At 41.9% G+C, this 72,089-nt stretch overlaps 3 protein-coding genes across 4 annotated transcripts in view; all 3 read right to left on the reverse strand.

Annotated features, from left to right (window-relative positions):
- hyou1 (hypoxia up-regulated 1) overlaps positions 1-14,382 on the reverse strand; it is a 21,956-nt gene extending 7,574 nt beyond the window's left edge. Inside the window, exons 1-17 of the mRNA XM_079171255.1 lie at positions 14,247-14,382; positions 13,150-13,225; positions 12,842-12,935; positions 12,616-12,694; positions 12,303-12,457; positions 11,919-11,995; positions 11,652-11,833; positions 10,826-10,941; positions 9,315-9,501; positions 8,967-9,101; positions 8,412-8,494; positions 7,983-8,115; positions 7,567-7,754; positions 7,223-7,361; positions 4,550-4,607; positions 2,785-2,861; positions 2,388-2,630 (exon numbers count right to left, since the gene is read on the reverse strand). Coding sequence (XP_079027381.1) covers positions 2,388-2,630; positions 2,785-2,861; positions 4,550-4,607; positions 7,223-7,361; positions 7,567-7,754; positions 7,983-8,115; positions 8,412-8,494; positions 8,967-9,101; positions 9,315-9,501; positions 10,826-10,941; positions 11,652-11,833; positions 11,919-11,995; positions 12,303-12,457; positions 12,616-12,694; positions 12,842-12,935; positions 13,150-13,219 — 2,016 coding nt within the window. The 5' untranslated portion in view covers positions 13,220-13,225; positions 14,247-14,382. The remainder of the gene's footprint in view (positions 1-2,387; positions 2,631-2,784; positions 2,862-4,549; positions 4,608-7,222; positions 7,362-7,566; positions 7,755-7,982; positions 8,116-8,411; positions 8,495-8,966; positions 9,102-9,314; positions 9,502-10,825; positions 10,942-11,651; positions 11,834-11,918; positions 11,996-12,302; positions 12,458-12,615; positions 12,695-12,841; positions 12,936-13,149; positions 13,226-14,246) is intronic.
- Positions 14,383-15,619: 1,237 nt separating this feature from the next.
- Positions 15,620-40,886, reverse strand: vps11 (VPS11 core subunit of CORVET and HOPS complexes). Its single transcript, XM_079171433.1, has 16 exons — positions 40,732-40,886; positions 39,923-40,067; positions 39,689-39,824; positions 39,442-39,605; positions 39,108-39,355; positions 37,142-37,337; positions 36,877-37,028; positions 36,170-36,356; positions 35,859-36,002; positions 34,456-34,653; positions 34,197-34,358; positions 17,223-17,356; positions 16,948-17,150; positions 16,651-16,822; positions 16,319-16,541; positions 15,620-16,202 (listed from the first exon to the last, which is right to left on the reverse strand). Exons 1-16 carry the CDS (start codon positions 40,875-40,877, stop codon positions 16,038-16,040), a joined length of 2,775 nt encoding a protein of 924 aa, XP_079027559.1. The 5' UTR covers positions 40,878-40,886; the 3' UTR covers positions 15,620-16,037.
- Positions 40,887-47,073: 6,187 nt separating this feature from the next.
- bbx (BBX high mobility group box domain containing) lies at positions 47,074-57,383 on the reverse strand (the record flags this gene model as incomplete). 2 transcript variants are annotated; one of them, XM_079172364.1, is made up of 14 exons in its annotated part: positions 47,074-48,049; positions 49,429-49,633; positions 50,258-50,455; positions 50,905-50,994; positions 51,162-51,313; positions 52,383-52,515; positions 52,603-53,464; positions 54,101-54,166; positions 55,402-55,482; positions 56,034-56,108; positions 56,280-56,347; positions 56,428-56,632; positions 56,832-57,089; positions 57,216-57,383. In XM_079172364.1, 14 exons carry the CDS (start codon positions 57,372-57,374, stop codon positions 47,971-47,973), a joined length of 2,631 nt encoding a protein of 876 aa, XP_079028490.1. In that variant the 3' UTR covers positions 47,074-47,970. The 2 variants fall into 2 exon arrangements, with proteins under 2 accessions (XP_079028490.1, XP_079028489.1); XM_079172363.1 differs by having other exon boundaries at positions 56,832-57,086; positions 57,216-57,374.
- Between the last annotated feature and the right edge of the window lie 14,706 nt (positions 57,384-72,089).

Raw genomic sequence — 72,089 nt, forward strand, 5'->3', positions numbered from 1 at the left:
CATTTTTGAGCACCGAAAACGGAGCGGTGTGAAAACTCTCCCGAAGACGGAGGAAGCAGCTGTTAATGGAGCGACTAGTGACCGGCGGTATTATCAGACCTACGGAGCAGACGTCTGAAGTCACGGTTAGCGGCTTTAGGGAGGGTGATGGACTTTCCTTTTCTTATTAATGCAACTATTGTGAAGTCCGCAGATAAAATGTAAAGGCGCGCACGGGGATCGGGGCGGAACTCTGCCGTGCGATACAGAGAGCAGAGGAGAATTGTAAACACGCGACCATGTAGAGACAGAAATGACATGCCGTCTGTAGATAAGATAAATAACATAAGACTGTTTAATAAAAGAACACGGTATAGACCTGTTCTATAGGAAAGGAACCGTAATGCTGTTGTGATCTGGCGCGATATAGAAAATAAAATTAACTCGACCTTCAAGGGGGGGCGGGCCGCCCCTCTAATACACTGTGTGCAGAATTATTAGGCAAATGAGTATTTTGACCACATCCTCCTTTTTATACACTTTGTCCTACTCCATGCTGTATAGGCTTGAAAGCCAACTACCAATGAAGTAAATCAGGTGATGTGCATCTCTGTAATGAGAAGGGGTGTGGCCAAACGACATCAACACCCTACAAAAGGTGTGCTTAATTATTAGGCAACTCCCTTTCCTTTGGCAAAATGGGTCAGAAAAGAGATTTGACAGACTCTGAAAAGTCAAAAATTGTCAGAAGTGTTTCAGAGGGGTGCAGCAGTTTGGAAATTGCTAAGCTTTTGAAGCGGGATCATCGCACAATCAAGCGGTTCCTGGCAAATAGTCAACAGGGGCGCAAGAAGCGTGTAGAAAAAAGAAGACGCAAAATAACTGCCCATGAATTGAGAAGGATCAAGCGTGAAGTTGCCAGGAAGCCATTGGCCACCAGTTGTGCCATATTTCAGAGCTGCAACGTTTCTGGAGTGGCAAGAAGCACAAGGTGCTCAATACTTAGGGACCTGGCCAAGGTAAGGAAAGCCAAAAAGAGGCCACCTTTGAACAAGACGCACAAGATAAAACGTCAAGATTGGGCCAAGAAATATATGAAGACTGATTTCTCCAAGGTGTTTTGGTCTGATGAAATGAGAGTGAGTCTTGATGGGCCAGATGGATGGGCACGAGGCTGGATCAGTAAAGGGCAGGAAGTTCCTCACCGACTCAGACGCCAGCAAGGTGGAGGTGGGGTACTGGTATAATCAAAGATGGGCTCGTGGGACCTTTTCGGGTTGATGATGGAGTGAAGATCAACTCCCAGACCTACTGCCAGTTTCTGGAAGACACCTTCTTCAAGCAGTGGTACAAGAAGAAGTCACCATCATTCAAGAAAAACATGATATTCATGCAGGACAATGCTCCGTCACACGCATCAAAATACACCACAGCATGTCTGGCCAGAAAAGGTCTAAAAGGAGAAAAAATAATGACATGGCCCCCTTGTTCACCTGATCTGAACCCCATTGAGAACCTGTGGTCCTTCATAAAATGTCAGCTCTACAAGGAGGGAAAACAGTACACCTCTCTGAACAGTGTCTGGGAGGCTGTGGTGGCTGCTGCACGCAATGTGGATCGCAAACAAATCAAGGCACTGACAGAATCTATGGATGGAAGGCTTTTGAGCGTCATGGTGAAGAAAGGTGGCTATATTGGTGACTGATTTGTTTTTGGTTGTTTTAGAATGTCACAAATGTTTATTTCAGAATTATGAGTTGTTATATTGGTTTACCTGGTGAAAATAAACAAGTGAGATGGGTATATATTTGTTTTTTATTAAGTTGCCTAATAATTCTGCACAGTAATATTTACCTGCACACAGATATCCTCATGAAATGGCCAAATCTAAAAAGAAAGCACACCAACTTCCAAAAATATGAAACTTTGATAATAAGGAGCCTTTTGGGTTGATTGAGAACACAATTGTGGCCCAATAATAAAAATAATTATCAAAAATACAACTTGCCTAATAATTCTGCACACAGTGTATAATGGTAGGGGAAACACTGAAGTGTTAATATTAAAGTAAATTTAATGTGTGAGAGAGATAGTTACAATGCTGCGGGTCTTGCACTAAGTCTGAAAAATAAAACTTCTAAAACTTTACAGGAAATGTGTCTGTTTGAGTTAATAGAGGACGATTTTAGAGAAGATCTTTCTATCAAACACGACCTTTCATTTTTTTTTTTTAACTAAGCAACCAATCTACTTCTTGTTTACACCGGCACCCACCCACATGCCCAGTGTACGCGAATAGTAACGTGAAATTTGTTTTCAGGCGTTTTAGTGTGGACAGAGATCATTTTTGTTTTAAAACTCGTAGTAGTGTGGCTGTAGCCTCAGAGAGTATGTGTAACAGACCTTACCTTGGCATCAGTCTTGCTTCCTGCCTCCTCGGTCTTCTCCTGACTTTTCTCTTCACCTGCACTTCTCTCTTCATCTTCCTGCTTCTCTTTGGCAGCCTCATCCTTCTCAGCCTCGTCCTTCTCAGCCTCGTCCTTCTCAGCCTCGTCCTTCTCAGCCTCGTCCTTCTCAGCCTCGTCCTTCTCAGCCTCGTCCTTACCGTCCTTTCCATCCTTTCCAGACTCTGGAAGCACTTCCTCCTCGTCCTGGACACAGGAAACAATGTTAGCTACAATCTCAGGCCGGGCACGTCTGAGCATCATCAATATGTTGTCAAACCTAGGTGCAGCAGTGTGAAATCTGTGTATGGTTAATAAACATACCCCTGAGCCTGCCTAACTGATACAGAGCTACAATTACCTGGACAGGTTCAGTTACATTTGAGGCGGGTTCTGACGATCCTCCTCCAAACAAGGTGGAAATGGTGTTACCCAGTTCTGAAGGAGAACAAAGTGCAGGCTCAGTTAGTCAGTAATAATGAGTCCTATAAACTAAAAGACAGGCTGTAGAACTACATGAGTCAGTAATCATGTTACATGTGGCCCTTTCAAAGTGCTCTAAAAGCTGCTACAAAGCAGTCATCTCAGATGAGCAGTACACCCTTGGACAAACATTTTGAGAATGACACAAATATTAGTCTGCTGCCTCAGTTTTTGTGATGGCAATTTGCATATACTCCAGAATGTTATGAAGAGTGATCAGATGAATTGCTAGTAAGATTGCACCTAAATCAACCAGTTATCGGATCATCAAGAACTTCAAGGAGAGAGGTTCAATTGTGAAGAAGATTTCAGGGCGCCCAGCAAGTCCAGCAGGCGCCAGGACGTCTCCTAAAGTTGATTGAGCTGCGGGATCGGGGCACCACCAGTGCAGAGCTTGCTCAGGAATGGCAGCAGGCAGGTGTGAGTGCATCTGCACACACACAGTGCGGCGAAGACTTTTGGAGGATGGCCTGGTGTCAAGAAGGGCAGCAAAGAAGCCACTTCTCTCCAGGAAAAACATCAGGGACAGACTGATATTCTGAAAAAGTTACAGGGATTGGACTGCTGAGGGGTCAAGTCATTTTCTCAGATGAATCCCCTTTCCGATTGTTTAGGGCATCCGAAAAAAAAAAAACTTGTCTGGAGAAGAAAAGGTGAGCGCTACCATCAGTCCTGTGTCATGCCAACAGTAAAGCATCCTGAGACCATTCCTGTGTGGGGCTGCTTCTCAGCCAAGGGAGTGGGCTCACTCACAATTTTGCCTCAGAACACAACCATGAATAAAGAATGGTACCAAAACATCCTCCGAGAGCAACTTCTCCCAACCATCCAAGAACAGTTTGGTGACGAACAATGCCTTTTCCAGCATGATGGAGCACCTTGCCATAAGGCAAAAGTGATAACTAAATGGCTCGGGGAACAAAACATTGACATTTTGGGTCCATGGCCAGGAAACTCCCCAGACCTTAATCCCATTGAGAACTTGTGGTCAATCCTCAAGAGGCGGGTGGACAAACAAAAACCCACAAACTCTGACAAACTCCAAGCATTGATTATGCAAGAATGGGCTGCTATCAGTCAGGATGTGGCCCAGAAGGTAATTGACAGTATGCCAGGGTGAATTGCAGAGGTCTTGAAAAAGAAGGGTCAAAACTTAAAAATATTGACTCTTTGCATAAACGTAATGCAATTGTAATAAAAGCCTTTGACACTTATGAAATGCTTGTAATTATACTTCAATATACCATAGTAACATTGGACAAAAATATCTAAAAACACTGAAGCAGCAAACTTTGTGAAAACCAATACTTTTGGCCAAGGCTGTACTGTCCTGATGTGTGCAGAGGTGTATGTGCTTATTTATATTCAAAGTAAATACAGAGGACGGCCGTGTGTAGCGGCACTACGCTGACACTTCACATCAGTGTAATGCTGATTTACACACATCTACTGTTAATTTACAGTTGAAGTACTATTCATTAACTGCTTAGCATTTGCTCCAAGTATGTAGTTCTTAACTCCCTTTGCGCTGATCATACTGGTGACCCCGAACGGTCTCCAAGGGAAAAAAAGCTGAAGTGCTGCTCTTCTAACACTGAACATAGATTTTGGATGTTACACAGATCTGTGTTTGCAAAACCTACTAGTTAATGTTGATTCCTCTTCTTTCTCCTCCACAATGGTTTCAAACACAGACTCCACCTGTGGATGACAACAATAACATGAAAATCTTCATTGATACAAATGAAAATGTTTTGATTGTGCGATTATTAAAGTTTATAACCTTTTAACCACTAAGCCTATTTTGAGCCCTCCGCTCGAACATTTCATACCCACACTCTAAGGGGCTTATCTCGCTAACTACAAGGTCTATTTGAATAATTTCAATGGTATTATAACACTAACACTTGTGATAGTTTAATATATGTACATATCAGTGTATATGTTAGTGGTTAATGCTGAATGAATATAACACACAGCTCAAATAAAAAATGTTCAGGTTCGCCTGAAAAGAAAAGCACTTTTATTGATTTGAAATGATGCAGTCCAAGGCTTAAACTCTCAAATCATACCACAACATGTCTTTTGTCCTTTAAAAAAAAAAAAAAATTGGCTTTGATAGAGTGAAGTATGCCTGAGAAATCAATCCCGGTGTACAGGTCAGCTTTGGTGAGCCAACGTCAATTCTGATTTTAGAAGCAGCCAATATAGCTCTTTTATTGGACTTTTAAATACTATACAACTATTTATTTCACTTCTTTTATCACGAATAGTGTTCAATCTATCTAATACAGCAGTTTGGCATCATTTTGAGAGCCTGTGCTATATAAAAACCTGTAAAATATGGCTAATTTTCGTCAGAATTTCAGTTTTACGGGATGTATTTGAACCTAACACAGCCTGTGATTGGCCGATTTGCGCAATTCTTACAGTTCTGAATCCGGGAGACTCTGGGCATTGTAGTGATTCGTTATTTGAGTTGTTTGACAGAATTTTAAGCCAATAAAATAATCGAAAACTGTGATCCGCCCCCATGGGTCAAACCCATTGGCCAAAACTGAAATTATTATTCATTCGTCATTGAAGCTCGTCAGAGAGATTCTTCTTTTTTTTTTGGATTTTCATCCAGGAAACATCTAAAATGTACGGAGCGTTTCAATGTTTATGATGATGGGCTGAGTTGATATCTGTGGCAGATCAATAGTAACTTTCTAACGGTTTAAAGTACAATAATTTGGAGGCGATAGTTCGATGCAGTGTGTCCTCCTCGTGCTCCGGGATATGAAGTGTGTGAGAAAGTGTCGTAGATCGCGGCTGGGATCGATAATGCAGTCAGTCAGTCAGTCAGTCAGTCAGTCAGTCAGTCAGTCAGTCAGTCAGTCAGTCAGTCAGTCAGTCAGTCAGTCAGTCAGTCAGTCAGTCAGTCAGTCAGTCAGTCAGTCAGTCAGTCAGTCAGTCAGTCAGTCAGTCAGTCAGTCAGTCAGTCAGTCAGTCAGTCAGTCAGTCAGTCAGTCAGTCAGTCAGTCAGTCAGTCAGTCAGTCAGTCAGTCAGTCAGTCAGTCAGTCAGTCAGTCAGTCAGTAAGTCAGTCAGTCAGTCAGTCAGTCAGTCAGTCAGTCAGTCAGTCAGTCAGTCAGTCAGTCAGTCAGTCAGTCAGTCAGTCAGTCAGTCAGTCAGTCAGTCAGTCAGTCAGTCAGTCAGTCAGTCAGTCAGTCAGTCAGTCAGTCAGTCAGTCTGTCTGTCTGTCTGTCTGTCTGTCTGTCTGTCTGTCTGTCTGTCTGTCTGTCTGTCTGTCTGTCTGTCTGTCTGTCTGTCTGTCTGTCTGTCTGTCTGTCTGTCTGTCTGTCTGTCTGTCTGTCTGTCTGTCTGTCTGTCTGTCTGTCTGTCTGTCTGTCTGTCTGTCTGTCTGTCTGTCTGTCTGTCTGTCTGTCTGTCTGTCTGTCTGTCTGTCTGTCTGTCTGTCTGTCTGTCTGTCTGTCTGTCTGTCTGTCTGTCTGTCTGTCTGTCTGTCTGTCTGTCTGTCTGTCTGTCTGTCTGTCTGTCTGTCTGTCTGTCTGTCTGTCTGTCTGTCTGTCTGTCTGTCTGTCTGTCTGTCTGTCTGTCTGTCTGTCTGTCTGTCTGTCTGTCTGTCTGTCTGTCTGTCTGTCTGTCTGTCTGTCTGTCTGTCTGTCTGTCTGTCTGTCTGTCTGTCTGTCTGTCTGTCTGTCTGTCTGTCTGTCTGTCTGTCTGTCTGTCTGTCTGTCTGTCTGTCTGTCTGTCTGTCTGTCTGTCTGTCTGTCTGTCTGTCTGTCTGTCTGTCTGTCTGTCTGTCTGTCTGTCTGTCTGTCTGTCTGTCTGTCTGTCTGTCTGTCTATATATACCATGTAACCTATTTTAATCACTCAAAAACATACATACATATATGTTTTTGAGTGATTAAAATAGGTTACATGGTCCATTTGAATCTCTTCGTCATGTACGTTTTTGAAATATTTTAAAATATCATTTAATTCGTTCTCAAAAGTGATTTGTACTACATGTGTACACTCTTCGCCTCCCCTCTAGAGCCCAATTGGGCTCCGCTCGGGATCTAAACAAAAAAAAAAGAAATTGTAGATTTGACATGTGTCCCTCCTTTATACCTGAGCTAGAGCCCAGTGCTTCTTGTACAGCCATTATTTCATGCTGTGTGTAAGTGTGACATGTCTATAATCACATACATGTATTGTTTGGAAGTCTGACATACCAGAAGGTAAAAACACTGAAAGGCTGAGCCCTCACAACAAACCGGAGCTACCGGACCAGTTACAGGTTTGGTAGAGTGACCGTGTGACTGACCCGATCCAGCAGCAGCACCCCACTTTCATCCATGTTGAAATGGGCTTTGATGCCTTTGGACTCTGCGTCTGTGTGCTTCTGGAAGCTGTCGCCTACTCCAGACAGTTTGACTGTAGTCAGGTTCAAAGAGCCAAACACACTGTGAAACACAGGCATAGAGGAGAACAGGGCTTCATTCACATCATCACGGAACACAGCAATTGCCAAAAGGAACATGGGAGGATAATACATTTGAAGTAGAATGCTATAACCCATAAAACATTTTCTGTACACTGGTTGCTTTTTTATTACTATCCGTTCAGCAAAGTCATTAACACTGCTAACGTAGCTAGCAGCTAACTAACCTGAGGTCGTCCTGACTGAGGAAGCTGAGGTCGCCATAGTTGATGTAGAAATCAAAGTCAGCGTTGTAACGGTTGAATGTGATGACCTTGCGCTGGGGGTAGGGCGCCATCCTCTGGAAGAGGATGCGCTTGTTGTGTTTAAGGCTCTTGATCCCCTCTTCCTCCTCCGTCTCTCGTGTGAACTCCACCTGATGGCGTTAAATAACGTGGTGTTAACATGGCTTCGATTCAGGATGTATTTTTACATCCAATGTTGTAACTGAACAATGCATCCTATATGGATTTTAGTCCTGTTCAAAAAGACAAGGCAACAATGTACAAATGAGGGACAGTACATAAAAAAAACCCTGCATAGCCATCAAAGGGGATGTTATTCAGACTCCAGCAGCCCGAGGCAGTGAAGGACCTGCACTGACCTGGATGGGGAAGACCGCTGCGTCTCGCACCAGGAAAGGTTTGACCTTGAAGGCCTTGCTGAGGGCTGCGGCCTGGTACACGGCGCCCATGGCTGCTGCCTCGTCTGCGTTGATGTTCTTCCCCAGCTCATCCCTGCACAGACAAATACACCATTACAGCTGCAGCTCCTCTCAATCCAACGGAACCTGCTGAGGTAAAACTCAGCTTTCTCTAATTCATCACAAGCCTGTTAATTGCAAAGTAGGTTTTCACACAACAGGTATTTTCTTTGGTGCATAAACAATACAACTATAAAATAAAAATCAAGAAACATAAATATAGAATAGAAGAATTACAATAAGAATATATAAAAATACCATTAAATATGTACAATATATCTCAAATGAAAGATGCTGAAAGGTAAAGTTATTCTGTGTGCTGACACCTACTTCTCCACAGCTTTGAGCAGCACTTCCTGAACCTTGGGGACACGGGTGGCGCCACCTACTAAAATCACCTGCTCAATTTCCTCCTGTTGGCAGAAATAAGAACTTAGATTCCCAGCAGTGATGCAAACATCCATTCATTTGTACTCACCATTTCAAAAATAATTCACATTTCATCTGTCCAAACAGCTTAAGATGCAAATGACCTAAACATGTTCTGTCAAAATGAGTTTTGCTTTAGTGCCACTAATCACTTCATTTTCCATTCAATCAAACCACATTTTGTTGTAATGCAGTTCCAGTGCACACAAACCTTTCAAATGACAAAGACATCTTGTGTCTGGCAGTTAATCTTCTTTACAAAGTGGTTGGCTGCACGACAATACCATATCATATGTATATAGGAGTCCATACACTTTCTTATCCTATTCCTTTTCTATCTAACTTTCCTGTATCCTGCATCTGCAGTGACATCCAGGGATCCCCAAAGTTTCATCTTATCCTGTCGTGTGGGACAAACAAGCTGCACTGGATGAGACATCTACTGACAATACTAACCAGCTTCATTTCTGCGGTGGCGAGAGCATCCTGCACCGGACCCGGCACTCTTTCAAAGAGATCAGCACACAGCTCTTCAAACTCAATCCGGGTCACCTTAGCTTTGAAGTCAATGTCATCCATCAAACCTTCCACCTGAAAAAAACCACCATGTTTTCTTTCACTGCATCCAGGAGATTCATCTATTAGGAGTCTCTATCACTGATCTGACTTCTCATAGAAATACAGAGAGACTGCAACATTTCAAACACCTTGAAAACAAGGAATTTAAGATTTTGAAAACATTAGTCTTAGACGGACAACAAGCAAGCTGGTGTGAGTGTTGCAGGTTCACGTCCCTGGACTCGCCTGGGCCATAAAATCCACATTTGCACTGAGCACAGTCTTGAGCCTCTGAGCCTCTTTGAGAAGCTTGGCCATGGCCCGGTGGTTCTCCCTCACATCCTTCTTGCTCTTCTTCTGTTCGTTGAACAGTTTGGCCAAGTGGTCCCGGAGACGCAGGTCCATCTCAAAGCCCCCAAGTCCACGGTCAAACCTACATCCAGAACAAGAGAGAACACCTTAGACTGAGGACATGTGGTTTGGGGGGGGTTTCAATCCACTCAGTCAAAAACCACAAGCATTTATTATCTTTTATATTCAAAGACTCAGATGGTCTTATCTGTGGATGTTAAAGAGCTTTAATGGCTCAGATAGGATCAGCCATTGAAGCTCCCACCTATCAAGAAAAAGAAAGACAGAATTTCACCACAAAACCCAGGTTCTGTCATAAAACCTGATAATTATTCCTTTACTCTCAACCATCTTTATCCATACATTTAAGTGGGTGGCCGAGTGTGCGGTGGGGATTTTATCAGCAAACCAGCTCCTGGTCCATGTTGAGTGTACTTAAGATTGATGTAACAGTTTTCAGATACTAGTTTTACCTGAGCAAGTAGTACTAAAAACTTCCTGGGAAATACATCAGCAGAGTTTGGCTCCTGGGGCAGCATGTATATACTCTGATTCTCTTATTCCAACACGGCAGCTCAGGATAACAGAGGACAACGTTGTATTCAATCTTTAGACTCATCAGAAATAAAACATGTACCCATTATTGTCTTTTATTGAAAAAAAAAAAACATGAACTGTTAATCAGGTCAATGAATTATACATGCAACATTTCCATCAGGTAGATCGAATCCTAGGTTTAATTCTTTGAGCCCCTTTTGCCCACAGACTCTCAGTACTTTTGCTCTCTGCTTTGGTAACAGAAAAAAATCAGACTTCAAACAGTATTTAAGTGTATCACATCCTAATTGTGAGATTATATTGTATACATTTTACCTGACTGAATAACCCACAGGTCTCAGTGTTGGACTAAGATGAACATGCCTTGTGATATGTTTCCAGGACCCTGAAGCGAGCAACAAAGATTGTAGCCGACCCCTCTCACCCTGGACACAAACTGTTCGTGCCCCTTCCATCTGGCAGGAGGCTGAGGTCCATCAGGACCAAGACCTCACGCCACATGAACAGTTTCTTCCAATCATCAACAAAGCCCGGGACCCCCACTGACTCTGTCATCCCCAGGACAGCTTCCTACCGATACACTCCCCTGCACATCCCTTCAATGTTTCTATATTTAAATACACTTGACACTTTTACATCACTTACATTATAGTACGGTTATCGGTTTGTGCACTTTATTATATATTTTAATATGCATCTATTTTTTTGCACTGTGTTTAATGACTCACACTCACACTCACACTCACACTCACACTCACACTCACACTCACACTCACACTCACACTCACACTCACACTCACACTCACACTCACACTCACACTCACACTCACACTCACACTCACACTCACCCGACTCCTCGGATCTGTAACTGGGGCTGGGTCCCAGCCTCCTTGGTTTTGACTGTCTGATAAGTGACGATGGTGGCCGTTGTGCTGCCTGAGCCCATGTCATAAAACATCACATTCTGAAAAGGGAACAACATCAGACTTTAAGCAATTTGTAGTCACTCAGATGACCTTGTTTTCCTACACAGTGGCAGATACAGTGGGAATTCGCATCATGCACTGCTCTACCCAATGGTGAGATATATTGAAGGATAAAGCTGTAGATGTTCTATACTTGTTATTGTCAACAAAACCAACAATATGCTAGTCTGTCTCTCAATACTTTCTGACTTCCCTACTCTGTAAAATAGAGGAGAAGTGTGGCATCATATCATTGTGGTCCAACACATGCACAGTAGAATCTGGTCTGCACTTGGAGAGATTAATTTCACGGACGGTGCGCTAGTAGCCTACTTTATGATCTTTAATAAAAGACTATAAACAAATGCTTTCTATCTGAAAATGTTCTATTGCATATCGGCCGCCATCCAGTCGAGCGTACCCAAAGAGCGCCCGAGTGGACAGCATCTCTTTAGCTGTAGCCCAGTCTGCTGTGCCCCTCCAGCATCACAGCTCCAGTTACACCGAGCATATGTCATACCACATGCAGTAGCTCCAGTAGGGTCAGAGAATGAGTCTCAGCCTACATAGTCCACCAACGCTCAGACCAGGTTGCTAGGTACATACATTGTTATTATGGATCTGCACATGGGATTTGTTAATAAGAGAAATATAGAATATCACCAGGATGATTCTTAACATGTCTTTGGGAAGAATGATAGAAGTGCACCTTAACAGTGTTGTCAATGTCTTTCCTCCTGAACACCCCATAGTTCAAGGCCACGGCTGTGTTGTCGTTGATGAGTTGAAGGACCTTTACACCTCCCATCCGTGCAGACAGCAGGACTGCCCTGCGCTCTGCCTGGTTGAAAAAGGCGGGGACGGTGATCACTGCATCTTTGATTGGTTGTTCTGTGATCAGGAGGAGGAAGAACTTAATAGATGCTTCACATATTCAAACATTCAGCGATGCATCTTCTTCAGAGAACAAACTGACCTGCGAAGTCCTGAGCGAGTCCACGAGAATAATTGAGCAGCATCCCGAGGAGCTCCTCAGGTGTGAACTGCATTTTTCTGGCAGAACAAACCACACAGAGGCAGATTAGATGACCCAGTCCCAACCACAATCTATTGATAACGTTTTGCAGGTGCTGCTCTGACAACTGCTATCGTAACTCTAAAGGCTACAGTGCCTCATCATCAGTGAGGTGCATCGATACTGTAGAGTTCTACTGTATACACCATGTAGAAACTAAATGACAGATACACCACCCTTATGACTTCTGAGGTCAGGGGATTACCGTGCAAATTATTTTACAGTAACAGAAATGATTTCAGATAGCATGTATTGCATGATGGGAAACGGAGTAAAGAGACTTACTCTGAGTTCTTAAAGTAGACTGTGCCTCTCACTGGGTCTTCCAGCAGCTGGTGCTCAGGAAAACGTTTCTGGTAGAGCGCCACCTGGAGGTTATTGTGCTTTTTGCCCAGGAGGCCTTGGAGGTGTCTATAAACCGTTTTGGGGTTCTTCACAGACTGAAACATATCCAATATGTGACCATTAATAGCATACAAGGACAAGATAGTTTGATGTCATTTGAACTGTGGAACTATGAGATAGCGTAAAGGATATTCATGAGATTACGCAGATATTCCATCAAACTCAATTCCGGACATTTGAGAAGAAGTCATACCACTCCCAGGGCACTGTCTCCCAAAAGTCTTTCATCTTCCTTCAGACATACGGTCGTGGGTGTTTTCCTCCTTGACTCCCTAAAGAAAAACACAGCAGACATTGTGTTGGGCCCCGAAACGTACTTTCACTCTGTATTCACATGGAAATAGAAAACTTGGGTGTGGGCAAGCCAGGTGTGTACACTCACTGTACCATGATCACGGCAAACACTCAGTAACACTCACTTGTTGAGAACAATCTCCATCGGCACACCAGGTTTCACTATTGCTACTTTCATCCACTCACTGCCCAGGTCAATGGACATGACGGCTACAGTCACTGCAGACACAAAGTTACATAAAGACATGAACACCAACGACCCCACAGGTACAGAAGAACTGCATTATCCATTTCCAAACACTGATCGATAAGGGCTGTATGAAGTGTGGCAGTATTGTAAAACTAGACTGGTGCTAAACGCTCTGCGTGTCTTTACCAGCACCGCTACGACCAGGGCTTCATGTTAGGGAAATATGTTGATGGATCACATTACCTGTGTGAGAGGGAAACATCGCCAGAACAAGGCCAAAGAGAACAAGTGGCACCAGCTTCCTTTCCAGCATGATGAGCTGTATGATGAACAGATCAAACATTATAATCAACTGAATCCCTACAGGTGTGACAACCTCATCACACACACCACCCTCAATACAGAACACCTTTAATCCCCAGCCCTTCTTTGTCCTTCCACCTGCACTGTAGAGACACCTTTTGTCCAGTCTTGTTGTACTTGTCACTCATTATGTGGGGCAGGTGCAACCCCAGAGAGCAACATTGAAACCAAACCTGCCCTTTTTGCTAACTTCACACAGGATATTTACATCAGTCTTTTGATAAATGTCCAACCATTGCGTCGGTTTCCTCGTGGTTCTGTACTGTGATCACTGTAACCTAAAGCAGTGCCACTGACAGGTAGTGCCATGGCCTTTGCCCAAGGATATTCAAAGCAGTTAGTGCACCTGATCCCACCCACACAATAGGTGTAGACAGTTCCAAACACGTGGCCTTACCATCATTCACAAGCTCTGATGTTGTCTAAAGCTTTAATATCTATAATGAACCACTCTGCACTCACAGGGAAGTATGGGTTTCTTTTTCAAAGCTGCAGATGTATCCTGTAGCAAGTGCTTCAGATTCATTACCGTGACATCAAAACCAGAACATTTTGTGTTTCAGGGAGAAACTTCTGTTCGCCCAGGTGAGACTGTGACGCATGAATGCAAAATGGATGAAGTGAAAGCCTCACTGGAATAAAACTAAATAAATAAAACACTCTGGTCTTCAGCTTGTGGACATCACTTGGATGAAGTGGCTGGTTGTAGGAGAAGCTGCTGATGTGTATTAGCTAGAACGTTACAGCCACGTTGGATACAATGATTAGTATTTATCGTTAAACCTTAAACGGTTCAATTCAAACGCAACCGGACAATGTGGACCTTCTCTGGCCCTTTCCTGATAAAAGCTAGAGGTACTAGTTGGAGGAAATAGCACAACATAAGTTGACAGCTTCTGTTAGCTAGCTCACTGTCTGACAACCATCAATATGTAAGCATGAGTGACACACTGAGCTGTGGCAGGAACTCAACTTACCTTACTACCAGACCACAAATACAAGTGTTGAGTGTGCTACTCCGAGCGGTTCTGCGGTTCGTTTCCTGGTCTTGCCTTGATTCAGAGCCTCTTTGTGTCACACTTTGCTGTTTTCCGCTCCTCTTATCACCGGCTCGCTCTCAACTACCGGGCCCGGAACGCGGCGTCACCTCATTGGATCCACTGATGCCGCTGTGCTGGGAGAAAAACTATTGTCAAGCTAACAACAACCAAACATACTGTTTCCGGTTAGCATTTAAGTGCAAAACGCAACGTAGCCTGACAGACAGGTATTGCTACTAACTCTAATAGCTATTTTTGATCGGGCACTAATTCAAAATGAATACCAGTAAATGGGGATCCAAGTAACTATGCAATGCATTTAAAAATAAAATAATAGCTGTGAATGACATTCTAAAAGTAAAGTTATATTACCCTTTTAGGACCCAATACATAAAGCTAGCAAAACAAACACAGGGAAAGGTGTACAGTGCGATAACATATCACTTCACAATTGCAGCAACGTTATTATTATTGAAGGGCTAACGCTTAAGCGTTTTAATATTTGTACTGGCAGAGACGATTGATGTGCTCTTGTCTTGAAAGGGAAAACTCATTTTGTCCGGTAATTAACTCCAGCTGTCTAGACGCCTGGTGCAACAACCGGCAATGACTGTCCAATCCAGAGCCCGCCCATCGCGCTCCACGCACTGCACCGTGATTGGTCCACGTGAGATGAGTGACGTCGAAAAACTTCTGGCTACTGTTAATTGGTCCACGTCCAGATAGTGGGCGTAAATTGAATGACGACACTTCCAGGTAAAGTGAGCGCAAACCACATGCCTCCTTAAATGAATTGATTTAGTTCCTTTTTTTTAATGCTTTATGTTGTTTATCTTAATTTTGTCTTTTCATTATAAAGCATGTACTCTTGACCTGTACACTGGTATTCTGAAATCAACATCTTTTACAGATATTCTATCTGAAGCAGTAAGAAGATCTAAAATGTGTTATAGTTCAACCTATGTGTATAAATATGACTCTTCCATGACATTTAAAAGGAATGAATAATCGTATTCTCTTTGCAAAGATCAAGAAAGGCCTCTCTCATTGTGACTAATAATGGAGAAACCCGTTAAGTTTTTGAAGAAAAAATAAATGTCTACCATCAAAAACACAACGCAGCAGCAAGAGAAGCTTGACGTACATTACGGTGTCACTTGGTATAAGCACAAAAGTGGACCTTCAAGTTCATGGACATCACAGAACAGGGTTTGAACAGGTGTTGTTGAGGTGAGCCAGCGCAAGTAACACTCCGCTGAAATACATAACCCATAACCCATGAGACCCACAGACAATGCTATATCAAGAAATTCACTTAATGATTTTATTCACAATTTGAATCCTCAAGTTAGAGCGGCAGACATCAGATAATTTCATCAATGAGACAGTTAACCTACTTGAGTGTTATGTGCAAGATTTATAATTAGTACAAGCAAATGCATCGAAAGAAAAATTCTCAAAAAGGTGTGATTCAGCAAGGTTTAAGACACAGTATTACATGTTTTTAACTAAAGTACATTTATACAGTCCCCAGTGCTTCATGACTAGAAACACAATGCAAATAGGTTCATCCCAGCTTCTAAAAGCAGGCAGCTGCATTCACTGCTAAATAAAGTGGCACCCCAGCGTGAAGCGGCAAAGCTACGGTGGAGAGGCTGTCCTGATGTGAGGCTGCACACAAAGTGCCTGCTCAGGTAGGATTCAAACAGTCATCACAAGCTGAGCTTTTCAGCAATTTCTCTTGGTGTGGACGAGAAGGTCTCTCTGCAGGTTCACTTCCAGGCTCCCGATGGTTTTGCTGCCAGGTGGGTCGGTGACCAGAGTCAGTTTGTTGAACACTCCTCGACCAAAATAGTCAGCCACGACAGAGAAACCATCATTAGAGCTGCGTAACTGAAAACCATAGAGAAGACACAATAACTTGCATTAACTCAAACATTCCAAGAGTGTTTAGAGGGTGACCACGCAACTTCTATCGTTTCTTCCAGTCAAAGCTCAAGTATTGTCACCTGTCTGTTGAAGTGGTCATGCAGGTCGCGCTTCTGGTCCTGGACACGCAGCATGTCCATGACTTTGCGGTTTTCTGGAGTGCATGTTGGGCACTCGGCCTCGCTCTCGGCGTAGCTTTCGAAGCAGTGTTGGTGGAAGGAGTGGCTGCACAGGAAATGAACAGACGGCAGCTCCAGGGGGCTGTTGCACATGTTACACTTGGTCTTCTGGAATATCTTGGCACTGGGTAGAAATACAAAGATTTACAGTCATATTGTCATATTATCTAGGTGATAATCAATGAAATACTTGGGAATGATACATATGTAACCCCATCCTTCATGTGACCCACCTGGTTTTGAGCTCCTGGATCTCAGAGCGGAGGTGAGCCGTTTCTTCGCGGTACTGGTGGATTTTGCGTTCATCGTCCTCTATCTGCTGGCTCTCCCTCTGCAGCTTATTGATGAGGTAGTCCTTGATGACGGAGAGAGTGGCTGTCGAGTTGTGTGCCAGTGTTTGCACCACTACGGCAGCAGAAAAAGCATGGCTGTAATCATGTGCTTCTTTTCAAACATCTTACTGACGCTAAGAAATCTCAAAACCCAAAGAGGATTGCACGCAGCATTAAGTAAAACGTCCAGCAGCTAACCAAGTAATGGAGGCATCAGGTTGTTTTGGTCTATGTGAAGTAGGACCTCACTGATGTAGGCCTTGCAGTCCTCTTCTTTCCTGGCAAAGTATCCCAACGCCTGCTCCCATAGGCAACCCTCTTGATCCCCATAGCGCTGGCAGGCCTCTACCACTTTCCCATACTCCTCATTCTGCATGTGGTAGTGCATAATCTGCTGGTACCTGCACAAGAATGCAAATCATGTAGATAGATATTTATATATAGGTACATTCATACACTGTTCTCTCACTTACAGTTTACCCTTCTCATAAAGGTAGAGGACGCCTTCTTTGAAGTTGTGCATCTGGCAGAGGACCAGGGCCTTATCGAACACAGTGCTGTCACTCCTCAACAGGGACACGGCTTCCCCCTGCAGGACCTTTTTCCTCTACCGAACATGCATCAGGAAAAAAAGGTTCAATGATTTTTCCCTGGTTAAACTAAATTTGTGCAAAGCCTTCGAATTTTTTGGGATGGGCATAACCACACAGCGATCTGCTACAGCAACCCGTATGTATTATAAAACATCGAACAAAAAGTTCGGAAATTTGTGTTCGGTAGATAATTTCTCTGTTGTAAAAATGCTTCTTGGCAGTAAATCTTATACTGTTGGAAAGCCTGTTTAGTTCCCTTTTCAACGGTGCCCCATTTGTAAGGAACATGCATTTGTGGGATGAGCAGCACAGCTGAGTATGTGGGTTGTGCCCATGACAAATGTAACAAATCTTCTCTGCCAATGCCAAACAGCTTATTCTGCTGTTGGATTGAAGTCTATCAGTAACAAGGAAGAAACAAGACATATTGGCAATTTTACAATGTATTCATTTAACAAACAGTCACACTCTAGCACGAACAGCACGCCCAAGCTGATCCCACAAGTAGGTTGAGGTCAGGACTGTTGGCAGGCCATTCCATTCTCTGCCAGCAGCCCTGACCTCAACCCCATTGAACACTTGTGGGATCAGCTTGGGCGTGCTGTTCGTGCTACAGTGACCAACACAAGCACGTTGGCTGACTTGCGACAAATCCTGCTTGAGGAGTGGAATGCCATCCCACAGCAGTGTGTGAGCAGGCTGGTGACCAGCATGAGGAGGAGGTGCCAGGCTGTTGTGGCTGTGTATGGTTCTTCCACACGCTACTGAGGCTCCTGACTGATTGTTAAATGAATAAATTGTAAAATTGCCAATATGTCTTGTTTCTTCCTTGTTACTGATAGACTTCAATCATCCAATCCACCAAACAACACCAAACAAGAGTCAATAACAACAGCAGAATAAGCTGTTTGACATTGGCAGAGAAGATTTGTTACATTTGTCATGGGCACAATCCACATACTCAGCTGTGCTGCTCATCCCACAAATGCATGTTCCTTACAAATGGGGCACCGTTTAAAAGGGAAATGTGGTGTATTTTCCGCCTGCACATTAAACAGCATAAGTGTTTGAACTCATGTCCTTTGTATGGAGCAGAGATAGGGAGTGTAGGAGGCATGTCCTCAATTTATGCGCCCGGTGACATGTCCAGATGTTCCTTATTATCGGAGCAGGGTGCGTGGCGGACCAGGGGCCCATGGCCGAGACATGTTTATCGGGGGTCCTAGAGCGGCCAACATGCTACGCTCCTTGTGAGTTATCTCCTCTAACCTCTGGGGATGGGCATCAGCGGGATATAAGAAGACTGAGAATTCCCCGCACTTTAGAACCTTTTTGATTTGACTGAGGATTCTCCGGCCGTGTTAACCGGCCGTATGACATGTGTTGCTTGCTGTAATAAACTTCATTATACTATCAAGAACAGTGTCCGCGGAGCTTCCTTCGATCATCACTTCAACATCACTGCAGCATGAAATATACTACAAACTTGGCGTCACGAGCAGCTCGGATGTGACCTGCGATTCCTCCATCAACTTCATATACGGTGAGCTCCCTCGATCTGATCAGTCATTGGGGCTGTTGTATGTTGATTGCTTGGTCATACCGTAAAATAAGAACCTCTTTAGGGACATGTGCTGTTGGTTTGATGTTTGAAGTGAAACTCCGTGCTAAATTTGATTTTATTTGCGTAAGGGAATACGCAAATGGGGGGAATGAATATAGAGAAGATAAGAAGTGAAGAAAAGAAGTATGAGAAATAAGGAATGAATTAGAATAGCTTCATTGTAACGATAAGGGTGCTAAATAGTATCGTGCTAGATTAATGAGAGTGGGCCCACACAGTCTTAATGGTACGACATGCATATTAGCCACTGTGTAACGATGGCTTTGACATAGTCAGGAATTAAGTTAGAAAGACAAAATTGGGGAAACCTGGATCCAGGTAATTTGAATAACTAAATGTAAAAAGGGATAAGAGACAGAGTAATGAGAGAGGGATAAGCTTAAAGGAAATGATCATATAGAATTGCCGCAAATCAGACAGGATAGAAGCCCTCAGGGAAGGAGCTGTAGTACGGGCCGACAAAAACCTGGAACAACACCTTATGGTCAGTTTGATAACTGGAGAATGTAGAATAAAAATTCGATTGACTGTTACCACTCTGGCATTTGTTGACGAATGGTGTCTGATGCAGCCTCTCATCGGATATTTACATCTCAGAGGTAGCAGAAATTTTATAAGAAAATAAAGGAAAAAAGCGGCAAAAAAGCATGCTGTGTGTCTGTGTTGTGCAAATGTGGTGTTTCTTGGGATAGAGAAATGCGTGTGTGCTCTGAATATCGGGTGTTTACTTTGGAGCAGAGCTAGGTGAAATTGTGTGTGCGTTTGCTACCGGGTGAAATTGTGTGTGTGTGTGAGATCTGGCTGCTGATGTGTTCCAGCTGTGTGCTGTGAGAGCTGCAGAGGAGAAGACATGTTTAAAGTTAAAAGAAAAAAAAACACATTATGATTGAATAATCATATAACGGTTGTGATTTGAGAACGGGACATTTAATAACTTGTAAGGACAGATATGTTGCCCGATGTATTGAATTAAGCAAGTTAACAAATAAATAAAATGAAATGAGCTTCTTTTTGAAGACGTAATGAACTAAGTGAGTTAATAAAATGAAATGAGCTTCTTTTTGAAGACGTAATGAATTAAACGAGGTATTGGATAAAAATGAGCTTCTTTTGAGAAGACGTAAGGAATTAAATGAGTTAATAAATAAAACATGAGCTCTTCTTAAAAGGGACGTAATATAACAAATGAGTTATTGAGTACACAATGAACTTCGTTTCAGAAGGGTAGCCCACCAAACCCCCCTCACACGCCTAAAAAGTCCCTCCAGACAGAGGTTGGAAGGTGTGTGTGTGAATGTGCTCAAGTGACAATAAAACTTTCTTGGGAGAATACAGAAAATTCCTTTGCTGTTTGAACTGTTTGTTTCATAGGGAAGGGGTTTCATTTAGGAATAAAGTTTATGATGCTGTACCTAAGGGACCTAAGGGTTCATAAGAGACTAAATCATTGCCTGTTTTCTTGTCTTTATGTCATTTACGATGAATGAGAATTAAGACTGAAGACAAGACAAAGGGCCGGTGCCTCACGGAGTGTCGCTTGCTGACGTCCACTGGGAGACTTCTGTTTCAATCCACAAAAGGCCGGTAAAACTTTATCCACAAACTCTTCAAAAACAAAACCTGCATTTTCCATATGTGTATGTGTTCTCAGTCGTAATTAATAGGGATGGTACACATTTTTAACCTGCTTTCATTTATAAGCCTAAAAGGATACTGACCTGCTCAAACACACATGAAAGAATACATGCTCTAAACAATTAGGAGAAACAAATAAGTAAATAAATGGAAAACTTGGCAACTGACTGACCAGCTAATGCATTTAATTAATTAATGGCGAATGACTGTTTAGTCTAAACTCTGCTGGCGATTGCAGATGTCAATTTGTTATTTGTGCGTGGTTTGCTCTGATCTGTGCTGTAGTGGACGTTCAGTATTGTGACTGTTTCACGATTTGAGCTGAATATTGGGTGATAATTAGACGGTTGTCTTACAGAGACAAGTCCACATTTGGTGACAGTCAGTCACTTGTGGGAGCGCGTGATCTTTTTTTCAATCATTATAAGTGGACTTTGGGTTGTGCTGTTGCATTAATGAGCTCTTGCTCCTTTGGCATTGTCAAACTGATATATTGGTTAATTAATTGATGGGGTAATTTGTTGTTTGGTTGATTTGTTAATAGGTTAATTGACTGTTGGTTAGTTGGTTGATTGATTGGGTCTTGATGTGGCTGTTGACTGATGGATTGATTTGTTGGTTTACTGATTGGTTAATTGGTTAATTGCTTGATTGCTTGGGTGCTTAATTTGTTTAAATTTCGTGATTGTTGATTGATTGATTGATTGCTTAAATTGTCTAATTGTCTAATTGGTTAATTGGTTAATAGATTTTTTTGGGCTAATTGATTTTTTGGGGGTTAATTGCTTAATTGATTTTTTTGTTAATTGGTTAATTGATTTTTGGAAAAAAAAAAAAAAAAAAAAAAAAAAAAAAAAAAAAAAAAAAAAAAAAAAAAAAAAAAAAAAAAAAAAAGGGGGAGGAAGTAATCTAAATAGCCTTGAGTAGCTTGAAGTTCAGCAATTACTTCTTAAAGTACAATAACGGAACATAAGGAAGCCGTTATAATGGGGAAAAAGGACACAAAAAACCCAAAAGTAATCACTCCTGTTGATGTAGTACAGAAGAATAATCCTTTAATTAGAGGCATCGCAAACATTGCAAAAATATCGGAAAAATGGCATAAACGCTGGCCTGAAATTGACCAACCATGGCCAGTGGAGGGTACGCTTAACCCAGATGTAATTAAAGTAATGATGGTACTTGTATCCACATACAAGGCAGAGCAAAAGAAGGGAAAAAAGGGGAGTAAACGCAAAGAGAAGAGGCAAGTGGAGCTTGGCATTCTCCAGTTGTTTGAAAATGAGGGACAGAAACTGATCCAAGCTGCAAACGATAAGAGGGACAAAGATGCAGAAGAAAGAAAACAGAATACAAAACTAACAGAAAAACTGATGGAAGACACCAATTCAGTGTTCTCACATATGAACCCAGTGAAGGGACCGCCACCTTATGAGATAGGGGCGAAGTCTAAGAAAATCTATCCTCAAGTCCCAGTGATCATCCAGGAGGGGGACTACCATATCAGAAACAAGGAGGACAGAATAATAGAAACAGGACAAGCAGAGTCAACTATAACGATGTATCCAGGATCCAAAAGTACGAAGAAAACAAGGTTTGGATCTGAGATGCAAAGGCTGGATTTTGAAGGCGAAAGTGACCAAAGTGATTCGGAAGAGAGCAGGGGAGGATATGACCCTGCAGTCAGGCGGATGCTGACCAAAGCGGAGAAGAGAGGAGATGCTACCACTAAGGACAGTGAGGATGAAGACAGTCAGGAAGAAGACGCCCGGATGACTTTAAGAGAGGTCGAAATAAGCATAGACCGATGCCTCTATGACAGACAAGAAACTGATCTTCCACAAAGACAAAGAAAACTAATGAACCAGTTAGAGGAGTTGCAGACGCGGAAGGAAGAGCTAGAGAAAGAAAGCTCCAAACGATCGGCCATGAAAGATAGATTGCGCTCTAGAAAACAGTCGACACCCCACAAACTCCTTCCAGTGGTCATCCGAGGACAGAGCATGGAGTACAAGCCTTGGCGGAATACAGATATGTCAAGCATACTTGAAAAGTTACCTACTCTTCAAGATGGAGCACATCCTTGGATTTCGAAGTTGGAAGAGATCATGGTGGGGGAGCATCCGGCCATGGGAGATATCAAGAGACTCTTGGCCAGTCTCTTGGGAGTTCACGCTATGGGAGAGATTCTACAGAAAGCTGGACTCAATCGATATGTGGGCACTGCTGTGAATGATTCAGAGCTGTTTGCTGCAAGTAGAGGTCAAGTGTGCAGGGCGCTGAAAGAAACATTTCCGACAAATGTACATCCTGACAATATTTTCATTGAACCACTGGGACAGGAAGAAAACCCGAGGGCCTATGTGTCGAGAGTTCATCAAGTGTGGAGAAATGTCACAGGAAATGACCCGGAGTTGAATCAAATGGAGCAGTCAATTTTGCGAGCCAGAATACAGAAGGGGTTGCCCCTGCCAGTGAGAAGCAAGTTGGCCGAGGTGGTTGGTCTTGGAAGCATGGCAAAGGGTGTCTATACGGATCATATAGCCCACCAAGTGGAGCTGTATAGGAAAAAGGAACATGATCAGAAAGACCAGGACCAAGAGACCCTCAGGAAACTTAATCAAATACAACTGATGGATAATAAGAAGACGGAGAAGAAACAGGCTCTGGTTATGCAGAATCAGGCTCCACTAAATCAACTAGTACCACAACCACAGCCGAACCAGACTCAGTTCCAATCGTTCCAGCCACCGCCGGTGGTTCCAGTCGTCTCCTACCCACAGCCAGCTTTCGATCAAGCGCAGTCCTGGAGAGGAAGAGATCAAAGAAACTTCGGAAGAGGAGGAAGGTTTAAACCAAACTTTCAACAGCAATCAAACGAATGTTATACTTGTGGACAACAAGGCCATTTTGCCCGCGAGTGCAACAGGTCAGGAGGAACTTCCAGAGGAAACTTCAGAGGGAACTTCAGAGGGAATTTCAGAGGAGGATTCAGGGGCCAATCAGGGTCACCCAGAGGACCGGTGAATCCTTACAGAGGCCCGGAACCTGGATTCTAGAGGTGCCCTGAAGACTCGATAGGGGGGTGTCAGCTGGTAGTATCAGGGCCGGAGAAAGATCCAACAATAGAGGTAAAAGTAAATAATCGTCCAGTGGAAGTGATGGTGGACAGCGGAGCTGCTTTTACCTGTATTAGGCCTGAAGACGCTAAACATCTCCCCATGTCTGGTCAATTGATTCGGACAATCGGGTTCGAGGGAGTGAAACAGCTAATTCCTCTCACTAAACCAATTGAGCTCAGCTATAAAGAGCAGAAGATTACAATGCCCATTTTGGTATCAGAACATACACCTATTGCACTGTTGGGAAGAGATGCGATGTGTAAATTGGGGTGTATAATAAAGTGTTCACCAGACGGCTGTCAGGTGGAAATGCCAAACGAGATTGTTTACCAATCATTGATGACAACAGAGACTGAAGCTTCTACAGTATGTTGGATCGGAAATCTTAATGGAGATTTTTTTGAGCCAGCTGAGTTGTGGGAAAAGTTTATCATCGCAAATATGCCTGACGCGAACCGTCCAGAGTATCCATTTCACTGCACGCTCAAGTATTTCAAGAATGATGCTCAAACAAACGCAGGAGAATGGTTGAGTCGTCAACCAAAACAAGCTCAATTAAACTCAGGCTGTATCATTTTGGGACCACAAGGAGCAGCTATGAAGATACACAGAAATGACTATTTGGACAAAGAGTTTGATGTCGAGAAGAGTGTTCCACATGTGACCTTGTTGGTGCGTGAAGAACATACGCCGAAGCAAGTGGGAGAAATGATGGCGGAGGCAGAAGAGGCTGTTTTTACACCAGTAACAGAGAATCTTGCCATCTGGAGGAGTGAGGATCAGAGGTTCATTAAGATCATGATCTCTGCTCAAGGACAAGGACAGCCACAAACTGTGCGGATGACACATGAGTCAATTTGCAGTGCTGAGTTGGACTCCGACTCAAAGAGAGAAGAGATGCTAAAACAAGTTCCCGAATGTTTGTGGTCTCAGCACAGTACTGATATTGGACTTGTGAAGTCAGCTCAACCAGTAAGAGTTGAACTCCGACCAGGAGTCAAACCACCTTGGAAGCACCAGTATCCACTGAGTGAAGAGGCAATCCGAGGAATTGAACCACAGATTGAAGGACTTTTAAGAGCGGGTGTATTGAGGATAACACAGCATCCACAGAGCAACACGCCTTTGTTGCCTATAAAGAAGCCAGATGGTTCATATCGCCTGACACATGATTTGAGAGCGGTGAATGAAGTGGTGATTGATTTTCCAGCAGAAGTGCCGGATCCACATACTTTGTTAGCCCAACTTCCTCCAAATGCGACGCATTTCACAGTGTTAGATTTATGTGGTGCGTTTTTCAGTGTTCCACTTAGCAGGGAAAGTCAAAGCTTATTTGGGTTCACGTACAATGGTCAGTCTTATGAGTATGAGAGACTGCCACAAGGGTTCAAACATAGTCCTCACATTTTCAACAAAATAGTGAAAGACGATTTGGTGGGGTTAGATCAGGTATTAGAAAGCAATGTAATTCAATACGTGGATGACATCATCATTTGTTCACCAGATGAGGAGACATGTCATAAGGACTCAACTAAATTGCTAGAAATACTGGCAGAGAAGGGTCACAAGGCCTCTCTGAAGAAACTGCAGTATTGTCAAGAGAAGGTAACTTATTTGGGTCAAACAATAACGCAGGGACACAGAAGCATCTCTGATAGTCACGTGGAGGCTATTCGCAAGGCTCCAAAGCCCAGAACAGTCCGAGAGATGATGACATTTCTTGGTATTGCAGGATATTCCTCAGCATGGGTTGAGGATTATGCTAGCTTGACGGGGCCATTAAGAGCTATGATTAAAGACACTGGGAATGCTAAACTCCACTGTAATCTGTCCTGGACACACGATGGCCTTTTGGCATTTGAAACGACAAAAAAGAAGTTGCAAGAGGCTCCGGCGCTAGCAATTCCAGACTATTCTAAGAATTTTGTGTTATATGTATCCACGTCTACTGGGGGTAAATATGCATGTGCAGTTCTTTGTCAACCAACAGGTACGGGGACGAGTCCTCAACCTATTTCGTACTACTCCACGGCTTATTCAGAAGTGGAGCTAGGGTTACCACTGTGCTACAGAGCAATGGTGGGAGTTTCTCTAATGTACAATAAAGCATCATCTGTAACAATGGGTTATCCAGTGACAATTCTTACACATCATAGTCTCAGAAATCTCTTGAATTATGGTAAGAACAACTTGACTATGTCTAGGCTCAGAGACTATCATAGGCTCTTAGAGCAGGAAGATGTTACGCTAGCAAGGTGTGTTACGGTGAATCCAGCGGAGAATTTGCCAACTCCCGAAGACGGTGAGCCACACGATTGTGTTCAAGAAGCAGAGAAATACTCTAGGCTTAGATCAGATTTACAAGCTCTCCCATTGCATGTGGTGGACCTGGAGTATTGGACTGATGGGTCTTGTTATCGTGTGGGCGATAAATTAAGTGCTGGCTATGCAATAGTAAGAGCCCAAGGAACTGGATTTGCTGTTGAGAAGGCTGAAGGGATACCACAGCCTGCATCTGCACAGCTTGCTGAGCTTGTGGGGCTAACTGAAGCGTGTTTGTTGGCAGAAGGGAAGCGAGTGACGATATATACTGACTCAGCATATGCACATAATGTGTGTCACTTGTTTGGAGCGGTGTGGAAGAGCCGAGGGTTTAAGAAAACGGATGGTTCTCCGATACAGCATCACGCTCAGATCATGAAATTGTTGCATGCTATGATGAGGCCTAAAGAAATAGCAATAGCTAAATGTGCAGCACATAAGATGGATGCGTCAAGAGTTTCACAAGGGAATAGAGCAGCTGATGAAGCTGCAAAAGCAGTCACGGGAGCAAATAAAGTGGGCAAAGTTCTTCTCGTCACGCATGAAGTGAACTTGGAAGACAGAATTACGCTCAGAGATGTGATTTTAATGCAGGAGGCTGCTCCTGAAATGGACAAACAGTTGTGGCTAGACCGAGGTGCCACCCGAGATTCTACTGGACTTTGGAGAAATCATGAGGGGCTGATACTTTCGCCTCCAGATTTGTTGGGTCTGATGATTCAGGAGGCGCATGGTTTAGCTCACGTGGCAAGGGGGGAAGTTAAGAGAAAGATTGCAAAGGAGTATGGTTTTTGGGCACCATGTTTGCTTGAACAGATTGATTATATCATAGGCAGGTGTACTATCTGTCTGAAAAACAATGTTCGGAGGGGAGTGACGGTTCCTCCTGGTTACATCCCAACTCCAAGGGGTCCGATGCGTGAACTCGTTGTGGACTATGTTGACATGATAAAACCGATTGAAGGAAAAAGATATATGCTGGTCGTTGTGGACAGATTTTCACGATGGCCTGAGGCTTGTCCAACAAAACGAAAAGATGCTCAATCGGTTGCCAAGTTCTTATGCAGAGAGGTCATAAGCAGATGGGGACTTCCAGATCGAATATCCTCAGACAATGGAAAAGAGTTTGTGGATAAGACGGTGAAATTGATTTTGCAAAAATTAGGAATTAAACAGCGTCTTGGTGCAGTCTATCATCCGCAAAGTCAAGGGATGTGCGAAAGAATGAATGGTGTTCTGAAAAATCGTATTGTCAAAATATGCCAGCACACGGGGTTAAATTGGGTTGCAGCGCTTCCATTGGCGTTAATGGTATGTCGCTCGAGTGAGCTCCGCGATTTACATATGACACCTCATGAGTTGGTTACAGGAAGACTGATGCCAACGCCTTGTCTGCGGACAGGTGGAAAGGGCCCAAGCCTGGCCCTTTTAGAAGATGAAATGCAAACGTATGTCACATACATGGCTAATCTACATAAAAGAATATCCAAATATGTGTCTGACAGGCAAACTAAGGAGGAGGTGCAGGAGAAGCTCGATGAGCAAAAAAGGAACACAGTGCAACCTGGAGACAAGGTATTCGTGAAGGTGTTTCGAAGGAAGTGGTATAACGAACGCCGTGAAGGACCATTTGAAGTAGTTCGCAGTACTGGGACCGCGGTCCAGGTTAAAGGGTCTCCAACGTGGTATCATTTATCACATTGTGTCAAAGCGCCAAGTGAAGAGGCGCCACCTGCACAGATCCGAGATGTTGAAGGCTCAAGAGAGCCCGCAGACAATGTGGAAGAACATACACCAGATAGGGAGATGCGTGAAAATCCCCAGGGTCAGAACTCAGAAGAAGAGATTGTCCAGGGTATGGACAATGATGATGTTTCTGTACACATTCCTGATGATGCCAGGAATGACTCTGCAGTTGATGGACAGGAAAGAAGATTTAGAGACATTGTCTTTCAACATGTCCCAGACCCAGCAGGACCGAGTTCAGTGGCCTGCAGAGCGCCAGAGATATCAGAGGGCGGTGACTCCGCTGCAGGACAACTCAGGGATCCAGTTAGACGAAGGAGCCCGAGACCAGTTAGGAGAAGAGTTAAACCAGACCGTTACGAGAACCAGGGTTGAAGCAACCTTGGGGAAGTCAGTTCAGCTTCCATGTCAGTGTACAGAAGGAAATAGTGGTAAAGGGAAACTAAGAGTTCAGTGGGAAGATAGCCATGGTAAGATTCTAGATCTGTCAGAGACATTACCTTTAGGGAAATATGCATTACTTAATGACAAAAGGAGACTGAAGGTCGAGGGAGATTGTAGTCTCTATGTACATAAGCCTCAACATGAAGATCAAGGTGATTTCAGGTGTTCTTTTTACGATCCACGTATTGTGAGTGAGCGGTCCGAGTTAGGATTTAGGGTTCACATAGTGTCTCTAGTGATACTAGGGGGGAATAGGAGTATAGATCTCCAAGAGGTTGGGGAAATGAGAGAATTGACAAAGATGACATCAACCGTCCAGACGAAAGCTGAGAAAATGAAAGAGAAATCTACTCTTTCAATGGCAAAGGCTATTGAAGGTATAAATGTATCGCAGGTAACTACAAAGGCGCCTCAGGTGGTTTCTACAATGTCACCTTCTTTGATTACTGTGATCAGAGCTAGGTTAGGAGAAACAGCTTACCTTCCTTGTCAATGTGGGAGGTGGAACGGAGGTGGTATCATGGCTGCGCAATGGGAAAATAGTCGTGGTGAAGATTTGAGGTTGACAGGACCTCGAGATGACATTGCACCCCTTGATCAAAGGAAGTATGTTTGGTCTAATGAGATGAGGTGGGGGAAACTTGGAGATGATTGTTCACTCGCCTTGCGTAACGTTACTTGGGAAGACCAAGGGGAATACAGGTGTACTTATTTAGAACCGAAGTTTAAATTTGTTCCAGTTAGTAATTATTGGATCGGAGGTCGTGTAACTCGTAGAGTGACACTCATGATAAGAGATTTAAGGCCTATTGGAGTTTCCACGGTTACTACAGGGGTTCAGGAACAAGTTACCACAGCAACCACTCTAAGGGTGATTAGTACACAGATGAAGCTTGTTACGTTAGTTCCAGAAACAACTAAGAATGTTCATACAACAACTCAGGCTACTACTCTAGCTAGGACTTCGAAGGGGATTGATACTACAACAGTGACGACATCTTTGGCATCTACGACAGGTGTAAATGTAACACAGACATCTAGTGTGACATCCTGGACATTTAGGGATGTAATTAATGCAACCCAGAAGCTAATGTTAAAAATAGAGCCTAGCGGGAACCGTGGTAATGAGAATGTGGAAGTTAGAGAACAGATGATAGAAGAGAATTATGTAAATTCATCTATGACAGCTCAGAGGATTATTTCAGACGTAGATAATAACTTTGTTGACTCTGATCAGACACCAGAGTACATGACGGATCAATATCATACAGTACGAAAGAGAGACACTAAATGGAGGGCATATGGATTTGATCCTTCAGTGCTACAAATCGCAGACCCTTGGGCAAGGAGGAACTTATGGTTCCAGCAATTAACTCATTCCGTAAGATCGGTTGTGAAAACGGAGGGTCCATGTTTGGTGAAAGTCCTAGCGCCAAGCTCATGGCCTTCAATTTTAGAGACTATACCAGAACCACTAACCACTGTATGCCAAAGTTATGCATTATCCTGGCTCTCGTATCAGCAGCAGTCAGTAGGAGATGCAATGATGTCTTTGTCAGTGTATCTGTTTAGGCCTAAATTTACTTGTTCTTGGTTGACGAAATTACCATATGTAAATTTACTTGATCGGCATGAAGATATCAGAACGGCGGTCCCTGACATAATGGATGTGACATCAGTGGGAGCTACCAGCTGTTTTTGTTCAAATATAACCCATGGTGGGCCAGGAATGTTTATGGGGATGTCAGATTGTGAGAAATATATGATGGATTTGGGTAACATGGAACATAGGAATAGTAATGATTCGTATGAAGCATCTTTTCAGGTACCACAGGACAAAAAGAAGAAAATTTTAAGGGTACATCACCAAAAATTGCCGGGGAATGTGACTATAGGGAATTTTAAGGATATTTGGTGGGTTTGTGGTGATAAGGCATACATATTTCTACCATATGGGTGGACAGGATGCTGTTATATGGCAAAGTTGAAACTTCCATATGAGGTTCTTACTGTCCAGAAGGGAGTGGGGCCAGAGGGGGTCCAATCTGACGTTGAGTCAAGTAGTAGGAAGAAACGTGCGTTGGCACAGTTTCACAATTTGGAATCTTACCATTGGAGAATAAGTATAGGAGAAAAGTGGCTTATAGCACTATTTCCATCGTATGGGGTGACGTTCTTGGCAGATCACATCGACAACATTACCTACACCTTGCAGGGTTTTGCGAACGAAACCATAAAAGGTTTTGAATATTTGTCAAACACTCAGAGAAGCCACAGACTAACGTTGCTAAAACATGACATGGCTCTTGACTATATTTTGGCCCAACAAGGGGGCCTTTGTATGGCGTTGAACTTAACAGGGACGGCTTGCTATACGTTGATTCCTGATAGTACTGATAATATGACTAGTGTCATAGGTGCATTGAAGATCATAAGAGATGCGTTTGGCCGGTCAGAGGATGCAGGATGGTCGTTAAATGCGTGGTTGCGGGATCAATTTGGGGCACTAGGAGCAATGATAGTTCAGGGGATAATAGCGCTCGTTCTGGCATTGTGTGTGATGTTTTGTTTTTGTACGGTGATGTTGACCTTTGCAAAGGCTATGATACTGAGATGGGTTGGAGTGGTGATGCCCAGCGATCAGACTCTGATGCCATTATTACATGGAGCTGACACGGACGTTGACGAGGACGACGCGATAAAAAGCGAATTGGTGGAGGAATATCCATTTTGAATATCTGACACTATTATAATCCTATTATTTACCTCCGGTATATTTCGGGTAGTTTGTAGTGTTGATTTTGTTTTACTCTTTCGAGACTTTGTTTAGTCTCGAGGGGGGGTATAGAAACAAATGAACAATATGATAAAGGGACAATATGATTTATAATTTCACAATTTCATATTTTAATTTCACATTTTACTTATAGAAGTGTTCTTATTCTGTATGGATGTTTTGATTTGCATCTGTTCTGTATGCAAAAGATACTGTTCTCCTTTTCTTTCATTCTAGTACATATGGGGAGAAGACCACTGTAAGGGTGGTGGATGGTCAGGGACTCCGAGGGGCTGAATGGATTCAGACACTTCAAACATGAACATACGAATGGTCTGAAGGACTCTGAACGTGGACTGGCGATACAACATCCAGATTCAAGGCGTCATCGATACTACAACTGAGAGTCAAGGCTGCTGAGAAACTGCAGTGTTATACCTTCTTATGTCTTATCTTATATGTTACATTAGTCAAATAAAAAATGAATTTTCTTCTTTATGTATTAAATACTTGGGAAATGATTTTTTCTAAATGTAATGGGACCTCGGATGTTTTCTTTGTTTTCTTCGATGTTTAGGGACAGGGGGATAGGCAGGAAAAGGTCCATCGAAAGGTGCGATGGGTCGACCAGCCTGACTTTGGACATTGTTTTGATTTGCTGAGAGTTCCATATGTATTTGTTTAAGTCATTTCCTTACACAATTCGTTTAAATTCGTCATTTCAGTGATATGGAGTACTATGTATGGTTGCCTTGGCAGAGGGACCGTGAGGGAATTTTCCTGTCTACATTGTTCGAAAAAAAATTAGCTGCCTGACAGGTTTTTCACTCTCACTTTTATACTCCTTACAGTTGCTTTAATGTAAAAATATGCTGTATGACGGGTTGTTTGTTTGTCATGATTATGCACCTGTATGTTCTCTTCTTTGATTTTTTCGAGACTTTGTGTAAGTCTCGAAGGGGGGATTATGTGGTGTATTTTCCGCCTGCACATTAAACAGCATAAGTGTTTGAACTCATGTCCTTTGTATGGAGCAGAGATAGGGAGTGTAGGAGGCATGTCCTCAATTTATGCGCCCGGTGACATGTCCAGATGTTCCTTATTATCGGAGCAGGGTGCGTGGCGGACCAGGGGCCCATGGCCGAGACATGTTTATCGGGGGTCCTAGAGCGGCCAACATGCTACGCTCCTTGTGAGTTATCTCCTCTAACCTCTGGGGATGGGCATCAGCGGGATATAAGAAGACTGAGAATTCCCCGCACTTTAGAACCTTTTTGATTTGACTGAGGATTCTCCGGCCGTGTTAACCGGCCGTATGACATGTGTTGCTTGCTGTAATAAACTTCATTATACTATCAAGAACAGTGTCCGCGGAGCTTCCTTCGATCATCACTTCAACATCACTGCAGCATGAAATATACTACAGAAATAAACAGGCTTTCCAACGGTATAAGATTTACTGCCAAGAAGCATTTTTACAACAGAGAAATTATCTACCAAACACAAATTTCCGAACTTTTTGTTCGATGTTTATATACAGTCAGGCCATAAGTATGACACATTTTTTCAAATTTTGCCTCTACACTTTACACAACTATAATGGATTTGAAACTACGCAGGTCAATATGTGGTTGAAGTGTAGACTTTCAGCTTTAATTCAATGCATAAAACAAAAATATCACAATAACTGTTTAGGAATTACGACCATTTTTACACAGCCACCCACATTTTCAGAGGCTCAAAAGTAATTGGACAGCTGTCTGACAAACAGTTTCATGAACAGATGTGGCCTATTCTGTCACTATTTCATGACAAATGATGCCAACAATAGGATTCAAAATTTCAGAATTTGCAGTTGGTAGCTGGTCCTTGGAACTCTCAGCATGCGGACCAAAGAGGTGTCAATGCAAGTGAAGCAGGCCATTATTATGTTGAAAAAAAAAACTTAACAAACCTATCAGTCAGATAGCAGAAACATTAGGATTGGCCAAATAAACAGTTTGGTACATTCTTCAAAAGAAGGAATGCACTGGCAAGCTCACCAACACCAAAAGGCCCAGAAGACCACAGAAGACATCTTAAGTGGATGGTTGCAGAATTCTTTCCTTGGTGAAGAAAACCCTTCATAACATCTACTGAAGTCAAGAACACTCTGGTGGATGTAGGCGCATCATTGTCAAAATCTACAATCAAGAGACGTCTTCATGAATCTAAATACAGAGCGTTTACGACAAGGTGCAAACCACTGGTAACACTGAAGAACAGGAAGGCCCGAATAGACTTTAACAGAAAATATCTGAGAAAGCCTGACCAGTTTCGGAAAAATATTCTTTGGACAGATGAAACCAAGATTAACTTGTCCCAGAATGATGGGAAGAGAAAAGTGTGGAGAAGGAAAGGAACGGCTCATGATCTGAAACAAACCACATCATCTGTTTAACATGGTGGAGGCAGTGCTTTGGCTGCCAATGGAACTGGGTCACTGTGTTCATTGATGATGTCACAGCTGATAGAAGCAGCAGGATGAGTTCTGAGGTGTTTAGGGCGAAACTATCTACTCAGATTCAGCCTGATGCTACAAAACTGATTGGACGGCACCTCCCAGTGCAGATGGATTATGACCTAAAACATACTGTGAAAACAACCCAAGAGCTTCTTATGGCAAAGAATGGAATATTCTTCAATGGCCAAGTCAGTCACCTGATCTCAACCCAAGTGAGCAGCTTTTCACTTAAGATAAAACTAATGGCAGAAAAACCCACAAACAGGCAGCAGCTGAAGGAGGCTGCAGTAAAAGGTCTGGCAAAGCATCTCAAGGGAGGAAACTCAGCGTTTGGTGATGTTTATGGAGCCAGACTTCAGGCAATCATTGACTGTAAAGGATTTTCCTCAAAGTATTAAAAATAATGATTATATTCACAATTATGTTAGTCTGTCCAATTACTTTTGAGCCTCTGAAAATGGGGATGACTGTGTAGAAATGGCTGTAATTCCTAAACAGTTAGTGATTTTTTTGTTATATGCATTGAATTAAAGCTTAAAGTCTACACTTCAACCATATATTGACTGATTAGTTTCAAATCCATTGGAGTCGCGTAAAGAGGCAAAATTAGAAAAGTTGTGTCACAGTCCAAATATGTAATATTTGTAAGGATTAATAGCTAGTTTGGACGTTACGGACTGACCACAGGGTCCTGTTCGTGTGCCCAGTCTTGTAGCCGGAGCTCCAGCAGTGTGTCATACACTCCCTGGGGACAACGGAAGTCCACCTCCATCATGTGTTCCAGGAAGGCTTTCAGCTCCCGAGGGTTGTTGGCAAAAATTGGGATGAATTCCTCGGAGTTGGCCTTATAACAAAACAAGTATGGACAGGCATAAGAAAATCACGTGAAAATGACAGGAGTTTCTTAAACACAAAGGAAACCAGAAGCCCTGCAGACTGACCTTGTTGGCCCGACCCCTACCCAGGCTGTCTCTTTCAGCAGCTTCTCCGCTGGGTTGGTAGTTGGTGCATAAACCCTTCAGGAGCAGCGTGGTGCCTTCGGGAACATGGTGCATCAGTGTTTTGCCGTAACGCTTCATGTTGCTCTCAGCTTGTTCAAAAGGCAGACGTCCAATGTAACGCAGCCCTTCCTGATAGTTCTGGGTTTTGGAGGGAATCATAACGGCTTAATGTATCTGTTAAAGCGATGCTTGTTTTCATTCAGACAGGAGTGAGAGAGATGGAGAGCAGTGAGATACAAATGTTTTGAAAGGATAAAGACTGTACATTTTGCCGTTGAAGCCTTAAATAATGACTATAATGAGTGAGGGACACTCGCCACCACTTGTTACAATAACCTATTGCAATCCAAAACAGTTGCCCAGTACACCAGGTTGACTTGAGACTATGTAAAGCATTTTGCTTGATATTAATATATTCATCTATGTAGTTGGCATGAATGAAGATTGAAATTTAGGAAGAGACCGTTACATATTAAACTGTATCCATGTTGGTAATTTTAATGGCTGCTCATCTAAATGATGTGATATTTGGCAAAGTGTCAATTCATTTTCTAACAGTTTTCTGAAACAATGTTTCACCTCTCACTGCTGTAATAAAATTGCCTGTTCTAAGACTGTTGTGTAGGCCAACCAAACGTAATGAATGTGTGGTTAAAGACATTTTATATTTATGTAGAAAGTAGCTTGAACTGCTTCATTTTCCATGTTAGATTGTCTTTTACTGCCATTTACACTGAAGCCAGGATAAGATATCAACAAAGTCAGGCCAGAGCTGCTCACTGGGCCCGAGTGTATCATTGTAAGAACCAAGTTTGTCCAGATGAAATGAAAGATGGTTTGAAGAAGGGATATTAATATTGAACCATTTCACCGTTAACCGTCAATAAGTATTTTGACCAATTAATGCCGACAGTCAAACAGTTTAAAGAAATATTAAAAACTTTAAAAAGGAGCTGCGCTAAACTCAAAAGGAGCGGCTTGTTACTTAAAGGAGAATAGCCGGTCCACCTTACGGGTCAGTCCACCTTAAGTGAGCCTGAGCCGGAGTTGTTGCTAACTTCGGGGCTAACCCCCTTCACATTATATAGCATGTGGCAACAAGACACAGGAGCTGAGCTTGGGTCTCCTCACAGGTCAGACAACCTCACAGCTAAACTACTTGATGAAACATCAGTCAAACTTCAGACAGCACTGCACACCTGCTTTGGCTACTGGCTGTTTGTGTTCACACTGACAACAATCACCTGATTAGACTAGACTGAGTTCTAACTCAGAGGAAGTGGTGTGAGACATTTGTTGGAAATCGTAACAGGGAAAAAAGAATATTGGATATATTTCTTCACCTTAAGGTCTTCCAGCTGGATCTTCAGGTACCATTCATGGTGCATGTGTTTCTCAGCCAAGAAGACAGCATGGCTGTGGTAGCCGGCCTGCCGAAGAACCTTGATTGCGATCTCAACATCGAAGTGGACCTCACTTTCACTACTCTGTTGAAATACGGAGCAGGAGGAGAATGGTGTTATATGGCAGCAATTAGTGACCTGATTGTTAAGAAAGTAACCTTTAAACTATGTGTTGTATTGTTACTGCAGCCCATCGGTTCTCTGATGGAAAACACTTAGTAGTTCATCCCTTACTCCTACTGGTCAGTCACCTTAATGAACTCCTCCAGCTTGGAGCTGTCCTTCAGCTTGGTATAACAGTTCAGCAGCAGTGTGGTGTGGTCTGCGTTGGCCAGTGACTGTCTGTGCAGGGCCTGCAGATATGCGGTCAGGTTGTGGATCCTCTGCGCGTCCAAGAATTTCCTGATGACATACGATGGCTCCAGTTTCCCAATGGTGCTGTGGGAAAAGAGTGATGTTTTAAAAGTGGCTTTATCAATGGGGAGAGTGATCAGCAATGCAGTCTCTGACAGCGTGGCGATTTTAGAGCAATAAGTTTAACAGCCAAGTGACATTGTAAATGAATTAAGACCACAGAATCATCATCATGGCTCTCTCTCTGAGAGATGAGGAGTGAGCCTTCCTTCTCACTGGAATTCTCTGAATTGGGCATTCAAGAGAAAAATGGCGGCAGGTAAAGATAAAATGTATTGGCTGAAGTGCAAGAGAATCTTATGATCATCCTGGAAACAGCAGTTCAGTTGGGTGGCATAATAATTTACTTCAATAAAGATTAAACATGACAATTCATTTTGGTCTTTGTTGTTATTTGATCAGCACTAAAGAGTGACTCTGGGCATGTAGATTTCTGACCCACTTGCCCGAGCAGGCAAGAGAAAATGAACGTTGAACCCTGACGTTTAACATCCAACCTTAGACAACAGTTTCAGCCCTGGAAAATGTTTAGTGATGCAATTACCGGATGTACTGCTGGATGGCCCCGTCATGGTCTCCCTTAAGGTAAAGGTGGTCACCGTACTGTCTGAAGATCTCGGACAGCCCGTCACTGTCCAGGTGCTGGCTCTTAGCCAGGTTTATGGCCATCACAAACAGATTCTTCTTAAACAGCATCTTAAGAGACAAACAAGGAGGAGTCAAGCCTGCTCCCTGATCCATTTGATTTATAAAAAGGACCGAACTTTTCATTACTGTTCCTGCAGTAGGGCCCTCCACTCTGGACTCACCTCCAGTTTGGTCTGTGTGTCTTTCTCCTGAAGAACAGACATTCTTCCATCTCTGGTGAGGATGTAGAAGGAGCCCCACTCTGCCACCACATCTACGACGTCATCAAAGGAGGCACTGTAGGCGATGAACTTGTTGTCCAGGTCATAGATGGTCAGAAGCTGCTTGTCTGATGGAGAGCTGCTACCAAACTCTGTCCTGAGTAGAAGAACAACCCTGTCAAAGGTCTCATAGGAAACTGTGAGACTTCGGGAAGTTGCTCATCAACTGCTCGACTAAAACTTCATTTTCTCACCTCTGGCATAACATCACCTCACTAGTGATGCACAGCACGTTTTCAAGACAGTGTTGAATAACAAGCTCTGTTTGACACACTGTTTACATGGAATAGTTTCTTCTTTCATAACAAAGCCAAGTCCATTTGATTTATTTAGCCCAGTATCAAACATATATATATACAATCTGTACAGCATACAACACTGTCTGTCCTTCCACCCTCGATTCAGATTAGAAAAACTCCTCAAATCCTCATTTATGATTATACTTTTACATCAAGTTCAGCTGACACCAGATCACAGTAAATAGATATTTTTGTTGATGACACTCACTTATTCTAATAGTGTTTTGTAACACAGTGTGACCTGTCTGTAACATTCAGAGTGTTATTTACCTTACCTGCCACTATTACCGCCAGTGAAAGACAATTATGTGTTACAACACTTAACAATTTAGCAGAATAATACCTAAGACTATATATGGAAATGAGCCCAGTCACAGTTAATTTGATTTGCATAAAGTGGCACCAATTTAAAATTTAAAAAGTGTTTCTACTGCTGAACTTAGAATAATGGTTGAAGAGAAACTGCAATGTATCCATCATGCAAGAGGAAGGTAATATGTGAGGAAGTATTAGTTAACCAACAGGTCCACTTCATAACTATTACTGGCTGTCTTAATGATATGGCACTGGACTGGAGCTGTGAGCCGTTGTCAGGAGAAATAGATTTTATGGAAAGAAACATGTGAAAAACAACATACAACAACTGCTGCTGCTGCTGCTTTCTTGTGTTGAACTTGATGTACAGTTACTATAATGCATCTTTGAATTTACTGCAATATGTGTATTGTATTTGTTGTTACTGTGTGAACTATTAAAGCCTCACAGTTTGGTCCTAGCTATAGTGTCTCTCCCTCTGTGTCTGATGAACACACAGCGTGTGTGAAACAGGCCACCGTTGTGTCAGCTGGCTAATGTTAATACTTTACTTTACTTTCAGAACCTGTAACGGAGGACAAGCAAGTTAAACTACCGGTAGGCTTTGCTGACATGACTCATAAAATGAAACTTTGCTTGATATATTTATCAGTTAACAATTACCTAAAGGCTGCCTGTTCGTTATTACGATATACATTTTAAATTATGATTCATGACGTCAAAACACGACTTATTTTGACTTGTTTAACACCAGTCATTAAACAATTTGCAGTATACATTTTTATCCTTGAACGTTCCCAGCTAACACAACATTAGCCTGTTTCATAATGAATTGTGTGTATTTGGTCAGATTATATAAATTGGCAGGATGATAAGAATCAAAAGGCTAATGCTAGACTACAGCAGATATCTGCAATAATGCCAGAATCATGTGATCACTACGTTAAATTAACCAAACAATTAAAACTACATTAAAGATCATTTTCCAAAACCACTGACGGATAGCAGACTTCAATAACTTCATAAGCCAAAAACCATGCCAATAAGCAGCGTGTCCCAGCCGTGTGCGTCACTTTTAGTGTCCCCTGGAAACAGGCCCCGTACTGTTGTGTGAGCTTTGCAGTGTGTTTCTCTATTTGGTTGTTTTCTAATTTGCAGATTTCTTTTTAAAAAGCTGCACATGTGTTGTCAAATTGGTGAAGATGAAGGATTTCCTGTACACCTTCATCCAATGCATTCAGTGTTGTCCTTACTTGTTGGGCGACTTGGCATCCCTGATGAGTAAAAACAGATATCCGCGGTGCCAGTGCGCCAACAGCTTGTGTCCGTCAAAGGCGAAGCAGGGCCCTCGTTCATCGGGCTGGTACAGGTACACGCATTCCTCACCGGCCACAATGAACTGGGAGTCCTGGGAGGGATCTGCCAGGGAGGAGCAGCGCAGCGCACAGCCGTGTGTGTCCAGCTCTACTTTAGCGTACTCCTTGATAGACAGGGTGTAGCACTGGGCAGGAAGAGGACAGGAGGTCAGACTGCATCTAGAGAAGAGTCACAGAAAAAGTTATATGTTCTGGGAGTGATCAGACTTACATGGACTTTCTCCAGAGTGGCAACAAACAGATGGGTGACCTTTGCCACCTGGCGGAAAGCAAGGCCTGTGACTGGGCTGGTTCCCTCATGAAGAGTCAGAGTTTTACTGTGACGATCTCTGGTGATGTCACCTTTAGTTAAAACCACGCTGCCGTCTGTGAAGCCTATCAAGCAACACAACAACCATTATGAATTGGGAGGCCAAGCAGTCGAATGGCAGAGAACGGGCCCTTTCTTTGTGTCTTACCAATAGCCATGAAGTTGAGGTTTTCATGTACACTGAGGCAAGACACTTCTGTCGGTTTGTTGCCGGGAATTGCGGGGAAAATCCTCGTGCACAGAGGATTTCCACTGTCTCTCTTTTCAAGGTTCCAGACCTTTACCTGAAAAACAAGTACAGATTCAGTTTAGTGGTGGTCCGTTCAAGTAGTTGCCAAAATTGCTCTGTGTTTTAGGGTTCTGTGAAGAAGCGCTCACTTACTAGAGGGTTTATTCCTTGTTCATCCTGCCCCACTGACACAAGGATGCTGTGCTGCTTCAGCTGGTAGAGATGCGTTACCCTCAACTTGTAGGCCTGAAAAGATGTCAACTGCAGGGAGCGGGTCAAAAGCCAGATCTTGCCATCCATATGTGAACATTGTAGTGGTTAAGAACAATTATGTATAGTTGTAGAAAACGATGACATGTATGCAATGAATGGCAGTTCATGACACTTCAGTTAAAACTTTCAATTTTTTCTGTAAGTAATATTTTGTATCTAAAAATACAAAAGCTGTGCATGCATGGCATGATGTGGAGACAGGATATATCCTCTGCATCAGCATGCAAAGTACTATTTTGTTGAAACACCTAATTATGTTGGATTGATATTTCAGTAATGATAGCGTGGCACCACACTGTGATTGAAACCTGGCCTAGTTACCAGTAAAGCACTACAGATGTAACGTTATCAATACTAATGCAAGTCATGAAGCTTGTGCCTGTTCAGTGTGTAGAATATGGACCGACATGGAGAGTAGCTTCCTAACACTTGAAGTGTCCCATATATATATATGGCAGTTCATGACACTTCATATATGGCAGTTCATGACATATATATATATATATATATATATATATATATATAAAAATAATGTCAGAACAGAGTAGCCTGGCTTATTCATTCCAAAAACAGGTCCCAGCTTACCTCTGTTGGAGGTTTGCTTTCACATTTGCTGAGTCGTGACTAGCATCAGCTGCCTGTAACCTAGACTAGCATTAGCTGAGCTAGCTAAGCAGTGCTGTTGAAGGATATCTCCCAGAACAATATGACCGCGGCCGGAGTCACAAGCCGATATTCCGTGTGGAAGAACAAAGTGTTTCCCATTATCCACAGGGTCCTTCACCGTGTCTTTGTCAAAGAAGACGAATTTCCTCCACTGTAAGAACGCTGCCATTTTGTTAGTGTTAGCAAAATAGCTTTAACAGGGCGTTGTCATGTGACACTAAAGTCACGTGGGCTACCCGGTCACTGCTGCTGACAGTATTTTGTTTATTCATATTATTTATTACCCACAGACCTCAGTCCACACTTATTGTTCTTGAGCTTAATACAGGCGCTTTGGGTGGAAAAATTACTTCCAATTTACTTGAGATTTTAAAACACAGATTTCTGTTTTTGTTGCATCTCATCCTTTTTAAAAGTCAGATCAGAGCGAGACAGAGAAATATCCTTGTGACAATGCAATATTACCCTCATAATGATGAGTAACTAGCCAAAACAACATAGTATAGTAATTATTATAGAGCAGGGGTGGACAGATGTTTTTTTTATTGTGGGCTTTTTACAGAAACAAATAAGGAATCATGAGCCAAGCAATCAGAAAGAAATCAGTTTCTACCTAAACCCACTGTGCCATAGAAAATACATGTTCTATCAAATTAACTATGCAAGACTACTAAACAGTAGTCTGTAAACAGACATTACAGTAGTTTATTGGTGTGGCCAATATTACAAAAAGTATTTCTGTATTTGACTCCTTTGAATTTAGTTTGAATGAATTCAATGCTTTTAAACTCAAAGTGCCCACTTTGTGATGTAGACATCTATAAATAATTTAATCAGGCAGAAAAGGCAGAGATTGCAAACATTGGTCCCTGATCATGGCCTAAGCACCCACAGGTTGGTAATCTTATACAAATATTTCATTTGTAAACATTTCTTTACATCCCTCTGACAAAAAAAAAAAATCAGTTGTAGCTGTTACAGGACTGTAATAAGCCCATCCAATCATTTCATGCCTGTCTACCTTCATGTATTCTGCCCATGAAATCTTTAAATCTTTCACAAGCTGCTAGCTTAACAGCTATACCAACAATAATAAAAGCCATGTTGATGGTTTACATTCATTATGATCATTGGGGGAGTGTCTTTGGAGGGAGGCCTGGAAGGACTGTCAGAGTTGAGGACTTGAAGACTTTCTCACTAGATTTAGGGACTTTTGGAGCTGGTGCTGCTAGCTACTTTCATAAGAAAGGAGTTGGCAACACTGAGCTGGGTTTTTAGGTTGGATCATGTTTTTAAATCTAACATCTCTTGCTAAACCAACCCTAGCTTTAAAAGATTATGATTCAAATGTAAATGTAAGATATGAATTTGCCTAAGAGGTTTAAGACAGATACTTTCACTGAATTTAGTTGACATCTAGTATTACAACTAGCATGTGCAATGTACACACAATGTCATTTATTAGAAATATGCTCAAGCCATATTTAAGTACTATTCTTTTTAATTCCCCAGGGGCCATTTTAAAACAGGCAGCGCGTCGCAGTTGGCCCACGGGCCGTGGTTTGACCATCTCAGTTATGTGCTATAGTGTGGTGATGTATTGTAAGTTGTGAGTTTAGGTTATTGCAACATTTTATTTCAATGTAATACATGTAAATAGAAAATATAAATAAATACAAAGCAACTTCTGACTGTTCTATTATATAACATTATGCAAAATAAATGTAATAATATTAAATCAAAAGTTTTTTAAACCAACGTTACAGTTAGTGTGAATCTGTTGTTGTGGGCTCTACTTCCACACAGCTTAAGTCCTGTGAGGAAGTAGTGAGCCATGGCCAGTCCAGGCAGGGGAGAGTAACCATGAGTTCAACAAAGCAGCATGAACAACACAGATTTTGACACAGATGCAATAGATGTTATTTTAATAGGTGTTCAAGAAGTAATAGTTGCGTCAGCAGAAAGTGTAAAAGGAATAATAGTTGCATCAGCAAACAGTGTTATGACATAGGAGTTGTGGGAGGGGAGGGGAGAGGAGAGGAGGTAAGGTAGCTGAGGGATCCCTCACTAAGCAGGGGTTCCAGTAAGGCAAGGCTGCATTTAACCACTGTGCGGTAACAATCAAAAAAACACATCTGTCATGATGATCACCAGTAGCATAAATTAGATTAAGCACAGGTTGTACAAACTATCAGAGGAAAGAGACTTTAAAGATCCGGCATAACTTTGTCACAAAAAAAGAAACAAAAGGAAGCCATGATCTACATTCTAGTAAAGGGTAGGTTATCATATACACCTTCATGTATAAATGGATGCATATTCAGTTGTATATTTTATTGTTTCTTTATTCAACTAAACCTATAAAAAGGAACAGTAATAAATAAGTTAAAACTCAAGCATTCAATTGTTCTATCTGATTGCAGGAGCGTCTTCGTTTTATAAACTGTCCTGATCAGACTTTCACTTCTACTGCAAAGGAAAATAAAAGAAGTAGCAAACCAGGGAAAATGTTTGTCCCACCACTCAAAATGCAAGAATCTCTCAGTTATCAGTCTCATGGATGCTCACACAGTACAGGAAGTCCTTTGGACTTAAAACCTCCACACGTTTCCATTGAGTTTGCAGCACAGCAGCTATCCTGTCATGAGAACTGTCGGTTGTAACAAACTATGCACCTAAGGAACAGTATACCATCATAGCATACATACAGTACAATCAAGACTGAATTAGAAAAATACAGGTACAAAATGATTACATTCAAGAAGACAGTACTAGCACAAAAGGGTATTATAGTCATTTAGGTAACTAATATAGGAATTTCACTTTATAGAAGCATTTTCTAGATAGAAAAAGTGACGGGATGGGAGATGACAGTATATTATGGCTGTTTGGTAGATGTGTGGATTTGTTATTGACTGGATTCTCGCATATATAATAGTTAAAATGCATAATTTTCATAGAGTGGGTAAAAATTATATCTTTTCTTCAAAGACCATGATCATTTTGGTTTGGGACATAAAGGTGCAAATACTGTATATTAAAAGAGGCATTGAGTGGTGCCTTTTTGTTGCACTTCATTCCAACTCTGAGCTCAAACACCGAGGAAATCCCACTGGATACACAGGATGAATTGTGCTGATATTGTTACCTGAAGATTTACACACCTAGGAAATGCAGTGCAACTGTTATGCCAGCTTTCTTTCTTCTTCTTTAAAAAAAAACAGGATTCCATTTGAATATAACTTTCCCTTTTCTTTGGCAAATGTCATTAAACTCACCTGCTATAAGCAAATATATCTATATTTCGGGGGAAGACAAATTCTTTGTCTTTGCAAAGAATTACACTGATGTCCACCAGTGGAAGAACTATACATTTTACTGCTTGGATGATATCATCCTTAATGTAACTTTTTCTCGTTTCTGAAAAAATAGATATACCATTTATTATTAGGATTATCGTAAAGCATAACGTGCTTCCCTTAAGCTTACCTGGGAAACATTTGCAGTTAGTTTGTGTGATAATGAGGACAAATTTGGAGAGGAATTATAGATTTGTTGCATGTACTGTACTATTTGCACACAAGAGCCTATCAGCAAAACACTATTACCATGTAACAATGCCTTGATATAGGAAAAATGTTGTATTTCAAGACGCACAAGTTCTCTAAGACCCATTCATTTCTCATCCGTCTGTCCTGTCGTTAAGTGTCCAAAAACACTCTGAACACGTCTCAACACGGGTGATGCAGTCGCAGTCAAATACACACCTCCAGAGGTGAGGAGACAAGCTCACTGTCTAGAGACGTGCATTTTATCTCAGTGCCGGTTTGCTTAGCAGGTAAGCGTAGATGCATTCATCGTCTGTGAGCTTGATCTTTTTTGACAACATTCTTAATCCAGTAAACTTGACCTCAGGAAAAAGCATAAAGAAGACCTAGTAAAAAGAGCATTATAAACGCAGACACATTAACAGAAGAATGATTAAATAGAAAACAAAGAGCGATAAAAAGTTAGAAATGTGAATCTAAAATGTGATAAATTAAGTATTGGTCTACACAGAGGAACAAAAGGCTGCTAGGGAAGGAGGCGAGGGGTATCAGCTCTGTTACCCTTCATGCTCTTCCAGCTTCTTGGGAAGATGACTAACGACGAAGCTTAACTGCTTCCTTCCTTATTTTCCTCCTAAAGCTGGGTCACTGTAAACAAACGTGTGGCCATGACAGAGGCATGGAAATGGAATGATTCTGACCAAACATGAACAAAACAAAGCCCAAAATAAAGAACACAGAGTTGCATCTAAACAATATAAATACTTCTAAACAATGAAAACATTGATTACACGTGACCTCTGAGTAGACCATTACTTGGCAATAAAATCTCAAAAGGCCAAAAAAGGGGAATTTGTTATCAAATGCCTCGTCTCCATTAGCTCTGTGAGCAACCATAGTATAGCCGTTGGATTTCAACACATTCAATCAATATTGTTTGCGCATAAAATCAGATCATTTTTTCTGTATTTAGTTTTTTCAAATTGCTCATTTGATGAGACATGTAGTATAAAACAAATTCATGACACAAATATTCCACTTCGATGAACAAACTTGTGATCATTTTCTGTTGTAGCGTGAGGCTTCTTTAGCCAGGTCCTGAGGACGTGACGACACTATGGTGACCTGACGACACTATGGTGACCTGACGACACTATGGTGACCTGACGACACTATGGTGACCTGACGACACTATGGTGACCTGACGACACTATGGTGACGTGACGACACTATGGTGACATGACGACACTATGGTGACCTGACGACACTATGGTGACGTGACGACACTATGGTGACCTGACGACACTATGGTGACCTGACGACACTATGGTGACGTGACGACACTATGGTGACCTGACGACACTATGGTGACGTGACGACACTATGGTGACGTGACGACACTATGGTGACCTGACGACACTATGGTGACGTGACGACACTATGGTGACGTGACGACACTATGGTGACCTGACGACACTATGGTGACCTGACGACACTATGGTGACGTGACGACACTATGGTGACCTGACGACACTATGGTGACCTGACGACACTATGGTGACCTGACGACACTATGGTGACGTGACGACACTATGGTGACGTGACGACACTATGGTGACCTGACGACACTATGGTGACGTGACGACACTATGGTGACCTGACGACACTATGGTGACGTGACGACACTATGGTGACGTGACGACACTATGGTGACCTGACGACACTATGGTGACCTGACGACACTATGGTGACGTGACGACACTATGGTGACGTGACGACACTATGGTGACCTGACGACACTATGGTGACGTGACGACACTATGGTGACCTGACGACACTATGGTGACCTGACGACACTATGGTGACCTGACGACACTATGGTGACGTGACGACACTATGGTGACCTGACGACACTATGGTGACCTGACGACACTATGGTGACGTGACGACACTATGGTGACCTGACGACACTATGGTGACGTGACGACACTATGGTGACCTGACGACACTATGGTGACCTGACGACACTATGGTGACCTGACGACACTATGGTGACCTGACGACACTATGGTGACGTGACGACACTATGGTGACCTGACGACACTATGGTGACGTGACGACACTATGGTGACCTGACGACACTATGGTGAAGTGACGACACTATGGTGACCTGACGACACTATGGTGACGTGACGACACTATGGTGACCTGACGACACTATGGTGACCTGACGACACTATGGTGACCTGACGACACTATGGTGACGTGACGACACTATGGTGACGTGACGACACTATGGTGACCTGACGACACTATGGTGACGTGACGACACTATGGTGACCTGACGACACTATGGTGACCTGACGACACTATGGTGACGTGACGACACTATGGTGACCTGACGACACTATGGTGACCTGACGACACTATGGTGACGTGACGACACTATGGTGACGTGACGACACTATGGTGACGTGACGACACTATGGTGACCTGACGACACTATGGTGTAGGAACACCGTGACTGGTGGAGACAAGGCATCTATTACCCTTCCAAGAGCAACTCAAACTTCAGCTACAAATTAGTGCAGTGTTTATGTCATTAAAAAACACCTATTCCATGAAATAAGTTGCACTCAAGGAATTAACCTTTCTAATTGCTACGCAAACTGCAATAAGATCAAGTATTGACAAAACTGCATTTCACTATTTAAAATGTTTACACTGACTTTAGGACTGTGATGGCGTCGAGCAAGAAATGGGTTCTAGGTCTGGGTGGGTGGGTGGGGGGGGGGGGGGTCTGAGTGGGAGGGTTAAGGCTATATTTGAATCACTTTCACACAACCTCCCCATCACAAAGAGGTTCTGAAGCTGACCTACTGTCTCATAAGCCTGACAGGGACACTGTGAAGCTACCACTAAAGGATAAGCAGCACGACTAACACCCTCAGCTCGAGCCACCTCTAGCTCAGATGCTAAGTATGCACAGGTTTACTCTTACACATCCAGTCTAACATGATTATTTGAAGCTACCACATACCATTTTACAGTAGCATAACTTACATATCAAATACTCAACCACGAATTCTTGGTAGATCAGTGTACCACAGGGACACACTCAGCAAGTGGTTGTTAATGGAAGTCTGTCCATCATGATCATTTACCCTGGTTAAAGTCATTTTGGGTCGAAGCTGGAGGAATGCAAGGGATCAGAACTATTCTACCCGAGGTGGAGGGAGCTCTTCAGTAGGCGTGTGCGTGAGGTAAAAAGGTGACAGAAAGCTGTGTTTGTCTAGAAAACCAATGCAGTGTTGGGTTTTTTGCTGGACCTAAAATGCTAATATTTCTTAAATCGCAAGACTTGACCTTGAAAACGGCCTCTACTTGACAAAACGGTGTAAAATAAACCCATGACAACCATCTCTACACGGGAAGCCATGCACTGGGGGACAGCGTGGTTCTTCCACAGGCCCAAAGGGAGCATCTAAGAGGGGTGAGAGGAGTTCAGAAAGGCATCCTCACTCAAACCAAAGGAAGGCTTTCTGGGGAAACACTGAGATAGTGAGGAACACCATGAACCCCGGCTCAAGCAAATTCACCACAAGGAAAAGTGGAGTCCGTCCAAAGCTTCCTGATCAGGTCTCCCTTCAGTGTAGGTAGTAAAGCTCCACTGCCAATGTCCATGTTGGGGCTTCTCATAACAGCAGCAGAGTTTCACTGATCAGCACAGGAGATGAGGACTGGAGTCTGGGCCAGCTCCTTCTTCTGATTCTCAACCAAGCCTCTCTTGCCTCTGAAACACCATGTTTAAGAAGATGAAGAGTTTGTTCACACTTTTTCAAATAGCCAGTGTTTTTTTTATTAAACCATGTAGGGAATCTGCACAAAGCTACTTTTTTGCTCTTTTTCGTCATTCAAGATGAGAAAGGTACTACTTTATGTGAGAATTACATGATGAGGACTGACACAACAGGCCTCATCAAACAGTTTTTGAGTCATTTACTTTTCTCTATGAGGTTTGTTTGAGTGTTCCAAGTCAGATTCAGCAAACCCTCTTACCTGCATAAACTTGTTGTAAATCGCTAGTGTCAACCTGTTTGGAGGCACTCGATTATGCTTATGATCAAATCTCACACATTTCCATTTAATGCTATCTGTTTAGGGTTTAGGGCTTTACGTTGTTGGGCATCAGCAATAGAACAAGTAACATTCTGTATTAAGCAGTGTAAGTAGTCCCAGTAGGGGACCTGAACAACCCTACAGCTGTCCATCAAAGAGCTGCACTGTGACAGACACATGAAGTGAGACGTCACAAAATCTCTTGCTGAGGCAATGCAGAGCATGACTGACTGGTCGAGTCAATGTGACTGACAGAGGCCATTATATTACAGGTGATGATGGACTGTGAGGTGTCCTAATGGAGGACGTTCTCTGGGCAGAGACCTGCATTAAGACCCTGAGGGGGCTGTTGGGGCTTTCCGAACAGAATTAAAGGAATTGTTACATTTATATTCATTCAGATTGACGCGCTATCATTCTTAAAGCAAAGATAAACACTATCTGCACATGACAGTAGGAAAAAAATAGTGATTGTGCCAACTACTCTCAAATCAGTTGTATGAGCGTCGTGGCTCCTGCATGAGGCCATGACAACAAGCAGAAGTCTAGTCTAGATAGTTGCATTTCAGTTTGCTAGCAGTGACATCTGGGTAGACTTTTTGTTAGTTTGTTTGAATGTAATTGGTAGATATGTTAAATAGACAGAATAATTAAAACCAAACAAACCAATTGAATATTAAACTAGCAAAAGAATGACACATTGACTTAAAGGGATAGTTCTGTGCCTTTAGAAGCAGGGTTGTAAGAGGTACTTCTTCTTCAATAGATGTGGAGCAAAGCAAAGTACTGCTGTGGACGTATTTCAGTTATGTGTACACTATATTTAGAATATTTATCTTCATCTTGTCGGGAACTGAATTGAAAGTAAAATCTATCCATGCTCTGTTTAAAAGGCACCAAATAGTGTAGACACGTTTCACTTTCACTTCATAAATATTGTAAACATAGCGCACCAAACTGGTTGGGATTTCTTTGTTGTCTGAAAGGTTGTGTTGCTGTCCCGGTCCACAGCAGTACATTGCATTATTTCCTGAAGCTGGGCTGTGTCTCTACCTGTGAACGTTTTCCATGGCTGCTACCTCAGCGAGGGCTGCCAGGCTAAAGAAAGCAGGTAGCTCTTGTGGTGCGGTGCTCCTCTCTGCCTCCTCCTCTTCCTCCGCTGCTCTGGGATTACTGTAGCACCCTTTTTCATTGCATAAATTCTGTTGGGGTAATGGCTTCTTATCCTCTTCCTGGTTCAGGTCCCTAGTTTTGTCCTCTGTGACAACAAACAAACAAAAAACATACAATTTCAGGAACACCATCAAAAAATCTGTTGCAGAGCATTTGTTTTTATACATTGTATTGATGTTATTAAAAAACAGCATTTGAAGAGACAATGCATTAGTGTCTGCCATGGTAGTAAATGTACATCTTCATTGTAACTAGTTACTAGTTTCAGTTAACTCTGATCCATACAGAAAGAAATGACAAGGAGACACGTATACCGTATCAGAAATATTGACTGAAATTCCATGAATCTGTGTGTTAATGGTTGGTTATTTATTCATTTACACATATTTTCAGTTGTCTAGACACAATTCTAAGGCCTTGTGATGTCAACTGGACATGTAGCTTTATTTTCTAGAGGTCTGAAGAACTCCCTTCTGGACGCAGTTCGTCTCTAGCTACAGTAGAAAGCTCTCAGAATGTTCTAAAAGTACAGCTCATAAAAGTGAACTAAAATAATAAGAATAATAGCATGACCATTATGTTATGGTCAAAATGTTCCATTTAAATCACCAACATGTATCACTTTAACATACAGTGATACATTCTGGTTCAAACTTTACAGATCTTTCTAATCCCACTCTTACTGATCAATCGATCGGTCGTCACTCACCCTCGACTGGAGACACACTGCCGTCAGCTGTGCGCACCAAGTGTGTGATCTTGGTCTTCCTGGCCTTCCTCTTCTGGCTACCAACTAGCATCTCCATACTAGCGCTGCCCTGGACATCTGGGCACATTATGGCAACGGGGGCACATGATTTGGCTTTTGAATGTGAATCCAGCATGGTGGAGTCACTCTGTACCACTGCTGTTCACAGGTAGAAATGAAAACCCAATGAGTTTCAGTCCTCTTAACAAGAAGGTACGTCACAGAGACAACACTTCTTCTTTCATTTAGCATCATTGTGATTTCACCGGATCTAAGTGTGTTGTTGGCAAACAGGCCTACACACCTCATTTCAATAAATATTTCTTATGAATATATTCATTTATTTATCAAATAAATAGTGCAACCTGAAACATATGAGTGTAGTTCATAAATTATAGATTTGTACAGCCTTGTTAATGCAAATAATAGCTTTTTAATGCTTTGAAGGTAAATTCTGTAATTCAAGTGTTTTTTTCGTCAAAAGGAATTTTAAAGCAATAAACTAGACATCCAGACTGCTGCATATAAAATGTGGTAATGGATAACAGCTAGAGGCATCTGGTAAATACCCTGCTTCATAATGCACAAACATCAACGTTCTAGTTCACCTTTGTCCACTGCACCTGGTCTCTCCTTTTTGTGTTTGTGCTTCCTAACAATCTTGTGGAATGAAGTCTTTTTCTGAGATGGAGATGGCCCTGATATAGCAAAGAAACAAAGAAAAAAGGAGCATGGAAATGCTATGTTATGGAGTCTTTAACCAAGAGAAAACATGACTCTACCAACAGGAGATGGATGAGATGAGAGGATATTAAAGAACAGTCACTGTTTTATTAGGCAGAGACGTCTTTCATTTCTTTCTTACCCTTCCCGGCTTTAGAGACTTCCTCTTGGACGATGGAGCTGTCAGGCTTCTTCTTCTTTGTGACAGCGGTCCCCTTCTTATCAAATGTCATTGGGCTGTACTGTGGCAGGCTGTTAAACTTCCTTTCAAACTCCTCCTCCAGTTTCCCTAGGCTGACATGTGAAGTTCAGAGTTTATATCTTTGAGCATATAACCACATTTTAAAACAACACAGAGGTGAAAGCATCATATAATACATTTCCCCCCAGAGATTAGTAAAGTATCTTAAAAAGTGAGAGCATCAGAACTACCTTCCTCACACCCAGGAATATTACAGAATGTATGAGTTTCCAGTTTCATTTTCATTATCAAGAATTTTCAATTCCATTTCAGTTCTATATCCTGTAAACACTCCGACGGACCTGTACATCTGTGTTATGTACACAACTGCTCTTTATAGGTAGATACTGGTGCGACATGTCTTTGGAAAGCTAAGATTCTTGTGATTCGATTTATGCAAACCATTTCAAGATACAGTCAGAAGGGACTAATATTACTGTTACCAGAGAGTGGTGCGCTTAAAAACGGGGGGATGTAGTTATAATTTAATGTATAGAGAGATGTGCACTGCAGATGGGGATTAAAATCACTCACCAGTGCATGTAATATTATAATGAAATTACAGTACATTTTAACCTGGATGTTACTCTGAATCTGGACCATAATAACTGCATCTGATGTAGAAACTGGGGAGAAGCAACTACGGCAAAACGACATTAAAATCCGGGCAAACGGTGCCCAAATCATGTTATATTAAAATCATTGGAAGTTGTCTGTAAAGCTTTATGAGTCGTGTGATGCTTGTGATGTTGTTCTGCTGGAGTCACATTTCTTAAGTCTATACAACGGAGTTGGTGATTGCAAAGTTATTATGACCTACAATCAGAACGGCCACAATTATGAGAATAAGACCCAGGCTGAAAAATCCTGGAATTTGCCTTTAATATCTTGAAGGAGTAAAAAGAAAAAGAAAAGTGAATGTGACAAAATAAATAAACATGTCTTGAAAATTCATAAATCAAAAAAATTGGATTGGTGTAGTTTGGTAAAGAATAAATAACTTTAAGAGTTAATAGGATTTACAAACGATAGGTCAGATTTCCAATAGTATGTTTAATACAAGGAATGACATGAAGATGACTGTACTAAATGCTCCGCAGAAAGGTACAACATAAGACTCACCCTTGTGAACATTCTTCTTTGGACTTGGACTTCTTCAGCTTCTTGGGGTTATTAGGTCCTATCTGAGAAACTGTCCAGCTGTCATCACTCCAGTTTGCATCATGATCCGAGGCACGGAGAGCACCTCTTTTACCTGCAGACATGAAGCATACACTGCTTCAGACAAACAGGAAAAGACCAGTCATAAAATCTCAGTTAGCCCAAGAATGAAAATGGATACCTCGGTCGATGTTGGCTCTCAGCGAGGTCAGCATTCCCTCAGAAACGAGGGTTTTGTACAGGGCGCCTTTACAGCTCCGCTCTGATTTCCTGGAGCCGTGGCTCTCTGTGTTGGAGTCACAGGTCCCTTCACTCAACCTCTCCTTCCCCTTGTCTTCCTCTTTGAGCTTAGAAGGGGAGGGGCTGCAGGGGGAGAGCTGGGGCTCTGCCATACTGTCCTGCAGGTCTGTGCTTCCTATACCTGCTTCTTCTGCCTGCGTCTTGGGACTGACGTCAATCATCTCTTCTGTCATTTCCACCTGAGAGGCACTGTGCTGCCCACACTGCCCGCCGTCCTCCTCCATCTTCTCCTCTTTGTCTTGGACTAAGGCCTTGACTTTGGGCTTACTCTTCTTTTTGGGCACACCTGAGTTCCCACTACTAGGATTGCTCTGCATCTTCTTCTTGGGCTTCTCCTCTGTGTCCTTCCATGCCCCTTTGGCCACTGCCTCGATCGTACTGAAGACACTGTCCACGTTTGCCTCGGCAGGGTTATACTTCTTAAGGATCTTCTTTGCTGAGCAGGGGATCTCATCGGTATCGTTTGACTTGGCCACCTCTTTTTTCTTGCTCTTGTTTTTGACACGTGTGTTTTGGCTGCTGAGTTGTGGGGGAATGGCATCAGTAGAGGTAGAAGTGACGGAGGAGAGCGAAGGTGAGGGGGCCGATGTGTGAGGGGCGGGGGGGCAGTCGTCTCTGTCTTGTGTCTCCTCCTTGATCTCTGGCTTGACTGTGGTTTGCTGGAGAGAGGCTGTAGAAGAGCTGTCCTCAGGCTGCTGAGACACCGCGGTGTCCATCTTTCCAGCTTCAGAAGCTAAGCACATCTTCACCGACACAACAAAAGAACTCAATGGTAAACCAAGCAATATAAAGTGACAACAGTCTATGCTTCTAATAATACGTTGCTACATTCTTTCTAAATGGATCAGACGTTTCTGTAACCTTTTCTTAATCTTTCTATCAATCTTGCCATGACTGAATACTTGATTCCTCCTATCGGTGCCTCACTTTACCGTGTGCCCTTATCAGACTGATAGCATTAATGATAATGTGTCACATGACAGAGAATCAGATTTATGCCAATGATTGAAAGACACAGTTATGTGAATTTTTGTCTACATTGTTAAATCAACGGCAGTGAAGGATTCATTTGGACGCTCTTTACACAGTTACCTTTGAACCATAACCTTTACTTTACTTTTGAGTATACGGATAAAAAGACAAAACGTGTGAAAATATAGACAGCAAATATCACAGTGAAGAGCTTTTAGCTAGCATACACTTCTCTGGGTGTATCTCTTTCTAGCACACTCAACTCAACTTTGTGAGCTTAGTCATATTTTTACAATATTTTAATATCTGACGTGAAAGATAACTCATGGTATCGGGTCTCCAGTCATGAAATAAAGCTCCATGGTGTAACTCCAGATGAACTATGTGCAAACTGTTGAATGCTTTACCTCAGCAAGCTGGAAGAGAGCAGACTGTCTGCATGGTTTTCCTTCAGGTGCCACAGAGAGAGATGACTGTGAACATACAATAACATGTTCTTTGAGATCACACTGCTCAGCTTTTTTAGTATTCAGCAATATTCACTGTCTACATCAGATGTCACTGTGTTTACTGTTCTAGTAGGACAGAATAAAGCTCTTCAGGTTAAACTGGCCTCACACTGGTGATCCTGGATGACCAGTGTCATAACGCTGGTCATCAACTGGCTCTGTGCACTCAGGGTTTTTTACTTAGTAAGATATGAAGAAACAGTGACACCAGCTGGAAAATAATGTGATAAAACGACAGCAAAAAGTGATATTCAACGAAGTGAAATGTATGAAATATATTCACATAACTAGAAAAGAATAAAATGTTAAAATACTAGAAAAAATGTCCAGATTAATATAGGTTAGGATAGAAGACCATAGATTTAAGTGGAAATGATGACTATGTATGCACATTATACAGTAAAAATGAATGTCAGACTGATTGTGCTGGCAGAGCAGAGAGAGGAGAGAGATACGATGTGTGGATTATTATCACATATCACCTCATGTTATTCTGGTCTGCAGTGATGGAATACGAGTCTAAAAGCTTCAGCACTGTCAGGATGAAAGAAACTATAATCCTCACTATTTGTGTATTTTGTGAGGTAAACTATCTCTGTGTTTGTTAGAAGCTCAGAGAGGACATATAGAGAGCTGATACATTCAAATATCTATTGCTCAGTATTTCTTATCACTTCATTGTAAAACTCTTTGGTCCCGTCAGGATCCTGCATGAATGGTGACTTCATCTTTGCAGTGAGCTCACTGGTCAGTAGTTAGGTTTGGATCTGATCCTCTGAAGTTAGCCATGGTTACCAAAGTTGAACATCGTTCAGCTCATCTTTTGAAAGCACATTGTATTTGCTCAGCAAATGTCGTAGCATCAAACTGTTAGATTGAAACAGACTTGTTGGCCTGAGGATGGCACTAAAAGGACTATGCAGATCATTTTCTTGCCATTTATTATTAAGGCAGTGATCATTTTGGTTCTACCGAGAAGTAACATGGTTGATTAGTATTAGCTTTGTGTTTGCAGTGACTGGAGGAAGTCACACTGGATCTGACAAATATCTGTAAAAAGGTATAAAGGAAAAGCTTTGTCTGTCTGTCAGCTACTGTTTAAAATGTGTTACTGTCATGAACCAAAGTAACTACAGAGGCTGTAGAACAAAAAGTCAGTTATGATAAGTGGTGCATCATTCAGCGACATTCAGTCATACCTCTGCCAGGGGGGATGAGGCACACTTAACCCTGCTCTCAGTGAGGTCAGGCACTCTGTTCGGTATTTTCCCAGACAACATCTGTAGGGTGAGCAAGTTATTAAATAACAAAATCAGTGTTAAAGTGGGTTTAGCCGATCACCATTCACACCAATGATCTTAGTAAAACTGAGGAAAGCACAAACTTTCAAGACAAATGTTGTTACAACCCTTTGATTAGAAAGTACTAAAAGAAAAAGCACTCGTTATGCAGAATGTTCCATTTCAGAATAACATTATATTATTAGATTCATTCTCTTATGTATATGTGCCAGCATCATTTGAATGTGCAGCTGATAAAGTGGGGCTAATTTGAACTTCTCTACATACTGCTGGGTATATTCATATTAGTAATCTGAAGTATTCAGTAAGAGTAGAAGCAACATTAAATGGTAATACTCAAGTATAGTACAAGTACCTCAAAACTGTACATTAGTCCAGGACCTGAGTAAATGTACTCAGTTACTTTCCACAACTAGCTACTGCACTAGCAGGTCACTGATGTGGTCTAGTCAGACCACATCAGTGACCTGCTTTAGAGAGACAACACAACCTCCAGTATCTGGTGTAAAATGTAAAGTCTCAGAACAAACCTCTTCCTCATCCCCTGGACAGGAGTTCCCTTCGTTGGCTGTGTCCGGTAAACTGGGTTTAGTGCTGGAAGGGATCTAGAGAGGGAAACAATACCATATTAGCTGGTCTGCTAAACAAAAAGGGAATTGAATATTAAAAAGTATATTGTATAAAATACAGATGAAACCAGCATCAGTAATTAGTTTGATAGTAGAGCTGGTTCATGACAAGGATGCACCCATGGGTGTCCTCCAGCAGTGACCTACCTCTCTGTTTGTGAGGGCGTGTTCCCCAGCTAACAGCAGCATGCTAAGGCCTCCCATCTTTGTAGGATCTGACAATGACAGTAGTTACAAAAACAATCCAACATTTTGTCATATAGTCCACAAACACACAGTCTTATATTATACACACCTGCCATGGCAAAGTTTAACTGTGGCATGCTGTCAGTTTTGGGCACTTTTTTGGCAGTGGAGGAGTCCTTGGATGAGTTGGAAGAGAAGGACCAAACTTTTTTGCGGGGGTTGCTGACTGGCTGACAGGACGGGCTCTTAACTGGTTTGCTGGTGGTGGGACACCACTTGTAGCCCGGGTTTGCCTTCATAAAGGCATCCTTGTACTGAAAGGACAGAATAGATTTGATTACAAGCAAAACCTTGAAGCCTCTGGTATCATATCATCAAATCAAATCAAAATCAAAGTATTTCATTATAGTAATGTTCGTAATATTTCACCAAATAATGTTCTAAACTATAAAGTGACTTTGGCGCGACTGTCAGGATGGTTAGAAATAAAGTTAGTGCAGGTGCATGAGTCACCTCCTTGGCCATGTCAGTGTATTTCTGCTTCTCTTTAGGCTCCAGCACAGCCCACCAGTCAGCCAGGATCTTGGTGGCCCCGCGGTTATCCAAGCGCGGGTGTTCCTGCCGCACCAGGGAGCGGTGGCGTTTGCAGAAGAGGAGGAAGGCATTCATCGGCCGCCGTGCTCGCTGTTCACTCGAGTCCTCCTCCACTTCCTCTGTTGTGCTGCCACACTGCACCTGGGACTCCTGGTCCTGGCCACACAGCCCTGGCTGCTGAGAACAAGTTCAGAAACCATCAGATTGTTTTCTGTCCCATCAGTGTGAGAAGCTGACCAATCTATTGTTCAGTGCGTGGACGGAGGTGATTACATGACCTGCCAAGCCATAAACTACACTCACCTTCTCCAGCTCCTCTTCATCCTCCTCTTCTTCCTCCTCAGAGAAATCCAGAGCCTTTTTGGAGAGAAGTGGGTGCCACTGCAGGCACTTGCGTTTCGGGCGCTTGCCAGTGACCTCCCCTGCAACAGGTGGCTCCTTGCCCCTTCCTCCACCCTTCATGGTACTACCGCACCTACAACAGATTGGGCACACCGTCAGACCATGTCTATACAACACATTAGTTATTTATTATCTAATGGAAGCAGATATACCAACTAACAAAATATTAGTGTTTATAACTGTAACTAGTGGAAATGTAGATGACCTGATCAGAACATTCAAGAACTTCAATGAATCATTTTTATATAAATAATCACATCAGGCTGGAATCCCGAAAACAGTTCATAAATATAAATATATATATGATCCTGAAAAACATATCTGTAATACATTTGGACCAAATTCAGTGCTGTCGTGGTTATCAAAGACAATTAGCAATATAAGTTGAGCTCTGGCTTCCAGCTGCAATAAAATAAATTATAAATGCTAAAATGGGGGCCGGTCTCTGTCCCATACAGCATCATGAAAGTCTCTTTAAACCTCTCAATTGCAGCTTGCGGCTATATTTGGTTTGATTAAACAGGAGCAAGTGAAGAAGCTAAATGATCCCCCCCACTGACCATTATTTCATTAGCCTAAATTTACTATATTCATTTTCTCCCTTAACTTGCCTTGGAAGAGCTCAACTGTGGACCTGAGTAACATGAAACAGAGCTGCAGAGGATGGCTCTTTAAAGCTGATGGACTTAGTAGTGACTTAGATATTGAATTGGGTACTGCTCACTATCAAATCATGGTCTTTAAGGTTACAGAGCTCCACTGACGTACTAATGAGTAGAACTGATAGCACTGAATCTTAAGTGGATGTACGTCAAGGTTTACATGGTGGTCCACAATGTCTGACTGGAATTGCAAAAAAGTCATTACACTTCAAATCACTCTTCTCCAGTCATTATTTTACACACTGGAGTGCTCTTTTTATGAAGCTGCAACAGGTGATGCAGCTGCAGTATGCAGGATTTGTTTTAGAATATCTGCTTCAAGGCATTTTTGGCACTTTGCTAGGGGATCAGTTCGAAATAATAATATTAAGTAGAATGGTTAAATAATATGCAGTCATATTATATTATATAATATGCAGTCACTCTGAGCCGTTAAGATGTAGCGCTGCTTTGAGTGCATCTTTAACATGTCAACAACACCCATCATTATCACAGAATAGAGGGACTACAATATGAAGCTATCTCAGCACTGTAACAGTGATTAAGCAGACCATTGTTTCTACGTGTGTGTATATGTAGACATATATACACATCCATACATAGATATATACATACATATATATATATTACATATACATACGCACATATATATGCATATACATAGATACATATATATATGTACTTATGTATTACATACATAGGTACATAGTTACATATATATACATATTTATAGACATATACACAGTATATACATATATATACACATAAATATATATACATACATATATATATATCTGTCTGCTAAAACGCTAACGTTACCCTAGCCATAATGCTAACTGGCGCTACGATTTAAACAGGCCTGGGAGGAGAGCATATTTATAGGTATAAATATATTTTTTTATTTGTATACAATTTGATATACAACATGATCTTAAAAACTAACATGCTATGTCACATGTTATCTAAATAAGTTGATGTTACATTGCTGCATGTTGCCCTAATGCTGAAGAAGTTCCACAACAGTTTAGGGATTAATCACACAGTTCATTTCCCATGTTTCCAGAAATGACAGCATACTATTTGTTTGCAATGATCAGTCAAATGAGGTTACCACACACTTGGGACAAAGATGTAATGATGAGGATGTCGATGGAAACCGGTTTTCAGTCTCATATTTCATTTTTATATTTTTTTTTTTTACACGTGTGCCACATCCGCTTTACGTCAGCACACTCCTGAAGTGAAGAAGGCATACTTACTTTTCAACAGCTGAACTCATTTTTTGGGACAGTGCTGAAAAAAGTTAGTCAGATTTTCTATCAAATTTAGTTCAAAGATAGAAAATCAAAATCGGCCCAAAAAATGTCAGTGCATCTCTAGTAAAAGATGATATTTTACAGTTTAACAATGAACTGACGTCTTATTACATATATTTATGCAGGGGTCGGCAACCTTTACTATCCAAAGAGCATTTTGCTCTATTTTCCACCAAATAAAATGTGTCTGGAGCCTCAAAAGCTATTTGATATCACAGCTTATAAAGTTTTATATATACAAAAACTATAGTTTGTTGAATTTATGAAATTATAGAACAAGAATAAAGACAATTCTTGACATTTTATTGCTATGTTACCTGTTATAACAATATAAAACTCTTATAAAGAGGAGAAAAAAATATGCTATTTTTTGCTCATCTCCAGTGTGATACTTTTCAGAAAATGCCGTGTGCTTGTTCTTGAAGCGTCTTTCAACATTAACAAATTTCTCGCCACATATCAAGCATACAGGTAAGCCAGCATCGTTGGCAGTGAAAGCAAATGAATACGTCCACGCAGAATTAAACTCTATTTTCCTCCGTGACTTTTCTGTTTTTGGATTCATCCATTGGTAGTTTACCGAGGGGGGGTCTGCAAATCATGATCAGCCACGTAATAGGACGTAATAGGATGTGATGCACATTTTAGTTGACAAAATATTAAAACATTTTTTTATTTTCAGTGACACAGTATCACCTCAAACCCCAATATAAGAGGTGTTCCCTTTGAAAGATTGTCCACTGTGCAAAAAATTAAATAACTAAAATAAATGTATTTCCATGTTATATTTTGTCAAAGCCTGAGGCCATGTCCACACTACTACGTTTCCATTCCACATGTTCTGCTACGTTTACACTGAGCGTCCACACTACGCCGGAGTTTTCGAGCATCGAAAACGGAGGAGTTTGTAAACATGGGGGTTGCCTCATCATGTGGACGGTTGTAAACGCATACGTTTTGAAACGATGACGTAGACGCCCACGTTCGATACTTGATTGGTTCTTAGCAGTCACAACGTGTCCTTCCCTGATTCGTCACGCCCCTATCACCTGACCCTTTCCCAGAAGATCACAAACAACAACAGTCTTGATCATCGATGGACTACCAGGTTAATTCAACATGGACACCTGATTACAGGTTTTGCTGACCTTGTTGTCTTTACTAGCAGCTGTTGTCCAGTTAAAGTCTGCTTTTCTGCGGAGGAAGCAGCTGTTATTGGAGCGACTAGCGAGCGACATGTCCAGCGGCGTTATCAGACCTACGGAGCGGCTGTCTGAAAAATAAAACTTCTACAATTTTACAGGAAATGTGTCTGTTTGAGTTTATAGAGGAAGATTTTAGAGAAGATCTTAAGTCATTATTAAAGACTACTTTATTACTCGTATTTTTGTAAACTAAGCAACCAATCTACTTCCTGTTTACATCCACCCGCATGCCCAGTGTACGTGAATAGTCACGTGATATTTGTTTTCAGGCGTTTTAGTGTGGACGGAGATCATCTCGAAAACGATGCTGAAACGCCGTGTGGACGTATTAGTGTGGATGTAGCCTCAGGGAGCCGCAACAGAGGGGCTGAAGAGCCGCATGCGGCTCCAGAGCCGCGGGTTGCCGACCCCTGTATTTGTGTAATAAGAAGTATATACTACAATGTACCCATAGCAAAATTATTTTACTCCCTAATATTTGTATCGGTCTCTAGAATCAGTATCAGTCGGGCTCTAACCGGGATGGAAGAAAACATCAGGACTACTGAATAGAATCTGACAAACCGAGGGTTCTACTAGTCATTGCTGTTGACCAGTGGTCAACATGTTCCTCTCTGTTACTGGTCAGCACAAGAGCTGCACACGATCAATAATGGACTCTGTGCTTTCTTAGAGCTTTCCTCGGCTAGTTTTTGTTGAGAAAATGATAACAGGGACAAAGTCACAACAGAAAGTGGTCAGTTAGCTGCAGACCTCTGCTGTAAAGTCACTAGCTATGTAAAGTGATTTATAGGTGAAATATTTCCTTGATTCTGTCAGATCAAATGGGTACATAATTAATTACAAAAATGTAGGTATCATGGAAAAACCACACAACGCTGCAATAATTGGATTTGCTGTATGGGCAGAGTGTCTTTGACCCTTGCACTAAGGTGTCTTATAATGGTCTGAAGCTGTTAATTACTTCATTATAAGTCATTCAGCTAAACGAAATGTAACTAAGTCAAGAAAAGTGGAATTGCTCTAACAAACCCAGGAGAGGGTTGTATAAAACAATATGCATCCTAACAGCCACGTTCTCCTCATATGAACTGCATATAATGTTTTGCACAAATACACATTAGTGGAATTACTAATTAATTAAACATCTCTGTATAATTTCATTTAGTGGTTTGTCCTTAACATGTTTGCACTGCATCTATGACACAAATGAAATTAGCAATCAATGAATGAATGCATGTATTGGTGTGGACATCATCTTGACTAGATGCCTGTGTGTGTATTCATGAATGTTGAGTGAAAAAACAGGGATACTTACAGAAGAAAAAGCTATGGGAATGCTGTATGAGTGATGAAGATGAATCTGCCACAGCCTTTGTCATGCAATGACGATGACCTATAAAATACAAGACACCACTCTCAGTCATGCGTTACACGGTCATCTCTGTAACGATACTCCTACAACGTGAGCTCGGCTGCAGGACAAATGTGTGCAAAGCAACTTTAACAGAGCAATAGTGATTGACCCCGCGTAGCACGAGACCTCGTCAGCTTCAAAGTACGGTGGGACATTTTGTCTGATCTGATTACCGATCACTTCAATCGTGCAGTGATCCGCCCTTGTGGCCAAAACCAAAACATGTAGGCCGAAACCCTGCGACCACTGGACGCCTTTCATACATGGCATACAGCCTAATGAAGCAGGCACAGTAGCCGTGAGGGTTTCACTACGCACAGGTTTCACGTTAGTTTGTTCTCAGGTGGAACTGCTGATGCCCGATCGGACGGTCCGTCTCGGGAGTTGAGCCACTGTATCGAGCTTCTCGCGCAGAATAACAACACTAAATGTGCAAGCTATGCGAATAAACAACGCGTTTGCCTACCTAACGTGTTCCCACCTTCTAAGCACACATTTTCATCTCCGTGCAAAAATGTCGATCTGAGCTCTGACAAGACGGACGAGCCGAATGAGAGTCCATCTTGCTTTGGTTTGGAGGAGAAACCCCAAGTACAGTACAGTAGTGGGGATATTCCACTGCTGTCAAACTCCCCAATGACAATGTCGTCGAAATGTCTCCATACATCCACAGTGATTAATTAAACTGGGGATGTTCTGTCCGGGCACATGCGTCTGTGGACAGCATTTTGCTGGCCAGTGGCTCCATTTCCTGGCAGTGTTACTAGGAATAAAAGTAGCTAGTTAGCGTGCTAGCTCTATAGCCTGCTAACTGGACGTGTGACGGTTTTAACATGCAATGGTTTCCGAAACATTGTAAGCTTATCGAACAGCTGCTGACTAAACTCGTGGACTAAACTGTGTCCGAATACTCGTCTGTGCTGCTGCAACTGGTCGTCTACATACAACGCAGGTCTGTGGCTGTGTATTTGATGCGGATAGGAAGAGGGGGGGGGGGGGTCATACCAGCTCACTGAGAAACAGTTGCTTTGCCATTTATTTTACACGGAGATCTCACACAGGAGTGGCGAAATATTGAAGCAACGCGGTAACAGCGACAACACTATCTGAGTTCTAACATCGCTTATCAATGAAATGTCGATGGGAAACAGACACGTTCAGAGAGGAACGGCAGCAGGCGGACATCATGTCCAGAGCAGCGGTAATAACAATTTTTCAGAGTGACTGACTGAGAGGTTGAGAAGATAGCGAGCGGGTTTAAACGGGAAAGCAACCCAAGCACAAGTTCTCTGTCATGACCGTGTCCTAACGTCTGGACGTACCTCTAGTATCCCGCTCAGGTACCGGGGGGGCCCTCTCATCCTTGGTGCCGTCCACCTTTTAACTTATTGACACATCATAACAGTTCAGCACTGGCTGTACTGAACACACATGTGTCAAGTCCGTCAATGTACGACACGCGCAAACCGGAAGCACAGCGATTTGTAACCAAAATAAAAAAGACTTGTCAACATCTTTCGGCAGAGCATGTGCCCATCAAATAAGTATAACGTGAAAGGGATTCTGTCATGACAGCAGATGTCTGCCCTAACCGGTTTTTTAAAGCAGCATTTGAATTACATCCCAAACAAATACGCAGAGGCACCTTTTCTTTTTGAAGTAATGGTGCTGTAATTATTTCGTCAAAGTTCATTTGTGAAGTACCATTCGACAACAAGGAAATTCAAAGTCTTTTACAGAAGACAAAAGGCATTAAGACAACACATGACAATACAAATGACACATTGAAATAGATTTTTAAAAGCGGAAAGTGAAACACAAAATAAATAAAATAAGATATTAAGGGTGTCATGTAGCAATTATGATGGTCCCTGATTCCCCTATGATGCCCTAGGCCTTCATATTCAGATTACTCAGAGGACTTACCATATGCCCAAAAACCAGTACTACGGTGCTGAAAGAATACTACCTGGCCTGTCTAAGTTGATATTGTGCGTATTTGGAGCAAATTCACAACATGTGTAAGAAACACTGACACAAATATTTGCATGAAGTACTGTTGTCACCATACATTCGAGATAGCCTACTTTTATTTTCATAACGTAAACCGGAAGTCATCTTAGTTATTCTGTGTACTTTGACAGTGGTACAGAAACGCAGTACTTCGCTGGATGATGAATTTTACTGTCGGCGAAGGCGAAACATTAAACGACCTCAGCCCACTAAAGTACCACCACGAAGCGTTAACTCTGGCATAAATACACACTTGTTCAGTCATATAATGTGAGAGAAAGCACTTTCGTTTTCCTCGAGGTGGGAGAAGATTCTCCTCTCAGCTCCATTCCCTCCCCTCCCCCGGTTCGCAAAGTGCTCTTAGCCTGACTAGCCTGTACTTGCTAACAACATCTCTGACTTAACTTCACCTTTCAGCACAGTCCGGTGACAAAGGTCCCAGAGAAGCTGCCGGCTGCTACAGAAAAGCCCGAGAAGGGTTTCCTAAACGCTGCTTACAATCTATCTCAGTTTAGTAACTACTTGTTTCCTGGGTGTTTGTGCGCGTGATAACTGATACAAATGGTTAGAGAAATGTGTACCGGTAGTTCAACAGTACCCACCTGTCAGCAGCAATGGAGGAAACGAGCAGCTTGTTGCTTAAATCTCCCGAAAAAGCTTTAGCCGTGAAATTATCAACAGTTTCGCAGCGTACTGTACACATTGAACACATCCACCCCGACATGTAATGCTGTCTGTGAGTGGATACTTCCTTTGATGGACACTTTGACTTCACCAATGGAAAGCAACGTTATATTCTGCTGTTTTGAGATCAGTATAACGTCCTCAAATGTAATGTTTAGGACACGTGTAGAAGATTTAGGCATAAATAATGCAAAATAAGGATAATATAAACTGAATGTTTGTCTGTAGAATTCGGCAGTGGAACTACATTGTGGTATTTCACAGTGTATTTTTAATCTCCTAAAGAATGCTACAATTGCCTGTCCAATCTCTTGAGCACTAAGGACTTAGGTTTTCTTTAGAAGACATAGTAAAGGGAACTTATTAACCGGTGACTGTCTTTGTACGTTTGATAGGCCTGAATGTCGTCAAAGTGTCTCTGAGCAGCCTGCTTGTTGATTGTATCAGTTAATAATCAGGAAGAGGTGATCAGCTGACTAAAAAGAACTAGATGGTTACAATAAAGTGTTATACTCAGAATATCCATGGCTACATAGGGTGCAGAACTTAAATTAATACAGAATCTGCAGTAATAAAACAAACACTATATGTACACGAACAGCTCTGACTGACATTCAATTATTTAATAAATTCTTCTTCAGTTAGCACTCTAGCACAGTTACAATGTGCTTAATAGACAAAACAAAACTCTTTAGTACAATAAAATTAAATAACATCAGGATGAGGGGTCCTGACTTCAAAAGGCCGGTCACATTTAGTCTTAAATCGGGATTTAGGAACACAAGAGGGGCTCTGCTTGCGGATCTGAGGCTGTGCTCTGCTCAATGGTCCACTGAGCCACAGTCGTATATATAAACACATACATACATATATACACACATAAACACACACACACACACATATATATGTATATATAAATAATAACTAGGAGTTACAATGAATTGCTGTAAAAGTGATCAGCAAAACCTTAAAATCTCTATTAGTTGTCTGAGATAATACATCATTTGCAAATATCTTTTTTTCAATGCCATTATCTTCAGCCCCATTGCAAAAATCATGAACAACTGAATATGTTTGACATTAATCTTATCTGGTTGCAACACTGTCAGCTGTACTTCAAATAGAATAAATATGGATGTTAAGCACAACCTCACGATTACAACAATTTGCATTGTGACACCATGAACCTTCTTCATTACAAACATTCTGTCATGTCCCTGGAGGAAAAGCACAGGTGTAAATAATGACTCTAATGATAACTGAATTCCATTTAGCTGCTTCAGTTCAGGGTCCAGGTATTATGCTGGCCCACTGTCATGGCTTACTGGGACACTTGAATAGAACATTGCTCTTCCCACAACGACAAGTCAAAATGTGTGCTGTTTGAGCCTATAGGGGGTGTACACGGCCCAACAGTATAGCAACAGGACCTTAGTGAATACATTAATTCACCAGCAGATGGCAAACAATGCACATGAAAAAGATGCAAACATGAATATTTCAGGTGAGACAGGAACTGTCAGTGGTCAACTGCCAGAGAAACAACAAAGTTACATTGATGGGTTTTTGGAAAAGAGGAAATGGGGTTAAAGTGTAACATTCCAGAGGCTCTCTCACATCTTTCAGTGGCCATGGTTGTATGCTCCTGTTGGTCAAACAAAGAGACATAGCAAGTAAGGCTTTAAAGGTGCTCAATAAGGAATTCAGAGCATATCTATCAGAAGCAATCCTGCACAAACAAACAAACAAAAACAAACAAAAGTGTGAAAAACCTGAGTTGGGCACCCTGGTGATCTTTCTAGCAGTCATTTCTAGCCTCTGCAGGCCTTTTGTGTTCCACGGCGGTGCCGTTTCCAAAACACACAGTGGTGTAGCTGGTCGAGATGCAACCGTAGAAGCTGCTGAAAATCCTCTGTGACATGCTGGATTTCCTCAGTTTCCTTGTAAAGTACAGCAGCTGTTGTGCTTTCTTGACCAGCTGGGTGATGTCACATGTCCAGGTGAGTTTCTCACTGAAGTGGACACCCAGGAATTTAAAACTGCTGACCCTCTCCACCTCAGACTTGCAGATTGTCAGAGGTTGATGTTGTCTCCTCTCCCTCCTCATGTACATCATAATCTCTTTGGTTTTAACTTTGTTGAGAGAGAGGTTGTTGTTTTCACACCATTTCACCAGACTTGTATGCTGTCTCTTCACCCCCAGTGATCAGACCGATGACTGTGGTGTCGTCAGCAAAGTTCAGAATGGTGTTGTCCTTGTGTGAGGCGACAAGGTGGGTGGCAAATAGTGTGTAGAGCATGGGGCTGAGGATACATCCGTGTGGGTTACCATAGTTCATCGCATTTTTTGAGATTAGCTTTCTGATTCTGACAGATTGTGGTCTGCTAGTAAGAAAGTCTAACAACCAGTCACACAGAGTGTGGGTCTCAGGCCAAGGTTTATAGTTTATTTGTGAGTTTGTGGGGGAGGACTGTATTAAAGGCTGAGCTGTAATCCATGAGGAGCATTCTGATGTAAGCATCTTTTCCAGTAGGGATAGAGCTATAAGCAGAGCTGCAGAGATAGCATCCTCAAAGCATCTGTTGGGGCGGTACAAATACTGTAGGGGTCCAGTGACTCGTGTATTACTCTGGATGTGGGCCAGAACCCCTCTCTCAAAGCACTTCATCATGAGTGGAGTGGTCTATAGTGGGTCTATAGTCACTTAGACAAGTAACTGGGCTCCTTTTGGGGTCTGGGACGATGATAGTGGTTTTAAAGCAGGTTGTGACTGTTCTGTAGCACACGTCTTTAGGGCCCGCTAGGGGATTGGACATACTGTTGTGTGGCGAGGGCAATAAGGGGAGAATAGGAGGGAACCAACAACGCCACCTGAATCACACCCCAGAAAATACGCACTTAAGAACCTTAAATACTGTTTTGAAAGTGTATAAAAAGGTACACAGATTTGTTTCTGAGTCAAGACAGAGTGGTATATTCAAATTGAACCAAAGGTTTTATAATAGTAATCAAAATGATCAAATACGCAGAGAGGAGCTGCTTTAGAGGAAAGGATATTAATGGCCAAATGTAAATTAATTGGAATAACAATTCTTTATTACAATCCTAACTAAAAGGCCTTACTTAAAACTCTAAACATATCAAAACCTTTAATCCTCTAAAAGTTCCTGTCCAACATAAACCAATTACCACTGGTGGGGAGTGCCCAGGGGTGCTACTGCTTATTCACCTCAGGTGCAACTGGTGCCGTCTACACTCAAAACCCAGTATTTGTACATGCATGCATAAGGTGTAGGAACCTCACCACGGGTGCCAAACCTTCCAACAATGGCACTCTACTTCCCCTAAAGAAAAGGTAATTAGTGCAAAAAGAAGCAAAAACAAACAAACCCAGTTGGTTGAACAATATAACGCAAACAAAGCAATAGAAAAATATTTTCAACTACATACCCGTAACACAAACACCACCAGCCACCACAGAGACAGCGAACAGGGGCCAAAAGAATGAACTTAGGCCAACAGGTACCTTTAATTAATATTCTGGCCCTTATTAGGGAATTGGTTGGAAGAGGAGCCAGGCTTGGGCCTGAGTTCACCAACACTCATTACACCCTGTTGCATTGAGTAGAGGAGCATTTTCTCCACCACATTTACAAAGTGCGTATGTACTGTATGTCTAGTGGTGACTGTGATTGTGTTTTGATGAATCTATTTGTATATCTAACTATCTACCTATCCACCTATCTATCCATCTATCTATTTATTCATTCATTTATTTATTTAACTGGGCCTAAATGAAATGAAATGTATTTGTCTGTTCAGGTAGGGAGATGGTGGTTTTGGTATAATGTCTGTGGTGGTGCCCTGTTAGTCAGTGATCTGTTGTGGGCCCTGCCTGCCATCAGCAGTGGAGTAGTAGCCTTCCTGCTTCCGTTGGTATTGCTCTTTTGCCATTCTAAATAATGTATGCAGTCTGTACTTTACTGTTTTGTATTCCAGCTCATTGCCTAATCCAAACACAAGAGAGCGGGCATCCAGCGTGTGTCGTACTGGCTGTTTATCCAGGGCTTCTGGTTTGGGCATTTTCTGACCTGTATGGTGGGTAATATAGTGTCAATGTAGGGGCTGATGTAGCCAGTCACACATTCAACATCTCCTCTATGTTCGTAGAAGAATCTTCTTTTGTGGCTACAGCTTTAAGCACATCCCAGTCGGTGTGTGCAAATCAATCCTGTATTCTGCTCTCAGTATCTGGTCACCAAAGTTTGACTTGTTTTCTCACAGGGGTGGTCTCAGAGCATTTGATTCATTGATTGCTGCATTGAAGGATGTAATGAGAATTTCAACAAAAATGTCAAAAACAAATGTTTAAGTAGATTACCAACCCTACACTTAAGCAAAACTCACAGTATCCTGCTCAATCATTTTTCATTTTCACCTATTTCAATCAGATTACTGCACTTTTATATCAAGAATATCTATACATTTTAATTCTGCTAAATAGTTTTACCTAAACATCTAAACTAAATATGGCTAAATCTTAGTTGATAAGACCTCACCAGAGAGAGGCTGCCTGGTTCAATCCAATACAGCAAGTGAGCCACTTGTGCTCTAGAACCTGAACAAATTGACCCTTCTTCTGTGCTTCATATGATGGTTTGATTTTCAGGTCTCACCTTTGAAAACATCTAATGTTCAGTATTCGTTGACACTGTGTTATAGAGGCTCTATTGTTATTGGTCAGGCTGTGCTGGTGTTGTCCTTTTATAAAAGATGAACCTGTCACGTTGTTACTGGACACATCATGGACTGGAGGAGCCGGGATCAAACCTCAAAAACTTCTGATTGGAAGACGACCCGCCACAGCTGCTCACACCTACGCAACCACACCACTTCAACCCTCAGCCTGAACACTTATGTCCAACAGAGCTGTGTGGTGAGTCCTCTCCTCTACTCCCTCTTCACCATCGACCGCGTTCCACCCATTATCAAGTTAACATTATGCAGATAACACAACTCTGCTTTGCCTTATCAACAACAATAGTGGGCCAGCCTACAGAGAGGAGGTCCACCACCTGGCCCTCATCACCAAGAAGACAAAGGAGCTCATCGTGGACTTAAGAAAGACCAGAGGTTGCACACACACACACCCCGGCAGGCTCAGGAAAAGCTTCTTCCCCTCAACTGTCAATGTTCTGCCCTGAATAAGTTAACTGTTGAAATGTGTTTTCATTGTTTCATGCATAAATGGCTGTGGCGCTTTTATTTTGACACCTGTAATGAAGCAGGAAGTGAGAAGCAGGAAATAGGAAGTTGAGAGCTGTAAACTGTAGAGAGCACGGTCGCAGCTGTGTGGTATCCCATGTTTAATCCACAGTAATCCTTCGCCTGAATTCCTCAGAAAGCAATGTCTGTAAGTGTTTTATGTTCTTAGTGTGTTGAATAAGTAAGAATGGTGACTTTTGTTAGGTAAATGTGAACATAAGGCTGTTTATATTTATCCGTTATTCATATTGCAGTCAATTAAGATGTTTTGTATTTTCTTTTCTAGTTTCACTCCGATTCAACATTGTCAACCTGATTTAATCTGTATGAAATCAATAAAGGAGGAAGCACGCTCGCATTCCTGGCTCTTGAAAAGGAGTTTGGCTGGCTGTTTATCTATGTTAACACTTTGGAAGTAAAACACATAGAGAGAACAGTACAGTCACCTTACTGCGGTCAAGTGGTCCGTCATCTGCGGAACTTCGGTCACGTCAGCCGGCGTTTGAAGTGTAATGCTCGTCTATTCGTGGTGTTACGGTACGGGTGCTTGGATAGCCCAAAAAGCCCGGAAATAGATCAAAATTCATCAATAATTTGTCTAATTTGATATAACAAGTCAAAAACAACGTCATTTTGTACATTAAGTGAAATACAACAATAAAATGATCTGAAATACACTGCTGTATAATCTTTAATTGAAAAAGGGTTCGAAAATTATAATATTACCTAATAATAATCTTTGATCTGTAAAAAAAAAAAATTCCTTCATTGGATAGCTAAAGTTCTGTTCATGATGACCCAATATATCTCCATGTCAAATGTAATGTAATCTTACTGGATAGTTTTTGAGAGAAGTGCATGTAAAGTTAGCTCAAATGACATTCAGATATTCATAATTTCCCCATATTTGCCATTTTATTAAAAATAATCCTTAAGAGGTTATGTCAATATTTCACTGGAGTCTTGTTTATGACGACCCTGGCTATGCCCAAGTATAATTTCATGAAATATTACTGTACAGTTTTTGAGATAAGTACATGTAAAGTTAGCTCAAATAACATTTTGATATGAATAATTTCCCTATATTTGACATTTTATTAAAACTAATCCTTAATAGGTTATGTCAATATTTCACTGGATTCTTGTTTATGACGACCCTGGCTATGCCCAAGTATATTTTCAAGAGATATTACTGTACAGTTTTTGAGAAAAGTACATGTAAAGTTAGCTCAAATGACATTTTGATATGAATAATTTCCCCATATTTGACATTTTATTAAATGTAATCCTTAAAAGGTTATGTCAATATTTCACTGGATTCTTGTTTATGAAGACCCTCACTGTACCCATGTATATTTTCAAGAGATATTACTGTACAGTTTTTGAGAAACGTGCCTGTAAAGTTAGCTCAAATGACATTCATTTCCCCATATTTGAACTGTTAAATAAACAATTCCTAAAAAGGTTGTAGTAAATTTTAAATGAATTCTTGCTGATGATCACTCCGACTATGTCGTTTAAAATGTAATGTAATTTTATTGCATGTCTAATGTTTCAATTGTCTATATTGAAAATCTAGACATTGACATTAGTAAGCCTTGTTCTTTTGTGTCATTTTGGACATATGTAGCTCTACCTACTTCCTTAGTGAGATGGTGATCAAAGGCATTGTTCTAAAACTAATGTATATGAACACATGCATATTATTTACTTTCTGATTGTCAAGTTTCAAAGAAAAACTTTTAAAGATAAAATGCAAAACATATTTCACCACCCTCTCCACACAGACAGATACAGGTATATACAAAGAGACAAAAAACATAACATTTATTTGCACAAACAGCATCTCCAGTCACTGCTCTTCATTTTTAACAGCATCGATTTGTGCATCTGAAGGCAGTCGGCATGGAACCACCTATGGCAGCTGTCACACTGAATCTGAAAAAGAAAAAATTGAAACAACTGACAATCAACAATAGGACAGATCCTATTTAATCTGAATTTGCCAGCTGCCATGGTGCAAATGCAAGGAAAAGAGCACGGCAGAGTATATGGACATATCAGAGTGGCTTGGTGCAGATGATGACATCTCAAATGTTCTTTGAGACTGTGATGACAATGAAGCCTCTTTGTCCAATGTATTTAGTTCATTTGAAATTAAATCTACAAAATACCAAAAGAAAAACTGCCCAATGCACAAATACAATTAATT

This window comes from Pholis gunnellus (genome assembly GCF_910591455.1).
Source record: "Pholis gunnellus genome assembly, chromosome: 13".
NCBI lineage: Eukaryota > Metazoa > Chordata > Actinopteri > Perciformes > Pholidae > Pholis > Pholis gunnellus.

Coding starts and splice junctions, on each gene's coding strand:
- vps11 (XM_079171433.1), bottom strand. CDS start 40,877: ATGGCAGCGTTCTTACAGTGGAGGAAATTCGTCTTCTTTGACAAAGAC. Junction 36,003..36,169: donor AGCTGGAGGAGTTCATTAAG/GTGACTGACCAG, acceptor GTATTTCAACAG/AGTAGTGAAAGTGAGGTCCA. Junction 16,542..16,650: donor ATCCAGGAGCTCAAAACCAG/GTGGGTCACATG, acceptor ATTTCTACCCAG/TGCCAAGATATTCCAGAAGA.